Genomic DNA, 60,948 nt, shown 5'->3' on the forward strand with positions numbered 1-60,948 from the left:
CCTGGTCACATGGTTCAGGTGACCCTTCCTGTGATTGTTGTTGGTATTGAAATTGTCGCGCTTGGGGGTTGGATTGTTCCCACCATTGTTCGGCTTGGGGGCCGAGTTCCTTGGTTTTGGGCACTGTTTGGCATAGTGCCCTTCTTTACCACAAGCATAGCAAGTGACCCCTGGACGGTACGTGAAGTCCTTGTCCCTGGAATGAAACTGTCTGGTTGGCCTTAGATCAGTAGTCGTGGATTTTCTTGCTTCAATCCTCTGAACATCAGTCTTGCTTCGGTTGTTGCGAGCAAGAGTCGTCTTGTCCCTCTTTCACTTACGAATATCTTCCAGACTACGGCGCTCATTCTCCAAGGTAATGGCCTTGTCAACCAGAGTTTTAAAATCCGTGAAAGTGTGTACGACCAGTTGGCATCTTAATGCTGGCGCCAGGCCGTCCAAAAACTTTTCCATCCTTTTGTTCTCAGTCATATGCTCATCGTAGGCATAACGAGATAGCTGGGTAAACTGACCGTTGTATTCTGTCACTGACATGCCTCTTTGCTTGAGGTCATCAAATTCTCTTTTCTTGATTTTTATGATGCTCCTGGGGATGTGTGCCCCACGAAAGCCTTCCTTAAATTCTTCCCAGGTGATGTTGTGTTCACTGGGATGCATGTGTAGGAAGTTTTCCCACCATGCTGCAGCTGCTCCAGTGAGGTAGTGAGGTGCATAGAGCACCTTCTCCTGATCAGAACATTGAGCAATAATCAACTTTCTTTCGATGTCACGAAGCCAATCATCGGCTTCAAGCGGCCTATCAGTGTGAGCAAACGTTGGAGGGCGTGTCTTCTGCAGTTCAGACAACTTGGAGTGTGGTTGGTATGGCTCACGGTGATTTCCCATACTGATGACGTGATTCATCATTTCTTGGTGTTGCTGTTGGATTTGTTCGAAAAGGCGGCATACTTGAGATAATGCTGCCTCGCTGTCCTGTTGACTAGATTGTCCCTGAGTGAAGTTGTTGCTGGTCTGTGTTCCATAAACTTCTTCGGTTGGATTTGGCATGGAGCGGGTCCAAGGACGAGACATTTTCTACTCTGGGGTATAATTTTGCAAAATCATGAGAAGGACTGTGTGGCACAAGGAAAATCTTGCGAAGACAAAAATTTAAAAGACCTCAAGATTTTTCAAGAAAACATTTGACTGCGCACGGAAAAGGACTGCTTAGCACATATCTTACACGTGAAACGCAAACATACGATACAGCACTCAGGATGTGCGTACACATTCCTGACATGTTATTAAGGCTAGCACACCCCTCCGGGATTCTACATGAAGCGCACACAAATACTACAAACTAACGTACACATAAAACATAACATACATCCAGACACACGCGCGGCTACTAGGCGCCCTCAGTCGGAGATGGTGAAGATGTCCTTCCCCTTGCCGAGGGTAAGACCTAGCGGTGCAGGAGACTCAACCTCCACCTCCTCCCTAGTAGGCTACAGGCGCGTAGCACTGCGCTGAGGTGATGGCGCGGGTGCGACAGGCGGCAGTGCGGGTGCGGCAGGCGGTGCAGCTCTGACTGGAGTAGGAGCGATGACTCGGTCGAACTCCTCAGTGGTAGGCAGACGGCGAGCAGTGGCCAAAATGGCCGGTGAATAAGATGTTGAGGACGAGACGAAAGTCAGTGGCGGTGCCATGTGGAGAAGCTCCTTCCTGCTGGCAGGACCGCCCCGAACTAAGTCCATGCGGGCAGCCACAAGATCGTCCACGAGGTTGTCGAAAGATTCCTCCAGAGCTTTGAGATACTCCACAATCATCTTGATGGCTTCATCTCGCTCTCCCCTATGGCAGGCGAATGCATAGTGACAAGTATATGGCACATGGCATGGGAGGTAGCGGTAGCGACGAGTCTTCATCATAGGAAGGATATCCCGAAGGCGAGCTATCGCCTCACGGGCGGCCATCTGCATGGCATGCCTCTCCGTAGGCATGGCCCTTCCCACAAAACGGAAGTGGCGAGACGCAGAACGTCCTCCCTTGAATTGCACCACGGCCTGGTGCATAGACACGTCGTCGCTGAGCTTGTGCTGATAGAGCGTGAACTCCGGACGAGTCACTGGCCCGATCACAAGCTTGGTGATGGAGACGAGGAGTTTGACAAACCCCTCGGGCACATTAGTGAACACCCGAGTCTCGCAGTTGTTGCCAGCCATCTACAAAAGTAGGCAAAAATTCTGAGTAGTCAAATCATAAATTTATGATGACCAACAGAAAATAGCTACATTTGCAAAATGCTAAAAAAGCACCAAAGACGCTAATAACCGATTAGCGATCGCACCTAGTGGCTTCCTACAGTCAGCCTGGCTCTGATACCAAGCTTGTCATGACCGGTTTTCCAATAAAAATATTTATTGAGAAAACGATCCCTTTTACGGAGCAGCAGAGAAGAATCCTTCTCACTGGTAGACAATATCTTGATAACAGAAGAGAAAACCAGGAGTACTAAATATAATACAAGATTGAGCGGAGACTGCTCAACAATATATTACAAGCACGCCGATAAAACATAACGGCGGATAGGGTGGCATGACTACTAGCTCACAAATAAAAGCGGTGGTGGATATGTCACAGTGAAGTGGGTGACATGACTGCTGAATCTAACAACCCTTCGAGCATCGGAGTGAGGCTCGAGGATACTTATTGTGGGTGGCGGAAGCGTATATAATACAAGTGACCAATATCCAGGATCGCACGGGACTGACTGGGATTCCTCTAGGCGTCGGACTCACTATCAAACTCTTCATCCAAGAGATCGCCTTCGTCAACATCTGGCCAAATCAACAAGCCAGGTGAGTACTATCAAAGTACTCGCAAGACAGCTCGGACATAAGATATACAAATGTAAACATGATGCATATGAACAGATTAATAGAACGCACTCAAACAACGAGATGGCAATGCATGGGAAAATAAAAGGGAAGTCGGGCGGTAGTCCTCCCGAAATCCCAAAGTAATACTGAGGGCCAATCGAGTGTCTGAATGACTCCTCGAAAGGATAGAAAAGAAATAACAATGCCGCAGTCGGGCGTCAAGGCGACACCACATAAAGGGATTATAATAGAATATAAATGCCAGTGCGTGCCACAGTCGGACGTCTGAGCGACATCACATAAAGGGCTTATATCAAAAGTAAATAACAAGAGTGCCACAGTCGGACGTCTGAGCGACATCACATAAAGGGCTTATATCAAAAGTAAATAACAAGAGTGCCACAGTCGGACGTCTGAGCGACATCACATAAAGGGCTTATATTTCATAACTTAATATCTCAGTAGCTCATGAATTTAAATCATTTCAAGGGGAATAATCAGGTATGTGATAAACAACAGGGTTAGTCCATCCACAGGAATAACGTTCAATCAGGTTTGCCACTCAAGCTTGTTCACCGGGGATTTACCACGAGGACTGACATAGATATGGATACACTGGCCACGGTCCTTGACCATGGATACGATGACTCGGAAGGATTTGACTCTGCAGAGTTTGTACTATTTAACCACAGCCAACGGATTTCAGTAGTCACAAGGGACTAGTTCCGTTTACGGTGTTTTAGGAGAAACACATCTAACCAGTACACACCCATTCAACATTCCGATGCCAGGAATCACCCTCGGCAATGTTCAAGAAAAACCTTGAGACGGGGAGGCTACAACCTCGCGTAGCATGGGATCAAATTTATACCGCGCGCTCTAAGGGGTGCCCCCCTCTCGGTCCCAACCGGAAACACCCATGCCCCCTGACCGGATGACTGGCTTTAATCCAGGGCCATGGAACCCTCATCCCGGCCCCTCTATTTGGTGTGTACACGGAAAGAGGTTAACAACTTACTAAACCGTACTCTTTGCAGAAAACATGTGGCAGCACGAAAGGGAAAGAACGGTAACGTGGCTCAGTCCACGTTAACGTCGGAGTTTATCGGATGACGTAAGACTGGCATGCTACAACACTACCATCTTACTACCTTTCATGTCACCACATGATCAGGTCATCTCTCATCAAGGATCATGGTAACTTCGGAACACACGGATAGTTGCCTTACAAGCAACGAGATACTCACCGATGCTCATATGCAATGCACAAACCATTGAAGCAAACATGCAAAACACCTATCATATCGAAGGTTCAAACATGCTTGCCTGGTTCGGAGAAGTCGGAGTCTAGCTCGGCGAAGTTCGCGGCTCCGTCACCTCCTCCGGAACCTACGGTATAACGAAACCGTACACTAACGTGAAAATCGTTGCATGCATAAAAATTGTTATAAATTTTTTTCCAAATAAATACTATAAAAAACTAGACAAAAATACAAGACTGACAGAAAAAGAATCAATCAAAAATAATCTTTTATTAAAAAGTTATAAGGGTTTTAGTCGAGGGACTGATCTGTGATGAAACAGAAAAGAACCAGGGACTTGTTTGAGAAAGCAGAAAACGGTTCGGAATAAAAGGCGCCAGCCCAAAGAGAAAGCGCATTTGCCCGAAGGCGCCAACAGAAAACGGTTCGAGGGGGGAAAGAAGAGAGGCTGACGGGGGGGTCCACCCGTCAGGTTTAAAACTCCAATGGAGCTCGCCGGCGCCCGAAGGCTGCGGTGGTCGCCGGCGTCGAACCATGGCGAGGCAGAGAGATCGGAGGGTACCAAGAGTTTCAGGGTGTTCTTCCGCGTCGGTGGGTGGTGGACTTGGTCGTCGGAGAGCACTACGTCAACGGCGACACTTTCTCCGACGGACGGTGGTTCGGGCGATGGTGGAGAACTCATGTGGGCGCTGCAAACTCCAAATTGAAGCGCGGGTCAGCAGAGTGGATGCATTAGGAAGCTACTGGCTAGAGCTGAGAGGTAGAGGTGCACGCACGGGGGTGAATCGAGCTGGATCCCGTGGCGGGTCGAGGCGGCCGGAGTTGGGGAAGAAGGCTCCCTCGGGGCTCTTCCAGTGGCTTGGCGTGGTATTGGTGGTGTGTAGAGGTGGTGTGGGTTCGAGTTCGAGCTCGGGGCCTCCTTTTAGAGGCGGTCCGAGGGGGTGGCCGTGAACGGGATATCCCCGGCGAGCGATTACGGCGAGGCAGAGGTTGGGCAGGGGGTTTAAGGGGCTAGGCACCATCAGGGAGGATCACTGGTGCCGTTACACTGCTAAACCTCGGTCGGGCTAGGCGTAATGCGCCGATCCTCGACGGGGCGGCCGTACGGGCACGGCGGCGGCAGAGAGCGCGCTCCGCGCCTAGCAGTTCACGACGAAGGACCGCGGCATGCACGGGTGAGTGGAGGGCCACGCGGCGGCCTCCGGTGGCTTGGGCGGCGCTGGACGGCGCCGTCCATGCTGCGCCTCTCTCTGGCAGCCGCAAAGCCGCTGCTGCCATCGCTCATGGGGTGGAGCACCTCCGCCTGCTCGTCGCCGACGCCCCCTAGCCTCCAGACGATCATGCGGCGCAGGGATAAGAAGGAGGGAACAGGGAGCAAGGCGCCACCGTGGTACTGGCGAGATCGAGAACGTGCTCTGAAGAAAACGACAGTGGTTACTGAAACTGTTTAACTGAACTCTGAACATTGACAGCAAGAGTGTCCATCAGGTGTTCGACGAAATGATTTGGCATGAAGAAAAAAAATTCTGGAGCTGGGACTTGGTGAGATGACCTCTCAATGCACCTAGAGGCTGCCTGAATTTTCTCAGATTTTTAGGAGGAGAATTCAAATGAATTTCATCAAAATTAGCAAACATGGTCCAAACTTGCAGCAAGCACAAATTTGAAATATTTGAACTGGAGACCAGTGGATCTTCATGGATCTTGGTTGAGGGCTCTAAGGACTAGCTAGGGAAATTGGTTTGGAGGCAGAACTCAAAGTAGAAAGGGTAGCTCCTTTGTAAATCTCCAAGAGCTAGAGTAGAGGGCAGAAATTGTTTTTTGATGAGAAATAAATGAAAAATAATTATGGGGAGGTTCAAACTGCTGGATTTGAAGTATATCATGATCCAAAGATGGGGAAAGGCTTTTGGGAGGGGATTTCCACTCATGCCATGGCAAGAGGGATTTTTGAAAGGGGAAAAGATCACTCCAAATGCCATAGGGCTATTTAAAAGATTTTCAAAAATATTTTTTAAATGAAAAACATTTGAGCCAACATGAGATGAAAAACCTCCAAGACCAACAATCAAGTCTTGGGTGAATCCAAACAAAATATTTGTCACAAAAGAAATTTTTTGAGAGGGAGAGTTCCTTAGAAGAAAATTTTAAATAACATCCCTCAAATCAAATAAAAGATTTTGATAAAACCAAAAATAAAATTTTGGGTGTCACAACACCTACCCCCTTAGGAAAAATCTTGTCCTCGAGATTTCTGCTGATCCTCAAACAGATGTGGGTACTCTGCCCGAAGAAAATCTTCTCTTTCCCATGTAGCTTCATCCTCGGTGTGATTGCTCCACTGGACCTTGCAGAATTTAGTTGTTTTCTGACGGGTCCTCCTTTCAGACTCTTCCAATATCTTTATTGGCCGCTCTCTGTAGGTGAGGTCTGGTTGCACATCAATGCTCTCATGAGATACATGCTTCCCCAGGTTGCTTACACATTTCCTCAATTGTGAAACGTGGAACACGTCGTGGACGTCTGACAACTCTTTGGGTAGGTCTAGCTGGTAGGCTACTGTGCCTCTTCGTGCAATTACACAGAAGGGTCCAATAAATATCGGGGCTAGCTTCCCTTTAATTTTGAACCGTTGCAGGCCCCTCATAGGGGACACTCGCAGGTATACATATTCACCGGGTTCGAAGCTGACCTCATGATGTTTTCGATCGTAATAGCTCTTCTGTCGGCTTTGAGCTATCTTGAGTCTGTCCCTGATCTGTTTAACTTTCTCCTCGTCCTCCTTGAGCATGTCTGGGCCGAAGATACGACTGTCACCTGTCTCTGACCAAATTAGTGGGGTACGACACCTCCGTCCGTACAATGCTTCAAAGGGTGCCATTTGTAAGCTGGCTTGGTAACTGTTGTTGTAAGCAAACTCGGCATATGGCAAACTTTCTTCCCAACTGGATCCATAGGTGAGCACACAGGCTCTCAGCATGTCCTCTAGGATTTGGTTCACGCGTTCCGTTTGTCCATCCGTCTGAGGGTGGTACGCTGTACTGAATGCTAGTTGCGTGCCCAGAGCTTGTTGTAAGTGATCCCAAAATTTAGAGACAAATTGAGTGCCTCGGTCGGATATTATAGTCTTTGGGACTCCATGTAAACAAACTATACGGGAGAGATAAAGCTTGGCTAGCCTTTGAGTGGAGTAGGTTGTCTTCACGGGAATGAAATGGGCTACCTTGGTTAGCCTATCTGTGATGACCCATATGGCGTCATTTCCGCGTTGTGATCGAGGTAGTCCGACGATGAAGTCCATTCCAATTTCATCCCATTTCCACTCAGGTATCCGGTTTGGTTGTAGCAGCCCTGCTGGCTTCTGATGCTCGGCTTTAATGCGCTGACATGAATCGCAACAAGTAATGAATGCGGCTATATCCCTTTTCATACCGTGCCACCAAAATCTTTCCTGAATGCCTTTGTACATTTTGGTTCCTCCAGGGTGGATCGAGTATGGAGCGGTGTGGCTTTCGGTTAGGATTTGATGCTTGAGTTCCTCAATGTTTGGTACGCAAAGTCTGTCCCCGTACCATAATATTCCTTCATTGTCTGTGATGAACTCTGAAGCCTTGCCAAGGCTCATTTTTCTCTTTATACCTTCGATGCTGGGATGTCCCTGCTGAGCCTTCTTAATTTGTTCCATAAGGGTGGGATGTATCTCCAGATTTGATATGGTGCCCTCAGAGACTAACACCATGTTGAGTCTAGCGAACTCCTGCTGAAACTCAGGCCTCAAGTTTTGTGGACTGTCGTTGCCCGGGCTGGGGTTCCGACTAAGAGCATCTGCCACTACATTTGCTTTCCCTGGATGGTAGTGAATGCCGACATCATAGTCCTTGACCAATTCCAACCAGCGTCGTTGTCGTAAATTTAGCTCTGGTTGCGCGAAAATTTATTTAAGGCTCTTATGGTCCGTATATATTTCACAACGATTTCCCAACAGAAAGTGCCTCCACTCTTTGAGTGCATGGATGAGGGCTGCTAGCTCCAAGTCATGAGTAGGATAATTTTCCTCATGCTTCCGTAGTTGCCTGGAAGCATACGCGACAACTTTGCCGTCCTGCATCAATACGCATCCGAGGCCCTTCCGGGATGCGTCACAATACACTTCAAAACTCTTGTGTATGTCTTGCACGGTCAAAACTGGTGCTGTTGTTAGTTTCTTCTTGAGTTCTTGGAAGCTTTTCTCGCACGCTTCCGTCCATACAAACTTCTTGTCTTTCTTGAGCAACTGGGTCATTGGTTTTGCCACAGTGGAGAATCCTTCAATAAATCTCCGGTAATATCCAGCCATTCCTAGGAAACTCCATACATCGGTCACGTTGGCTGGTGGTTTCCAGTCAAGTATGGCCTTGACCTTTTCTGGGTCTACGGCCACGCCTTCTTGGGTCAATATATGGCCCAGAAAACCAACTTGTCTTAGACAAAATTCACACTTGCTAAATTTGGCGTACAATTGATGTTTCCTTAATTCTCCCAAAACAATTCTGAGATGCTCAGCATGTTCTTCTGGTGTCCTTGAGTATACCAGAATATCATCAATGAATACCACAACAAATTTGTCCATGAATTTCATAAACACTTAGTTCATGAGGTGGACGAAATATGCGGGGGCGTTCGTCAGTCCAAGCGGCATTACTGTGAACTCATATAATCCGTATCTGGAGGTGAATGCTGTCTTAGGGATATCTTCTGTCCGTAATTTCAATTGATGATATCCCGATCTTAAATCAATTTTTGAGAACACCTTGGCTTGTGCGAGCTGGTCAAACAAATCATTTATCCGTGGCATCGGATATTTGTTTTTGATGGTGACCATATTGAGAGCTCGATAGTCTATACACAGTCTCAGTGTCCCATCCTTTTTCTTGGCGAATAATACTGGCGAACCCCAAGGTGAGGAGCTGGCTCGAATAAATCCCTTGTCCAGTAATTCCTTTATTTGCTTCTTCAATTCTACCAACTCTGAGGGTGCCATTCTATAAGGTTTCTTATAGATGGGAGTGGTGCCAAGTGCTAGTTCAATGCTGAACTCTATCTCTCGGTCTGGTGGCATGCCTGGTAGTTCTTCAGCGAATACGTCGGGAAATTCGCACACCACTGGAACTTTTCTCAATTCTGAAATGTCCACTTTGTTCAGCTTTGGTTGCCGTGACTGTGGTCTCTCTTGAGCTGTAACCTTTATTGTCTTGCCGTGATGATGAGTGAGAATCATAGTCCGATTGAAACAATCAATAAATCCCTTGTTGGTGGTCAACCATTCCATCCCTAGGATGACATCCAGTCCTTTATTTTCCAACACGATGAGATTAGCTTGAAACTTTAGTCCTTCGAACTCAATGATCACTCCTTGGCAGTAACTCTGAGCGATCTGCTTATTCCCGGGGGAATTGATGATCATAGATTTTTCCAAGGGGAGTATCGGAAAACCATGTTGTAAAACAAAACTCTTCGAAACGAACGAGTGAGAAGCTCCAGAATCAAACAAAACCGTGGCAGGTACTGTGTTGACAGGGAACGTACCGAGTACGATGTCTGGGGCATTCTGGGCTTCTTCCCTGGTCACATGGTTCAGGTGACCCTTCTTGTGATTGTTGTTGGGATTGAAATTGTTGCGCTTGGGGGTTGGATTGTTCCCACCATTGTTCGGCTTGGGGCCGAGTTCCTTGGTTTTGGGCACTGTTTGGCATAGTGCCCTTCTTTACCACAAGCATAGCAAGTGACCGCTGGACGGTACGTGAAGTCCTTGTCCCTGGAATGAAACTGTCTGGTTGGCCTTAGATCAGTAGTCGTGGATTTTCTTGCTTCAATCCTCTGAACATCAGTCTTGCTTCGGTTGTTGCGAGCAAGAGTCGTCTTGTCCCTCTTTCACTTACGAATATCTTCCAGACTGCGGCGCTCATTCTCCAAGGTAATGGCCTTGTCAACCAGAGTTTTAAAATCCGGGAAAGTGTGTATGACCAGTTGGCATCTTAATGCTGGCGCCAGGCCGTCCAAAAACTATTCCATCCTTTTGTTCTCAGTCATATGCTCATCATAGGCATAACGAGATAGCTGGGTAAACTGACCGTTGTATTCTGTCACTGACATGCCTCTTTGCTTGAGGTCATCAAATTCTCTTTTCTTGATTTTTATGATGCTCCTGGGGATGTGTGCCCCACGAAAGCCTTCCTTAAATTCTTCCCAGGTGATGTTGTGTTCACTGGGATGCATGTGTAGGAAGTTTTCCCACCATGCTGCAGCTGCTCCAGTGAGGTAGTGAGGTGCATAGAGCACCTTCTCCTGATCAGAACATTGAGCAATAATCAACTTTCTTTCGATGTCACGAAGCCAATCATCGGCTTCAAGCGGCCTGTCAGTGTGAGCAAACGTTGGAGGGCGTGTCTTCTGCAGTTCAGACAACTTGGAGTGTGGTTGGTATGGCTCACGGTGATTTCCCATACTGATGACGTGATTCATCATTTCTTGGTGTTGCTGTTGGATTTGTTCAAAAAGGCGGCATACTTGAGATAAGGCTGCCTCGCTGTCCTGTTGACTAGACTGTCCCTGAGTGAAGTTGTTGCTGGTCTGTGTTCCATAAACTTCTTCGGTTGGATTTGGCATGGAGCGGGTCCAAGGACGAGACATTTTCTACTCTGGGGTATAATTTTGCAAAATCATGAGAAGGACTGTGTGGCACAAGGAAAATCTTGCGAAGACAAAAATTTAAAAGACCTCAAGATTTTTCAAGAAAACATTTGACTGCGCACGGAAAAGGACTGCTTAGCACATATCTTACACGCGAAACGCAAACATACGATACAGCACTCAGGATGTGCGTACACATTCCTGACATGTTATTAAGGCTAGCACACCCCTCCGGGATTCTACATGAAGCGCACACAAATACTACAAACTAACGTACACATAAAACATAACATACATGCAGACACACGCGCGGCTACTAGGCGCACTCAGTCGGAGATGGTGAAGATGTCCTTCCCCTTGCCGAGGGTAAGACCTAGCGGTGCAGGAGACTCAACCTCCACCTCCTCCCTAGTAGGCTCCAGGCGCGTAGCACTGCGCTGAGGTGATGGCGCGGGTGCGACAGGCGGCAGTGCGGGTCCGGCAGGCGGTGCAGCTCTGACTGGAGTAGGAGCGATGACTCGGTCGAACTCCTCAGTGGTAGGCAGACGGTGAGCAGTGGCCAAAATGGCCGGTGAATAAGAAGGAGGGAACAGGGAGCAAGGCGCCACCGTGGTACTGGCGAGATCCAGAACGAGCTCTGAAGAAAACGACAGTGGTTACTGAAACTGTTTAACTGAACTCTGAACATTGACAGCAACAGTGTCCATCAGGTGTTCGACGAAATGATTTGGCATGAAGAAAAAAAATTCTGGAGCTGGGACTTGGTGAGGTGACCTCTCAATGCACCCAGAGGCTGCCTGAATTTTCTCAGATTTTTAGGAGGAGAATTCAAATGAATTTCATCAAAATTGGCAAACATGGTCCAAACTTGCAGCAAGCACAAATTTGAAATATTTGAACTGGAGACCAGTGGATCTTCATGGATCTTGGTTGAGGGCTCTAAGGACTAGCTAGGGAAATTGGTTTGGAGGCAGAACTCAAAGTAGAAAGGGTAGCTCCTTTGTAAATCTCCAAGAGCTAGAGTAGAGGGCAGAAATTGTTTTTTGATGAGAAATAAATGAAAAAAAAATTATGGGGAGGTTCAAACTGCTGGATTTGAAGTATATCATGATCCAAAGATGGGGAAAGGCTTTTGGGAGGGGATTTCCACTCATGCCATGGCAAGAGGGATTTTTGAAAGGGGAAAAGATCACTCCAAATGCCATAGGGCTATTTAAAAGATTTTCAAAAATATTTTTCCAAATGAAAAACATTTGAGCCAACATGAGATGAAAAACCTCCAAGACCAACAATCATGTCTTGGGTGAATCCAAACAAAATATTTGTCACAAAAGAAAATTTTTGAGAGGGAGAGTTCCTTAGAAGAAAATTTTAAATAACATCCCTCAAATCAAATAAAAGATTTTGATAAAACCAAAAATAAAATTTTGGGTGTCACACCCGTGCACACGGGGTCTCAACCCCCTGCGCACGGGGTGCCCAGGAAATGCCCGTTGGAGCCCCAACGGCTAGTTTCGGAGTTTGGCTATTTAAGGGCCCTTTCCTCCCACCGGTTGGGGGTTGGTTCACATACATTCTAAACACCATTTTGAGCCTCTCTCCACCTCTCCCAAACCCCTATCTCCCCTCTATGTGAAGGGGGATTTGTGGATGGATTAGTGAGCCATTTGTTGATCATATCCAAAGCATCCCCTCTCTTCAGTCTCCTACTTTCAAGAGTGCATCTTATGAGATTGAGAGAGTGAGTTGAGCATTTGTTGCTTGACCTTGCATTGCATTTGTTTCATTGGTTTGAGCTCCCTGCATCGATTTGTTCGAGTGTGAGCCCGTGAGTTTATTACTCTTGGAGGCCTCCGCCTCCTAGACGGTGTGGTGATACATTGAGAAGATTGTGAAAGAGGCCTATGTGGCCAAGGTTCCCCCGGAAGCTTCCTCTTGTGGTGTGCTCCTGGGAAGGGTGTTGAAGTGGCCTAGGTGGTCAAGTTCCTCCGGAAGCTTCCTTGTTTGTGGTGTGCTCAGGAGAAGTTTGTAAAGGTGTGGTGGTCGCCTTCAAGACCAACCCCGAGTGAATCGAGGCTCATCCGTTGGGGGTGACTCGAAAAGGAGAATACGGTGAGTCACTTGGTGACGCCCCGGAGCTTTGGCTTCGGCACCGCTCTAACGGAGATTAGCACTCTCACGAGTGTGAACTTCGGGATAAATCCGCGTCTCCGACTCACTTGTGGTTATCTCTTACCCACACCCTTTACTTACCGCAATTCATACTTACTCATATTGATATATCTTGTGCTAGTTGAATTGCTTAGTTGTTCCTACATTTCCATATCTTGTGATATAGTTTGTGCTTGCTAGTTTCCATAAGTGCCTATCTTGTTTAGCATAGGTTGTTGGTGCACTTAGTTGAGCCTAGCATATTTAGGATTTGTGCTTGAAAGGTATCCGTTTAGTTTAATTCCGCATTAGGATAAAGCCAAATCCGTAACAGTTTTAAAATGCCTATTGACCCCCCCCCCCTCTAGTCGTCATCTAGATCCTTTCAGATGGCAAAGAAGCTGATTCCTGTAGTGGAGAACCCCGTCGCAGACAACTTGTCTAGGTTAGAAAATGTTCGTGATGACCCACTACCTATTGATTATAGTTTTCCTGATGAACAATTAGCTGTCATAAATGCTTCTCGTAGTACTCCATGTTATCCTGATTATGCTAATTACATTGTTGCGAAATTTATACCACCTAGCATCACATACCAACAAAAGAAAAAGTTTTTCTATGATTTAAGACATTACTTCTACGATGACCCACATCTCTATAAAGAAGGAGTATATGGTGTTATTAGACGTTGTGTACCTGAGCATGAACAGGAACATATCCTACGCAAGTGTCACTCCGAGGCTTATGGAGGACACCATGCTGGAGATAGAACAGCACACAAGGTATTACAATCTGGTTTTATTGGCCTACTCTCTTCAAGGATGCTCGTAAGTTTGTCTTGTCTTGTGATGATTGTCAAAGAATTGCTAATATTAGTAGACGTCAGGAAATGCCTATGAATTATTCAGTTGTTATTGAACCATTTGATGTTTGGGGATTTGATTATATGGGACCTTTTCCTTCCTCTAATGGATATACACATATTTTGGTTGTTGTTGATTATGTTACAAAGTGGGTAGAAGCGATTCCAACTAGTAGTGCTGATCATAACACCTCCATTGAAATGTTTAAAGAAGTTATTTTCCCGAGGTCTGGAGTCCCTAGATATTTAATAACTTATGGTGGTTCACACTATATTCATGGTGCTTTCCGCAATTTGCTTGCTAAGTATGATGTTAACCATAGAATTGCATCTCCATATCACCCTCAGTCTAGTGGGCAAGTAGAATTGAGTAATAGAGAAATAAAATTGATCTTGCAAAAGACTATCAATAGATCTATGCTACCTCTTGAGCATGCGTTGGTTTTCCCTTGAAGAGGAAAGGGTGATGCAGCAAAGTAGCGTAAGTATTTCCCTCAGTTTTTGAGAACCAAGGTATCAATCCAGTAGGAGACTACACGCAAATTGCCTAGTACCTGCACAAACAATCAAGAACCTTGCAACCAACGCGATAAAGGGGTTGTCAATCCCTTCACGGCCACTTGCAAAAGTGAGATCTGATAAAGATACTAAGATGAATATTTATTGTATTTTTGTTGTATAGATTGGAAAGTAAAGATTGCAAAATAAACGGCGACAGAAATAGCTAGTTGACGGGAAACTAATATGACGTAAAATAGACCCGGGGGCCATAGGTTTCACTAGTGGCTTCTCTCATGATAGCATATATTACGTTGGGTGAACAAATTACTGCCGAGCAATTGATAGAAAAATGCATAGTTATGAGAATATCTAGGCATGATCATGAACATAGGCATCACGTCCGTGTCAAGTAGACAGAAACAATTTTGCATCTACTACTATTACTCCACACATCGACCGCTATCCAGCATGCATCTAGAGTATTAAGTTCATAAGAACAGAGTAATGCATTAGGCAAGATGACATGATGTAGAGGGATAAACTCAAGCAATATGATATAAACCCCATCTTTTTATCCTCGATGGCAACAATACAATACGTGCCTTGCTGCCCCTACTGTCACTGGGAAAGGACACCGGAAGATTGAACCCAAAGCTAAGCACTTCTCCCATTGCAAGAAAGATCAATCTAGTAGGCCAAACTAAACCGATAATTCGAAGAGACTTGCAAAGATATCAAATCATGCATATAATAATTCAGAGAATAATTAAACATTGTTCATAGATAATCTTGATCATAAACCCACAATTCATCGGATCTTGACAAACACACCGCAAAAAGTATTACATCGAATAGATCTCCAAGAAGATCGAGGAGAACTTTGTATTGAGATCCAAAGAGAGAGAAGAAGCCATGTAGCTAATAACTATGGACCCGAAGGTGTGTAGTAAACTACTCACACATCATCAGAGAGGCTATGGTGTTGATGTAGAAGCCCTCCGTGATTGATTCCCCCTCCGGCGGAGAGCCGGAAAAGGCCCCAAGATGGGATCTCACGGGTACAGAAGGTTGCGGCAGTGGAAAAAGTGTTTCGTTGCTCCCCCGGATGTTTTCAATGTATAAGAGTATATATAGGCGAAAGAAGTAGGTCGGTGGAGCTGCGTGGGGCCCACGAGGGTGGTGGGCGCGTCCACCCCCCTGGGGGGCGCCCTCCTTCCTCGTGGCTTCCTCGCTGCTGCCTTGACTTCCACTCCAAGTCTCCTGGATTGCGTTTGTTCCAAAAACGATACTCGCGAAGGTTTCATTCCGTTTGATATTCCTTTTCTGCGAAACACTGAAATAGGCAAAAAAACAGCAATTTGCACTGGGCCTTTGGTTAATATGTTAGTCCCAAAAATAATGTAAAAAGGTATATTAAAGCCCATTAAACATCCAAAACAGATAATATAATGGCATGGAACAATCAAAAATTATAGATACGTTGGAGACGTATCAAGCATCCCCAAGCTGAATTCCTGCTCGTCCTTGAGTAGGTAAATGATAAAAACAGAATTTTTGATGTGGAATGCTACCTAACATAATTTTCAATGTAATTCTCTTTATTGTGGCATGGATGTTCAGATCCAAAAGATTCTAGACAAAGTTTTATTATTGACATAAAAATATTAATACTTCAAGTATGCTAACCAAGCAATTATGTCTTATCAAAATAACATAGCCAAAGAAAGCTCATCCCTACAAAATCATATAGTTTGGCCATGCTTCATTTTTGTCACCCAAAATGCTCCCATCATGCATAGCCCCGATGACAAGCCGAGCAATTGGTTCATACTTTTTGACGCGCTTCAGCCTTTTCAACCCTCACGCAATACATGAGCGCAAGCCATGGACATAGCACTATGGGTGGAATAGAGTATGATGATAGGGGTTATGTGAGAAGACAAAAAAGGAGAAAGCCTCACATTGACGCGGCTAATCACCGGGCTATGGAGATGCCCATCAATTGATGTCAATGCGAAGAGTAGGGATTGTCATGCAACGGATGCACTAGAGCTATAAATGTATGAAAGCTCATCAAAAAGAAACTAAGTGGGTGTGCATCCAACTTGCTTTCTCACGAAGACCTAGGGCATTTTGAGGAAGCCCATCATTGGAATATACAAGCGAAGTTCTATAATGAAAAATTCCCACTAGTATATGAAAGTGACAAAATAAGAAACTCTCTATCATGAAGATCAAGGTGCTACTTTGAAGCACAAGTGTGGAAAAAGGATAGTAACATTGTCCCTTCTCTCTTTTTCTCTCTTTTTCTTTTTTTTCATTTGGGCTTCTTTGGCCTCTTTTTTATTTGGGCTTCTTTGGCCTCTATTTCTTTTATTTCGTTCGGAGTCTCATCCCGACTTGTGGGGGAATCATAGTCTCCATCATCCTTTCCTCACATGGGACAATGCTCTAATAATGAAAAGCATCACACTTCTATTTACTTACAACTCAAGAATTACAACTCGATACTTAGAACAAAATATGACTCTATGTGAATGCCTCCGGCGGTGTACCGGGATATGCAATGAATCAAAAGCGACATGTATGAAAGAATTATGAAGGTAGCTTTGCCACAAATACAATGTCAACTACATGATCATGCAAAGCAATATGACAATGATGGAGCGTGTCATAATAAACGGAACGGTGGTAAGTTGCATGGCAATATATCTCGGAATAGCTATGGAAATGCCATAATAGGTAGGTATGGTGGCTGTTTTGAGGAAGATATAAGGAGGCTTATGTGTGATAGAGCGTATCATATCACGGGGTTTGGATGCACCGGCGAAGTTTGCACCAACTCTCAAGGTGAGAAAGGGAAATGCATGGTACCGTAGAGGCTAGCAAATTGCGAAAAGGTAAGAGTGCGTACAATCCATGGACTCACATTAGTCATAAAGAACTCATATACTCATTGCAAAAGTTTGTTAGCCCTCGAAGCAAAGTACTACTACGCATGCCCCTAGGGGGATAGATTGATAGGAAAAGACCATCGCTCGTCCCCGACCGCCACTCATAAGGAAAGCAATCAAAGAACACCCCATGCTTCAAATTTGTCACACAACGTTTACCATACGTGCATGCTACGGGACTTGCCAACCTCAACACAAGTATTTCTCAATTTCATAATTACCCAACTAGCATGACTCTAACATTACCACCTTTATATCTCAAAACAACTATCAAGTATCAAATTTATCATAGTATTTAATGCACTCTATATGAAAGTTTTTATTATACCCATCTTGGATGCCTATCATATTAGGACTAATTTTATAGCCAAAGCAAATTTCCGTGCTGTTCTAAAAGAATCTCAAAATAATATAAGTGAAGCATGAGAGATCAATAATTTCTACAAAATAAAACCACCACCGTGCTCTAAAAAGGTATAAGTGAAGCACTAGAGCAAAATTTATCTAGCTCAAAAGATATAAGTGAAGCACATAGAGTATTCTAATAAATTCCGATTCACGTGTGTCTCTCCCAAAAGGTGTGTACAGTAAGGATGATTGTGGTAAACTAAAAAGCAAAGACTCAAATCATACAAGGCACTCCAAGCAAAGCACATATCATGTGGTGAATAAAAATATAGCATCAAGTAAAGTTACCGATAGACGAAGACGAAAGAGGGGATGCCTTCCGGGGCATCCCCAAGCTTAGGCTTTTGGTTGTCCTTGAATTTTATCTTGGGGTACCTTGGGCATCCCCAAGCTTAGGCTCTTGCCACTCCTTGTTCCAAAATCCATCAAATCTTTACCCAAAAACTTGAAAATTTCACAACACAAAACTCAACAGAAAATCTCATGAGCTCCGTTAGTGTAAGAAAACAAACCACCACTTTAAGGTACTGTAATGAACTCATTCTTTATTTATATTGGTGTTAAACCTACTGTATTCCAACTTCTCTATGGTTCATACCCCCCGATACTAGCCATAGATTCATTAAAATAAGCAATCAACACACGAAAAACAGAATCTGACAAAAACAGAACAGTCTGTAGTAATCAGAATCAAACGCAAACTTCTGGACTCAGAAAAATCTGAAAAAATAGGACGACCTAGACAATTTTTTTATTGATCTACTGCAATTGGAATCAGTATTTTATCACTTTCTGGTGATTTTTAACAATTTTTCCGTGAGTAGAAAGTTTCTGTCTTTTTCAGCAAGATCAAATAATTATCACCCAAGAAGATCCTATAGGTTTTACTTGGCACAAACACTAATTAAAACATAAAACCACATCTAACCAGAGGCTAGATGAAATATTTATTACTAAACAGGAACGAAAATAAAATTGGGTTGCCTCCCAACAAGCGGTATCGTTTAACACCCCTAGCTAGGCATAATTTTTATTGATGCTCACAAGGACGATAATAATTGGAACACAAGAGAGCATCACAAAACATGTGACAAACATCTAAGTCTAACATACTTCCTATGCATAGGCATTTTATAAGCAAACAAATTATCAAGGAAAGCAAAAAACTAGCATATGCAAGGAAGAAGAAAGAGACGATAGCAATCTCAACATGAAGAGAGGTAATTTAGTAACATGAAAATTTCTACAACCATATTTTGCCCTCTCATAATAATTACATGTAGGATCATAATAAAATTCAACAATATAGCTATCACATAACATATTCTCAACACGATTCACATGCATGCAAAGTTGACACTCTTCCAAAATAGTGGGATTAACATGAACTAAAGTCATGACCTCTCCAAACCCACTTCTATCAAAAACTTCATAAGATTGAACATTCTCCAAAAATGTGGGATCTAAAGTTGACACTCTTCCAAACCCACTTTCAATATTATTGCAAACATTATTATCAATCTCATATTCATCATGGGGCTTAAATAAATTTTCAAGATCATAAGAAGAATCACCCCAATCATGATCATTGCAACAAGTAGTAGACATAGCAAAACTAGCATCCCCAAGCTTAGAGTTTTGCATATTATTAGCACAATTGACATCAAGAGAATTTATTGTAACATCATTGCAATCATGCTTTTCATCGAAGGAACTACCAAGTATGGGTGCAATAGCAATGATCTCATGTTTAACATAAGGAACTATAGCAAATTCATCTTCATAAATATTGGCATCATGGCCACAAGAATAGCAAGCATCATGTTCATCAAGGGATATCTCAATCAAATCATCGGAATCATCATTATCTATAGATTCATGCATATCATTATTTTCTTCCAAAGCAACGGTCATTCTCTCAATAAATTCTTTGACATAGACATTATGAGCATAATTTTCATAGCAATATTTAAGTATGTCAAAATTTTCAGATTCGTAGAGAGTAATATCATACTTTTCAATCAAAGAAGCAACTTCATAAGCACCCTTAAAAGCAAAAAATTCTTCAATTTGTTCGATATCATAGTAACTATAAACACCCTTTGCATAAGAAGATAAGATTTCATTTTCATTAAACTCACATAGGTAGGGAAGGTGTTTTTTAGGGTTCTTAGAGCAACAAGTAAAATCATAAATTTCACAAAGATTCCAAGCATAACACAGCAATCTGTTTATTTGATCCCATAAGAATCTCCCTTTTTCAGACAAACAATGACGCACAAAATGAGCATGCTCATCTAAAGATTTCCCATCAACTAGGCTAGTTGGGGTTTCAGCACGAGCGCATAAGGATCGAAGATGATCCAAGTAAAACACTTTAAGTGGATCCATATCAATAGATTTTTAGCAAGCAAAGATGCAAGCAAATAGAAGGCACATGGAAACACAAACAAAAAGACATACGGGAAGAACGCGAAGAAAAGGCAAAGGTGAAGTGGGGGAAAGGAAAACGAGAGGCGAATGGCAAATAATGTAATGCGAGGGATAAGAGTTTGTGATGGGTACTTGGTATGTCTTGACTTGTGCGTAGATCTCCCCGGCAACGGCGCCAGAAATCCTTCTTGCTACCTCTTGAGCATGCGTTGGTTTTCCCTTGAAGAGGAAAGGGTGATGCAGCAAAGTAGCATAAGTATTTCCCTCAGTTTTTGAGAACCAAGGTATCAATCCAGTAGGAGACTACATGCAAATCTCCTAGTACCTGCACAAACAATCAAGAACCTTGCAACCAACGCGATAAAGGGGTTGTCAATCCCTTCATGGCCACTTGCAAAAGTGAGATCTGATAAAGATAATAAGATAAATATTTTTGGTATTTTTGTTATATAGATTGGAAAGTAAAGATTGCAAAATAAACGGCGACAGAAATAGCTAGTTGACGGGAAACTAATATGATGTAAAATAGACCCGGGGGCCATATGTTTCACTAGTGGCTTCTCTCAAGATAGCATAAATTACGGTGGGTGAACAACTTACTGCCGAGTAAATGATAGAAAAGCGCATAGTGTGACACCCAAAAAATTTATTTGGCTTTTTCAAACTTTTATTTGATTTGAGGGAGGTTGTTTAAATTTTTCTTCTAAAGAACTCTCCCTCTCAAAAGTTTTCTTTTATGACAAATATTTTTGTTTGGTTTCATCCAAGACTTGGTCTTTGGTCTTGGAGGTTTTTCATCTCATGTTGACACAAATGTTTTTTTTCATTTGGGGAATTTTTTTGAAAATCTTTTAAATAGCCCTATGGCATTTGGAGTGATCTCTTCCCCTTTTTAAAATCTCCTCTTGCCATGACCTAAGTGGAAATCCCCTCCCAAAAGCCATTCCCCATCTTTATGCCAAGTTATACTTCAAATCCAGCAAGTTGAACCTCCCCATGATTTTTCTTCCATTTATTTCTTATCAAAAATATTTCCTGCCTTCTATTTTGATCCTTGGAAGTTTACAAAGGAACTACCATTTCTACTTTGAGTTTGGCCTCCAAACAAATTTCCCTGGCTAGTCCTTAGAGCCCTCAACCAAGATCCATGAAGATCCACTGGTCTCCAGTTCAAATATTTCAAATTGTGCTTGCTGCAAGTTTGGACCATATTTGCCAAATTTGATGAAATTCATTTATTTTCTCCTCCTAAAAATCTGAGAAAATTCAGGCAGCCTCTGGATGCATTGAGAGGTCACCTCACCAAGCCCCAGCTCCAGAAAAAATTTCTTCATGCCAAATCATTTCGTCGAACACCTGAAGGGCACTGTTACTGTCAAATTCAGAAAGTTCAGTAAACAGTTTCAGAAGCTACTGTCGTTTTCTTCAGAACCTTTCCTCGATCTCGCCAGTACCACGGTGGCGCCTTGCTCCCTGTTCCCTCCTTCTTATCCCTGCGCCGCACGATCGTCTGGAAGCTTGCGGGCGTCGGCGACGAGCAGGAGGAGGTGCGCCACCCCGTGAGCGACGGCAGCAGCGGCCTTTGCGGCTGCCAGAGCGGCGCAGCGTTGGACGGCGCCGTCCAGCGCCGCCCAAGCCACCGAAGGCCACCACGTGGCCATCCACTCACCCGTGCACGCTACGGTCCGTCGTCGTGAACTACTAGGCACGGAGCGCGCTCCCTGCCGCCGCCGTGCCCGTACGGCCGTTCCGTCGAGGCCGGCGTATTACACCAAGCCCGACCGAGGTTTAGCGGAGGAATGGCACCAGTGACCCTCCCTGATGATGCCTAGCCTCCTAAACCCCCTGCCCAACCTCTGCCTCGCCGTAATTGCTCGCCGGAGCTATCCCGTTCACGGCCACCCCCTCGGATCGCCTATAAAAGGAGGCCCCGAGCTCGAACTCGAACCTGCACCACCTCCACACACTACCAGTACCACGCCAAGCCACTGGGCAGCCCCCGAGGGAGTCTTCTTCCCCAACTCCGGCCGCCTTGACCCGCTTCGGGACCCAGCTCGATTCACCCCCGTGCGTGCACCCCCACCCCTCAGCTCTTGCCAGTAGCCTCCTAGTACATCCACTCTCCTGACCCGCGCATCAATTTGGAGTTTGCAGCACCCACCGGAGTACTCCACCATCGCCCGAACCACCGTCCACCGGAGAAAGTGTCGTCGTTGACGTGGTGCTCTCCGACGACCAAGTCCACCACCCACCGACGCGGAAGAACACCCTGAACCTCTTGGTACCCTCCGATCTCTCTGCCTCGCCGTAGTTCAACGCCGGCGAGCTCCGTTGGAGTTTTAAACCTGACGGGTGGGACCCCCCCGTCAGCCTCTCTTCTTCCCCCCCCTCGAACCGTTTTCTGAAAGCGCCTTCGGGAAAAATGCGTTTTCTCCTTGGGCTGGCGCATTTCATTCCGAACCGTTTTTTGTTTTCTCAAACAAGTCCCTGGATCTTTTCTGTTTCATCACAGATCAGTCCTTGGACTAAAACCCTTATATCTTTTTAATAAAAGATGATTTTTGATTGATTCTTTTTCTGTCAGTCTTATATTTTTGTCTAGTTTTTTATAGTATTTATTTGGAAAAAATTTGGGACAATTTTTATGCACGCAACGATTTTCACGTTAGTATACGGTTTCGTTACACCGTAGGTTCCGGAGGAGGTGACGGAGCCGCGAACTTCGCCGAGCTAGACTCCGACTTCTCCGAACCAGGCAAGCATGTTTGAACCTTTGATATGATAGGTGTTTTGCATGTTTGCTTGAATGGTTTGTGCATGGCATATGAGCATCGGTGAGCATTACGTTGCATGCAAGGCAACTGACCGTGTGTTTCGAAGTTACTGTGATCTTTGATGAGAGATGACCTGATCATGTGGTGACATGAAAGGTAGTAAGATGGTATTGTTGTAGCATGCCAGTCTTACGTCATCCGATAAACTCCGACGTTAACGTGGACTGAGCCACGTTATCGTTCTTCCCCTTTCGTGCTGCCACATGTTTTCTGCAAAGAATACGGTTTAGTAAGTTGCTAACCTCTTTCCTTGTACGCACCAAATAGAGGGGCCGGGATGAGGGTTCCATGGCCCTGGATTAAAGCCAGTCATCCGGTCAGGGGGCATGGGTGTTTCCGGTTGGGACCGAGAGGGGGGCACCCCTTAGAGCGCGCGGTATAAATTTGATCCCATGCTACGCGAGGTTGTAGCCTCCCCGTCTCAAAGTTTTTCTTGAACGTTGCCGAGGGTGATTCCTGGCATCGGAATGTTGAATGGGTGTGTACTGGTTAGATGTGTTTCTCCTAAAACACCATAAACGGAACTAGTCCCTTGTGACTACTGAAATCCGTTGTGTGGTTAAATAGTACAAACTCTGTAGAGTCAAACCCTTCCGAGTCATCGTGTCCATGGTCAAGGACCGTGGCCAACTTATCCATATCCATGTCAGTTCCTATGTCAGTCTCCGTGGTAAATCCCCGGTGAACAAGTTTGAGTGGTAAACCCGGTTGAATTATTAGTCCTGTGGATGGACTAACCTTTTATTTATCTCGTACCTGAATATTCCTTTGAATGATTTAAATTCATGAGCTGTCGTAATATCAAGTTATGAAATATAAGCCCTTTATGTGATGTCGCTCAGACGTCCGACTGTGGCACTCTTGTCATTTACTTTTGATATAAGCCCTTTATGTGATGTCGCTCAGACGTCCGACTGTGGCACGTTCGTTATTTACTTCTAATATAAGCCCTTTATGTGATGTCGCTCAGACGTCCGACTGTGGCACGCACTGTCATTTATTTTTCCATTATAAGCCCTTTATGTGGTGTCGCCTTGACGCCCGACTGCGGCATTGTTATTTCATTTGTATCCTTTCGAGGAGTCATTCAGACACTCGATTGGCCTTCAGTATTACTTTGGGATTTCAGGAGGACTACCGCCCGACTTCCCTTTTTTCCCATGCATGGCTGTCTCATTGTCTGAGTGCGCTCTATTACTCTGTTCATATGCATCATGTTTATATTTGTTATATCTTATGTCCGAACTGTCTTGCGAGTACTTTCATAGTACTCACCTGGCTTGTTGATTTGGCCAGATGTTGACCTAGGCGATCTCATGGATGAAGAGTTTGATAGTGAGTCCGACGCCTAGAGGAGTCCCAGTCAGTCCCGTGCGATCCTGGATATTGGTCACTTGTATTATATACGCTTCCGCCACCCACAATAAGAATCCTCGAGCCTCACTCCGACGCTCGATGAGCTGTAAGATTTAGGAGTCATGTCACCCACTTCACTGTGACATATCCACCACCGCTTTCATTGTGGGTCAGTAGTCAGACCACCCTAACCGCCTTTATTTATTATCGGCGTGCTTGTAATAAATTGTTGAGCAGTCTCCGCTCAACCTTGTATTATATTTAGTACTCCTGGTTTTTCTTCTGTGATCAAGAAATTGTCTACCAGTGAGAAGGATTCTTCTCTACTGGTCCGTAAAAGGGATCGGTTTCCCAATAAATATTTTTATTGGAAAACCAGTCGTGACAAGCTTGGTATCAGAGCCAGGCTGACTGTAGGAAGCCACTAGGTGCGATCGCTAATCGGTTATTAGCGTTTTTAGTGCTTTTTCAGCATTTTGCAAATGTAGCTATTTTCTGTTGGTCATCATAAATTTATGATTTGACTACTCAGAATTTTTGCCTACTTTTGTAGATGGCTGGCAGCAACTGCGAGACTCGGGTGTTCACTAATGTACCCGAGGGGTTTGTCAAACTCCTCGTCTCCATCACCAAGCTCGCGATTGGGCCAGCGACTCGTCCGGAGTTCACGCTTTAACAGCACAAGCTCAGCGACGACGTGTCTATGCACCAGGCCGTGGTGCAATTCAAGGGAGGACGTTCTGCGTCTCGCCACTTCTGTTTTGTGGGAAGGGCCATGCCTACGGAGAGGCATGCCATGCAGATGGCTGCCCGTGAGGCGATAGCTCGCCTTCGGGACATTCTTCCTTCGATGAAGACTCGTCGCTACCGCTACCTCCCATGCCATGTGCCATATACTTGTCACTATGCATTCGCCTGCCATAGGGGAGAGCGGGATGAAGCTATCGAGATGCTTGTTGAGTATCTCAAAGCTCTAGAGGGAGCTTTCGACAACCTCGTGGATGATCTTGTGGCTGCCCGCATGGACTTAGTTCGGGGTTGTTCTGCCAACAGGAGGGAGCTTCTCCACATGGCACCGCCACTGACTTTCGTCTCGTCCTCGGCATCCTATTCACCTGCCGTTTTGGCCACTGCTCGCCGTCTGCCTACCACTGAGGAGTTCGACCAGGTCATTGCTCCTACTCCAGTTAGAGCTGCACCGCCTGCCGCACCCACACTACCGCCTGCCGCACCCGCGCCATCTCCTCAGCGCAGTGCTGCGCGCCTGGAGCCTATTAGGGAGGAGGTGGAGGTTGAGTCTCCTGCACCGCTGGGTCTTACCCTCGGCAAGGGGAAGGACATCTTCACCATCTCCGACTGAGTGCGCCTAGTAGCCGCGATGTGTCTGCATGTATGTTGTGTTTTATATGTACTTAAGTTTGTAGTAGTTGTATGCGCTTCATTCCGGAGGAGTGTGCTAGCCTTAATAACATGTCAGGAGTGTGTACGCACATCCTGAGTGATGTATCGTATGTTTGCGTATCGCGTGTAAGATATGTGCTAAGCAGACCTTCTCCAGGCGCAATCAAATATTTTCTTGGAAAATCTTGAGATCTTTTAAATTTTTTGTCTTTGCAAGATTTTTCCTTGTGCCACACAGTTCTTCTCATGATTTTTGCAAAATAATACCCCAGAGTGGAAAATGTCTCGTCCGTGGACTCGTTCCATGCCAAATCCACCCGAAGAAGTTTATGGAACACAGACCAGCAACAACTTCACGCAGGGGCAGTCTAGTCAACAGGACAGCGAGGCAGCCTTATCTCAAGTATGCCGCCTTTTCGAACAAAGCCAGCAGCAACACCAAGAGATGATGAACCACGTCATCAATATGGGAAATCACCGTGAGCCATACCAACTGCACTCCAAGTTGTCTGAACTGCAGAAGACACGCCCTCCAACGTTTGCTCACACTGATAGGCCGCTTGAAGCCGATGATTGGCTTCGAGACATCGAAAGAAAGTTGATTATTGCTCAATGTTCAGATCATGAGAAGGTGCTTTATGCACCTCACTACCTCACTGGAGCAGCTGCAGCATGGTGGGAAAACTTCCTACACATGCATCCCAGTGAACACAACATCACCTGGGAAGAGTTTAAGGAAGGCTTTCATGGGGCACACATCCCCAGGAGCATCATAAAAATCAAGAAAAGAGAATTTGATGACCTCAAGCAGAGAGGCATGACCGTGACGGAATACAACAGTCAGTTTACCCAGCTACCTCGTTATGCCTACGATGAGCATATGACTGAGAAAAAAAGGATGGGACACTGAGATTGTGTATAGACTATCGAGCTCTCAATATGGTCACCATCAAAGACAAATATCCGATGCCACGGATAAATGATTTGTTTGACCAGCTCGCACAAGCCAAGGTGTTCTCAAAAATTGATTTAAGATCGGGATATCATCAATTGAAAGTACGGACAGAAGATATCCCTAAGACAGCATTTACCTCCAGATACGGATTATATGAGTTCACAGTAATGCCGTTTGGACTGACGAACGCCCCCGCATATTTCGTCCACCTCATGAACAAGGTGTTCATGAAATTTATGGACAAATTTGTTGTGGTGTTCATTGATGATATTCTGGTATACTCAAGGACACCAGAAGAACATGCGGAACATCTCAGGATTGTATTGGGAGAATTAAGGAAACATCAATTGTACGCCAAATTTAGCAAGTGTGAATTTTGGCTAAGACAAGTTGGTTTTCTAGGCCATATATTAACCCAAGAAGGCGTGGCCGTAGACCCAGAAAAGGTCAAAGCCATACTTGACTGGAAACCACCAGCCAACGTGACCGATGTACGGAGTTTCCTAGGAATGGCTGGATATTACCGAAGATTTATTGAAGGATTCTCCACTGTGGCAAAACCAATGACACAGTTGCTCAAGAAAGACAAGAAGTTTGTATGGACGGAAGCGTGCGAGAAAAGCTTCCAAGAGCTCAAGAAGAAACTAACAACAGCACCGGTTTTGATCGTACCAGACATACACAAGAGTTTTGAAGTGTATTGTGACGCATCCCGGAAGGGCCTCGGGTGCATACTGATGCAGGATGGCAAAGTTGTCGCGTATGCTTCCAGGCAACTACGGAAGCATGAGGAAATTATCCTACTCATGACTTGGAGCTAGCCGCAGTCATCCATGCACTCAAAGAGTGGAGGCACTTGTTGGGGAACGTAGTAATTTCAAAAAAATTCCTACACACACGCAAGATCATGGTGATGCATAGCAACGAGAGGGGAGAGTGTTGTCCACGTACCCTCGTAGACCGACAGCAGAAGCGTTATCACAACGCGGTTGATGTAGTCGTACGTCTTCACGATCCGACCGATCAAGTACCGAACGCACGGCACCTCCGAGTTCTACACACGTTCAGCTCGATGACGTCCCTCGAACTCCGATCCAGCCGAGTGTTGAGGGAGAGTTTCGTCAGCACAACGGCGTGGTGACGATGATGATGTTCCACCGACGCAGGGCTTCGCCTAAGCTCTGCAACGGTATTCTCGAGGTGTAATATGGTGGAGGGGGGCACCGCACACGGCTAAGAGATCTCAAGAATCAATTGTTGTGTCTCTGGGGTGCCCCCTGCCCCCGTATATAAAGGAGCAAGGGGGAGGCAGCCGACCAAGGGGAGAGGCGCGCCATAGGGGGAGTCCTACTCCCACCGGGAGTAGGACTCCTCCTTTCCTTGTGGGAGTAGGAGAAGGGAAGGGGGAAGGAGAAAGAAGGAAGGGTGCGCCCCCCTTCCCTAGTCCAATTCGGACCAGACCATGGGGAGGGGTGCGGCCACCTTTTGAGGCCTTTCTCTCCTTTCCCGTATGGCCCATTAAGGCCCAATACGAATTCCCGTAACTCTCCGGTACTCCGAAAAATACCCGAATCACTCGGAACCTTTCCGAAGTCCGAATATAGTCGTCCAATATATTGATTTTTACGTCTCGACCATTTCGAGACTCCTCGTCATATCCCCGATCTCATCCGGGACTCGGAACTCCTTCGGTACATCAAAACTCAATAAAACTGTCATCGTAACGTTAAGCGTGCGGACCCTACGGGTTCGAGAACTATGTAGACATGACCGAGACACGTCTCCGGTCAATAACCAATAGCGGGACCTGGATGCCCATATTGGCTCCCACATATTCTACGAAGATCTTTATCGGTCAGACCGCATAACAACATACGTTGTTCCCTTTGTCACGGGTATGTTACTTGCCTGAGATTTGATCGTCGGTATCTCGATACCTAGTTCAATCTCGTTACCGGCAAGTCTCTTTACTCGTTTCGTAACACATCATCCCGCAACTAACTCATTAGTCACAATGCTTGCAAGGCTTATAGTGATGTGCATTACCGAGTGGGCCCAGAGATACCTCTCCGACAATTGGAGTGACAAATCCTAATCTCGAAATACGCCAACCCAACAAGTACCTTTGGAGACACCTGTAGAGCACCGTTATAATCACCCATTTACGTTGTGACGTTTGGTAGCACACAAAGTGTTCCTCCGGTAAACGGGAGTTGCATAATCTCATAGTCATAGGAACATGTATAAGTCATGAAGAAAGCAATAGCAACATACTAAACGATCGGGTGCTAAGCTAACGGAATGGGTCAAGTCAATCACGTCATTCTCCTAATGAGGTGATCCCGTTAATCAAATGACAACTCATGTCTATGGCTAGGAAACATAACCATCTTTGATTAACGAGCTAGTCAAGTAGAGGCATACTAGTGACACTCTGTTTGTCTATGTATTCACACATGTATTATGTTTCCGGTTAATACAATTCTAGCATGAATAATAAACATTTATCATGATATAAGGAAATAAATAATAACTTTATTATTGTCTCTAGGGCATATTTCCTTCAGCACTTTCTACTGGGAAATCGTTGTGAAATATATACAGACCATAAGAGCCTTAAATATATTTTCACACAACCAGAGCTAAATTTACGACAACGACGCTGGTTGGAATTGGTCAAGGACTATGATGTCGGCATTCACTACCATCCAGGGAAAGCAAATGTAGTGGCAGATGCTCTTAGTCGGAACCCCAGCCCGGGCAACGACAATCCAACGAACTTGAGGCCTGAGTTTCAGCAGGAGTTCGCTAGACTCAACATGGTGTTAGTCTCTGAGGGCACCGTATCAAATCTGGAGATACATCCCACCCTAATGGAACAAATTAAGAAGGCTCAGCATGGACATCCCAGCATCGAAGGTATAAAGAGAAAAATGAGCCTTGGCAAGGCTTCAGAGTTCGTCACAGACAATGAGGGAATATTATGGTACGGGGACAGACTTTGCGTACCAAACATTGAGGAACTCAAGCATCAAATCCTAACCGAAAGCCACACCGCTCCATACTCGATCCACCCTAGAGGAACCAAAATGTACAAAGACATTCAGGAAAGATTTTGGTGGAACGGTATGAAAAGGGATATAGCCGCATTCATTGCTTGTTGCGATTCATGTCAGCGCATTAAAGCCGAGCATCAAAAGCCAGCAGGGCTGCTACAGCCAAACCGGATACCTGAGTGGAAATGGGATGAAATTGGAATGGACTTCATCGTCGGACTACCTCGATCACAACGCGGAAATGACGCCATATGGGTCATCACAGATAGGTTAACCAAGGTAGCACATTTCATTCCCGTGAAGACGACCTACTCCACTCAAAGACTTGCCAAGCTTTATCTCTCCCGTATAGTCTGTCTGCATGGAGTCCCAAAGACTATAATATCCGACCGAGGCACTCAATTTGTCTCCAAATTTTGGGATCACTTACAACAAGCTCTGGGCACTCAACTAGCATTCAGTACAGCGTACCACCCCCAGACTGATGGACAAACTGAACGCGTGAACCAAATCCTAGAAGACATGCCGAGAGCCTGTGTGCTCACCTATGGATCCGGTTGGGAAGAAAGTTTGCCGTATGCCGAGTTCGCATACAACAACAGTTACCAAGCCAGCTTACAAATGGCACCTTTTGAAGCACTGTACGGACGGAGGTGTCGTACCCCACTAAATTGGTCAGAGACAGGTGACAGTCGTATCTTCGGCCCAGACATGCTCAAGGAAGCCGAGGAGAAAGTTAAACAGATCAGGGACAGACTCAAGACAGCTCAAAGCCGACAAAAGAGCTATTACGATCGAAAACATCATGAGGTCAGCTTTGAACCCGGTGATTATGTATACATCCGAGTGTCTCCTATGAGGGGCCTGCAACGGTTCAAAATTAAAGGGAAGCTAGCCCCAAGATTTATTGGACCCTTCTGTATAGTTGCACGAAGAGGCACAGTAGCCTACCAGCTAGACTTACCCAAAGAGCTGTCAGACGTCCACGACGTGTTCCACGTCTCACAATTGAGGAAATGTGTAAGCAACCCGGAAAAGCATGTATCTCATAAGAGCATTGATGTGCAACCAGACCTCACCTACAGAGAGCGGCCAGTAAAGATATTGGAAGAGTCTGAAAGGAGGACCCGTCAGAAAACAACTAAATTTTTCAAGGTCGAGTGGAGCAATCACACCGAGGATGAAGCTACATGGGAAAGAGAAGATTTTCTTCAGGCAGAGTACCCACATCTATTTGAGGATCAGCAGAAATCTCGGGGACGAGATTTTTCCTAAGGGGGTAGGTGTTGTGACACCCAAAAATTTTATTTGGCTTTTTCAAACTTTTATTTGATTTGAGGGAGGTTATTTAAATTTTTCTTCTAAAGAACTCTCCCTCTCAAAAGTTTTCTTTTATGACAAATATTTTTGTTTGGTTTCATCCAAGACTTGGTCTTTGGTCTTGGAGGTTTTTCATCTCATGTTGACACAAATGTTTTTTTTCATTTGGGGAATTTTTTTGAAAATCTTTTAAATAGCCCTATGGCATTTGGAGTGATCTCTTCCCCTTTTTAAAATCTCCTCTTGCCATGACCTAAGTGGAAATCCCCTCCCAAAAGCCATTTCCCATCTTTATGCCAAGTTATACTTCAAATCCAGCAAGTTGAACCTCCCCATGATTTTTCTTCCATTTATTTCTTATCAAAAATATTTCCTGCCTTCTATTTTGATCCTTGGAAGTTTACAAAGGAACTACCATTTCTACTTTGAGTTTGGCCTCCAAACAAATTTCCCTGGCTAGTCCTTAGAGCCCTCAACCAAGATCCATGAAGATCCACTGGTCTCCAGTTCAAATATTTCAAATTGTGCTTGCTGCAAGTTTGGACCATATTTGCCAAATTTGATGAAATTCATTTATTTTCTCCTCCTAAAAATCTGAGAAAATTCAGGCAGCCTCTGGATGCATTGAGAGGTCACCTCACCAAGCCCCAGCTCCAGAAAAAAATTTCTTCATGCCAAATCATTTCGTCGAACACCTGAAGGGCACTGTTACTGTCAAATTCAGAAAGTTCAGTAAACAGTTTCAGAAGCTACTGTCGTTTTCTTCAGAACCTTTCCTCGATCTCGCCAGTACCACGGTGGCGCCTTGCTCCCTGTTCCCTCCTTCTTATCCCTGCGCCGCACGATCGTCTGGAAGCTTGCGGGCGTCGGCGACAAGCAAGAGGAGGTGCGCCACCCCGTGAGCGACGGCAGCGGCGGCCTTTGCGGCTGCCAGAGCGGCGCAGCGTTGGACGGCGCCGTCCAGCGCCGCCCAAGCCACCGGAGGCCACCACATGGCCATCCACTCACCCGTGCACGCTGCGGTCCGTCGTCGTGAACTGCTAGGCGCGGAGCGCGCTCCCTGCCGCCGCCGTGCCCGTACGGCCGTTCCGTCGAGGACCGGCGTATTATGCCAAGCCCGACCGAGGTTTAGCGGAGGAATGGCACCAGTGATCCTCCCTGATGATGCCTAGCCTCCTAAACCCCCTGCCCAACCTCTGCCTCGTCGTAATTGCTCGACGGAGCTATCCCGTTCACGGCCACCCCCTCGGATCACCTATAAAAGGAGGCCCCGAGCTCGAACTCGAACCCGCACCACCTCCACACACTACCAGTACCACGCCAAGCCACTGGGCAGCCCCCGAGGGAGTCTTCTTCCCCAACTCCGGCCGCCTCGACCCGCTTCGGGACCCAGCTCGATTCACCCCCGTGCGTGCACCCTCACCCCTCAGCTCTTGCCAGTAGCCTCCTAGTACATCCACTCTCCTGACCCGCGCATCAATTTGGAGTTTGCAGCACCCACCGGAGTACTCCACCATCGCCCGAACCACCGTCCGCCGGAGAAAGTTTCGCCGTCGACGTGGTGCTCTCCGACGACCAAGTCCACCACCCACCGACGCGGAAGAACACCCTGAACCTCTTGGTACCCTCCGATCTCTCTGCCTCGCCGTAGTTCAACACCGGCGACCACCGCAGCCTTCGGGCGCCGGCGAGCTCCGTTGGAGTTTTAAACCTGACGGGTGGGACCCCCCGTCAGCCTCTCTTCTTTCCACCCCCCCCCCTCGAACCGTTTTCTGAAAGCGCCTTCGGGCAAAATGCGTTTTCTCCTTGGGCTGGCGCATTTCATTCCGAACCGTTTTCTGTTTTCTCAAACAAGTCCCTGGATCTTTTCTGTTTCATCACAGATCAGTCCTTGGACTAAAACCCTTATATCTTTTTAATAAAAGATGATTTTTGATTGATTCTTTTTCTGTCAGTCTTATATTTTTGTCTAGTTTTTTATAGTATTTATTTGGAAAAAATTTGGGACAATTTTTATGCACGCAATGATTTTCACATTAGTATACGGTTTCGTTACACCGTAGGTTCCGGAGGAGGTGACGGAGCCGCGAACTTCGCCGAGCTAGACTCCGACTTCTCCGAACCAGGCAAGCATGTTTGAACCTTTGATATGATAGGTGTTTTGCATGTTTGCTTGAATGGTTTGTGCATGGCATATGAGCATCGGTGAGCATTACGTTGCATGCAAGGCAACTGACCGTGTGTTTCGAAGTTACTGTGATCTTTGATGAGAGATGACCTGATCATGTGGTGACATGAAAGGTAGTAAGATGGTATTGTTGTAGCATGCCATTCTTACGTCATCCGATAAACTCTGACGTTAACGTGGACTGAGCCACGTTATCGTTCTTCCCCTTTCGTGCTGCCACATGTTTTCTGCAAAGAATACGGTTTAGTAAGTTGCTAACCTCTTTCCTTGTACGCACCAAATAGAGGGGCCGGGATGAGGGTTCCATGGCCCTGGATTAAAGCCAGTCATCCAGTCAGGGGGCATGGGTGTTTCCGGTTGGGACCGAGAGGGGGGCACCCCTTAGAGCGCGCGGTATAAATTTGATCCCATGCTACGCGAGGTTGTAGCCTCCCCGTCTCAAAGTTTTTCTTGAACGTTGCCGAGGGTGATTCCTGGCATCGGAATGTTGAATGGGTGTGTACTGGTTAGATGTGTTTCTCCTAAAACACCGTAAACGGAACTAGTCCCTTGTGACTACTGAAATCCGTTGTGTGGTTAAATAGTACAAACTCTGCAGAGTCAAACCCTTCCGAGTCATCGTGTCCATGGTCAAGGACCGTGGCCAACTTATCCATATCCATGTCAGTTCCTATGTCAGTCTCCGTGGTAAATCCCCGGTGAACAAGTTTGAGTGGTAAACCCGGTTGAATTATTACTCCTGTGGATGGACTAACCTTTTATTTATCTCGTACCTGAATATTCCTTTGAATGATTTAAATTCATGAGCTACCGTAATATCAAGTTATGAAATATAAGCCCTTTATGTGATGTCGCTCAGACGTCCGACTGTGGCACTCTTGTCATTTACTTTTGATATAAGCCCTTTATGTGATGTCGCTCAGACGTCCGACTGTGGCACGTTCATTATTTACTTCTAATATAAGCCCTTTATGTGATGTCGCTCAGACGTCCGACTGTGGCACGCACTGTCATTTATTTTTCCATTATAAGCCCTTTATGTGGTGTCGCCTTGACGCCCGACTGCGGCATTGTTATTTCATTTGTATCCTTTCGAGGAGTCATTCAGACACTCGATTGGCCTTCAGTATTACTTTGGGATTTCGGGAGGACTACCGCCCGACTTCCCTTTTTTCCCATGCATGGCTGTCTCATTGTCTGAGTGCGCTCTATTACTCTGTTCATATGCATCATGTTTACATTTGTTATATCTTATGTCTGAACTGTCTTGCGAGTACTTTCATAGTACTCACCTGGCTTGTTGATTTGGCCAGATGTTGACGAAGGCGATCTCATGGATGAAGAGTTTGATAGTGAGTCCGATGCCTAGAGGAGTCCTAGTTAGTCCCGTGCGATCTTGGATATTGGTCACTTGTATTATATACGCTTCCGCCACCCACAATAAGAATCCTCGAGCCTCACTCCGACGCTCGATGAGTTGTAAGATTTAGGAGTCATGTCACCCACTTCACTGTGACATATCCACCACCGCTTTCATTGTGGGTCAGTAGTCAGACCACCCTAACCGCCTTTATTTATCATCGGCGTGCTTGTAATAAATTGTTGAGCAGTCTCCGCTCAACCTTGTATTATATTTAATACTCCTGGTTTTTCTTCTGTGATCAAGAAATTGTCTACCAGTGAGAAGGATTCTTCTCTACTGGTCCGTAAAAGGGATCGGTTTCCCAATAAATGTTTTTATTGGAAAACCGGTTGTGACACATAGTTATGAGAATATCTAGGCATGATCATGAACATAGGCATCACGTCCGTGTCAAGTAGACCGAAACGATTCTGCATCTACTACTATTACTCCACACATCGACCGCTATCCAACATGCATCTAGAGTATTAAGTTCATAAGAACATAGTAACGCATTAAGCAAGATGACATGATGACATGATGTAGAGGGATAAACTCAAGCAATATGATATAAACCCCATCTTTTTATCCTCGATGGCAACAATACAATACGTGCCTTGCTGCCCCTACTGTCACTGGGAAAGGACACCGGAAGATTGAACCCAAAGCTAAGCACTTCTCCCATTGCAAGAAAGATCAATCTAGTAGGCCAAACTAAACCGATAATTCGAAGAGACTTGCAAAGATATCAAATCATGCATATAAGAATTCAGAGAAGAATCAAATCTTGTTCATAGATAATCTTGATCATAAACCCACAATTCATCGAATCTCGACAAACACATCGCAAAAAGTATTACATTGAATAGATCTCCAAGAAGATCGAGGAGAACTTTGTATTGAGATCCAAAGAGAGAGAAGAAGCCATCTAGCTAATAACTATGGACCCGAAGGTCTGTAGTAAGCTACTCACACATCATCGGAGAGGCTATGGTGTTGATGTAGAAGCCCTCTATGATCGATTCCCCCTCAGGTGGAGCGCCGGAAAAGGCCCCAAGATGGGATCTCACGGGTACAGAAGGTTGCGGCGCTGGAAAAAGTGTTTTGTTGCTCCCCCAGATGTTTTCACGGTATAAGAGTATATATAGGCGAAAGAAGTAGGTCGGTGGAGCTGCGAGGGGCCCACGAGGGTGGGGGGCGCTCCCACCCTCCTGGGGCGCGCCCTCCTGCCTCGTGGCTTCCTCGCTGCTTCCTTGACTTCCACTCCAAGTCTCCTGGATTGCGTTTGTTCCAAAGATGATCCTCGTGAAGGTTTCATTCCGTTTGATATTCCTTTTCTGCGAAACATTGAAATAGGCAAAAAACGGCAATTTGCACTGGGCCTTTGGTTAATAGGTTAGTCCCAAAATAATATAAAAAGATATATTAAAGCCCATTAAACATCCAAAACAGATAATAACAATCGAAAATTATAGATACGTTGGAGACGTATCAATCTAAAAAGAATTGGTCTAAGAAACTGGATGATGCACTATGGGCTTATAGAACTGCTTATAAAAATCCTATGGGTATGTCTCCGTATAAAATGGTTTATGGAAAAGCATGTCACTTACCTCTTGAACTAGAACATAAAGCTTATTGTGCAATTAAAGAGCTCAACTATGATTTCAAACTTGCTGGTGAGAAGAGGTTGTTTGACATTAACTCACTTGATGAATGGAGAACCCAAGCCTATGAAAATGCTAAGTTGTTTAAAGAAAAAGTTAAAAGATGGCATGATACAAAAATACAAAAGCATGAATTCAATGTAGGTGACCATGTCTTGCTATACAATTCTCGTTTAAGGTTTTTTGCAGGAAAACTTCTCTCTAAATGGGAAGGGTCTTACATTATCGAGGAAGTTTATCGTTCCGGTGCCATCAAGATCAACAATTCCGAAGGTGGTAAACGGGCAAAGAATCAAACATTATATCTCAAGTACTCCCATAAATGTTGAAACCAATATTATTAATACCATAACACCGGAGGAGTACATAAGGGAAACCTACCAGAACACGCCAGAACTCCGAAAAGGAATAGGTATGTGATACGGTAAGTAAACCGACTCCAAAACTTTTCTGATGGCAATTTTACTCCATTTTGGAATATTTAGAAAATTAAAAAAATAAAAAGTAGTCCGAAAAGTGCACGAGGAGGCGACAAGCCGTGGGGGCGCCCCCCCCCCCTGAGTGCACCTCCCTGGCTTGTGGCCACCTCGTGTGCCCTCCGGACTCAGTTTTCTTGCACGATACTTCTTTTGGTCGGTAAAAAATCATTATATAATCTCCCGAAGGTTTTGACCACCGTACCACAACAATATCCTCTATTCTTGTTTCGAGTTGTTTTTCTGACAGATCTAGATCATCATGACGTCCCCAAGCGCTCCGAAGGACAAGTTCTTTGAGAAGGTCATCAACCCCTACCCCGCGGAGGTGCTGCAACACCCTCAAACCATTGAGATGCGTGAGGGGGTGCTGCACATCTGGGACGTTCAAGGGCCAAAGAAGACCGGAAGCATGGAGACCAGGCTTGAAGTGATGGAGCAGCAAGTTTTCAAGTGCCAAGGGATGGTGGAACGAGGACCCAACGCCTATCAATTGATGATCGCAGAATTTACCAATGATCAAAGGCCATCTTCAAGCTTCAGGAGAAAACCGAGCATCTCCAAGCCCAAATCTATGACCTGCAAAACCAAAACTGTGAGTATGAATACATATTTAAGAGGATGAGTTTGGCTGCAAATTTGAAGATTTCGGAGACTCATTTATCTTTTTACGATGGTGAGCCTATGCCTTGGAACACGGAGGACAAGCCTCCCACATCAACATCATCACCACCTCCGAGGAAGGAGACATGAGTACATGGGTATGGGCACTCCCCTTGGCTTGTGCCAAGCTTGGGGGAGGTGTCCCGGTATCGTATCACCATCACATCTTTACCTTTATCTTTTTCTTAGTTCGATCCTTTTGATTATATCTTGGTTTAGTATAATAAAGTTTTTAGTATCATCAAGCTTTGAGTTCCCTCTATGTAATCAAGTCCGAGAGTTATATAATAAAGAGTAGTTTTGAGTTTAGGGCTTTGCTTTCTTGCTATGATCTTGAGAAAAATAAATAAAGAAAAAGAATAAAAGAAGTAAAAAAGATTATATAACAATCTTATGGAGTGATGACTTCACATATAAAGAGTATGATGAATAAAACTTGTTGTGAGTTGACAAACATAGTGTCTGTCATTGTTCCAATTAAAAGGAAGTAATAAAGAAAGAGAGGTTCACATATAAATATATTATCTTGGACATCTTTTATGATTGTGAGCACTCATTAAAATATTATATGCTAAAAGGTTGATGTTGGACAAGGAAGACAACATAATGAGTTATGTTTGCTTCTTTCCGAATAAAAGTTATATTGTCATGGATCCTCTAACATGTGACGCTTGCCTCCACCCCATATATACTAGCCACAACTTCAGCACCAAGTAGAGATACTACTTGTGCATCGAAACACCCTCAACCCAGTTTTGCCATGAGAGTCCACTATACCTACCTATAGATTGAGTAAGATCCTTCAAGTAAGTTGTCATTGGTGCAAGCAATAAAAATTGCTCTTTAAATATGTATGATCTATTAGTGTGAAGAAAATAAGCTTTATACGAATTTGTGATATGGAAGAAATAAAAGCGATGGACTGCATAATAAAGTTCTTTATCACAAGAGGCAATATAAAGTGACGTTCTTTTGCATTAAGATTTCATGCATCCAACCAAAAAGCGCATGACAACCACTGCTTCCCCCTGCCAAGGGCCTATATTTTACTTTTTAGTATTTATCTTTATGCAAAAGTCATGGTGATCTTCACCACTTCCTATATTTCGCATTTTTCTTTTGGCAAGCGTCATGTGTTGGGGAAAGATCTAGACACATACATCCATTCGGATGTAGGTGATCATGGGTTATTATTGTTGACATTACCCTTGAGGTAAATAGTTGGATGGCGAAATTATAAGCCCCTATCTTTCTATGTGTCTGATGGAAACTTTGATCTCATAAATACCGCGTGAGTGTTAGCAATTGTGAAAGACTAAAAGATGGTTGAGTATGTGGATTTGCTATACAAGCTCTTATATTGACTCTTTCCGATGTTATGATAAATTGCAATTTCTTCAATGACTGAGATTGTAGTTTGTTGGTTCTCAATAGAGTTTCTGATTCATACTTTATCTTGTGAATGAATTGTTACTTTGGCATGAGAAGTTATATGAGAATATATTGTTGTTCTAAAGATCATGATGCCTTCATGTCCATATTTTATTTTATCGACACCTCTATCTCTAAACATCTGGACATGATTATCGATCTCGGCTTTCGCTTGAGGACAAGCGAGGTCTAAGCTTGGGGGAGTTGATATGTCCATTTTGCATCATGCTTTTATGTTGATATTTATTGCATTATGGACTGTTATTACACATTATGGTACAATACTTATGCCTTTTCTCTCTTATTTTACAAGGTTTATATGAAGAGGGGGAATGCCGGCAACTGGAATTCTGGACCGGAAAGGAGCAAATCTGAGAGACCTATTCTGCACAACTCCAAAAGTCCTGAAAATTTACGGAGAATTATTTTGGAATATGTAAAAAATATTGGGCGAAGAAATACCAGAGGGGGACCCACTAGGTGGCCACAAGCCTGGGGGCACGCCCCCAGGGCTTGTGGGCCCCCTGGTAGGTCTCCGGTGCCCATCTACTGCTATATGGAGGGTTTTGACCTAGAAAAAAAATCAGAGGATTGCTTTCAGGACGAAGCGCCGCCGTCTCGAGGCGGAACCTGGGCAGGAGCAATCTAGAGCTCCGGCAGAGCAATTCTGCCGGGGAAACTTCCCTCTCGGAGGGGGAAATCGAAGCCATCGTCATCACCAAGGATGCTCTCACCGAGAGGGGGTCAATCTCCATCAACATCTTCCCCAGCACCATATCCTCTCAAACCCTAGTTCATCTCTTGTATCTGATCTTTGTCTCAGAACCTCAGATTGGTACGTGTAGGTTGCTAGTAGTGTTGATTACTTCCCATAGTTGATGCTAGTTGGTTTACTTGGTGGAAGATCATATGTTTATATCCTTAATGATAATTAATACCCCTCTAATCTTGAACATGAATATGCTTTGTGAGTAGTTACTTTTGTTCCTGAGGACATGGGAGAAGTCTTGTTATAAGTAATCATGTGAATTTGGTATTTGTTTGATATTTTGATGAGATGTATGTTGTCTTTCCTCTAGTGGTGTTATGTGAACATCGACTACATTACACGTCACCATGTTTTGGGCCTAGGGGAAGGCATTGGGAAGTAATAAGTAGATGATGGGTTTCTAGAGTGACAGAAGCTTAAACCGTAGTTTATGCGTTGCTTCGTAAGGGGCTGATTTGGATCCACATGTTTCATGCTATGGTTAGATTTATCTTAATTCTTCTTTCGTAGTTGCGGATGCTTGCGAGAGGGGTTAATCATAAGTGGGAGGCTTGTCCAAGTAAGGACAACACCCAAGCACCGGTCCACCCACATATCAAATTATCAAAGTAACGAATGCGAATCATATGAGCATGATGAAAACTAACTTGACAGTAATTCCCATGTGTCCTTGGGAGTGCTTTGCTTTATATAAGAGTTTGTACAGGCTTGTCCTTTGCTACAAAAAGGATCGGGCCACCTTGCTGCACCTTAGTTACACTTGTTACTTGTTACCCATTACGAATTATCTTATCACAAAACTATCTATTACCGATAATTTCAGTGCTTGCAGAGAATACCTTGCTGAAAACCGCTTGTCATTTCCTTCTGCTCCTCGTTGGGTTCGACACTCTTACTTATCGTAAGGACTACGATAGATCCCCTATACTTGTGGGTCATCAATCACCTCGTCTATAAAGCACGCGGGGTGAGCTGCTCCTGTGACCCGAGCTGCAGCATGTCGAACATCGAATGTCATGGTAGTTCAATTACGTGTATATTCAGGTGTGTTGCCGTATATCCCGCCTGTCCCGCGAGTCCTTACGATAACACACAAGTCTTGAACATCAAATGTCATGGTAGTTCAATTACATCTAACCAAGTCGGATATCCCGCCTGTCCGGCGAGTGGGCGCCCATTTGATCTATCGATGGATCGGGAAGGGGCGGTCAGCATTGGTGTTGATTCCTTCCAGTAAACATACGTTTCCTAAGGCAGAAGTGGATCCTTACCATGAGGACGGGGTATTTTGGGAGTATTACGGTACCCAACGGCTGGCCCATCTCGGCCTCGAGGAGGGTGGTCGAGTTTTTTGGCCCATTCAGACCTTGACGGCGGGGTGTCGTTAACTTCCTCATCAAACTCAGAGGGTAACTCCTTACGCGGATAATGTCGATCATTTCCCGCGGCTCGTTCCTCGACACTAAGGACCTCGGTCCATTTGTCATTCGGTATGTCCTGTTCGGCTTGAAGCTGCTGGGACTTTTGCTTCATCTTCTTGGTTGTGCTAATCAACCACCGACGGAAAGCTTGAAGCCCAGGAGCATCTAGGGCTTCCTCGAGGATATCAAAATCATCAGGTCCGAGGTTTAGATCTTACTCGGATTTCGGATAGTAGTCATGGTCTCCGGGATCATTGTTCACAGGACCATTAGTGGCATCATCTCGTTGCCGATGTGAATTGGTTGTTAGGGGTGATGCCTGTTACTTGTGAGCTACGTTGGGATGTCCCCGAAGAGGAGAGGATGAAGCGGTAAAGTAGAGATAAATATTTCCCTTAGTTAAGAACCAAGGTCATCAATCCAGTAGGAGAACCACATAGAACCTCGTTAGCAGCACCTGCACACAAAAAAGCAAATACTTGCACCCAACGCTAATAAGGGGGTTGTCAATCCCTTCGGTGGTTACTTGCAAGGATTAAATCTCGTAGTGGTAGGTAATATGATAAATTGCAAAACAAAATAAATAAAATGCAACAAGGTATTTTGTGTTTTTATATATGATAAAAGTAGACCCCGGGGCCATAGTTTTCACTAGAGGTTTCTCTCTCGAGCACATAACATACGGTGGGTGAACAAATTACTGTTTGGCAATTGGTAGAGAAGCACATAGTTATGACGATATTCAAGGCAATGATCATGTATATAGGCATCACGTCCGAGAAAAGTAGACTGACTCCTGCTTGCATCTACTACTATTAGTCTACCCATCGACCACTATCTAGCTTGCATCTAGGGTATTAAGTATAAAACAAAGTAGTGCCTTAACCAAGATGACATGATGTAGAAAAAGTAAACCCAAGCAATATGAATAAACCCCGTCCTTTTACCCTTAATGGCAACAATACACATACGTGTCTTGTCCCCTACTTTGTCACTGGGATAGAGCACCACAAGATTGAACACATCACAAAGCACCTCTCCCATTGCAAGATAAATCAATCTAGTTCGCCAAACTAAACGGGTAGATCGGAGAGAAATAAAAAGCTATGATAATGATGGATAAAAGAATTTAGAAAAGACTCAATTAATATTCATAAATAATCTGATCATAAACCCACAATTCATCGGATCCCAACAAACACACCGCAAAAGCAGATTACATCGGATAGAACTCCAAGAACATCGAGGAGAACATTGTATTGAAGATCAATGAGAGAGAAGAAGTCATCTAGATACCAGCTATGGACCTGTAGGTCTATGGTGAACTACTCACACATCATTAGAAGGCAACAAGGATGATGAAGAAGCCCTCTGTGATCACTCCTCCCTCCGACAGGGAGACAAAAAAGGCCTCTAGATGGGATCGCGAAAGAATAGAAACTTGTGGCAGCAGAAAAAGTGTTTGGGGTGGCTCTCTATTGGTTTCCCCATTTTAGAGAATTTATAGAGGTGGGATTAGGTCAGACGGAGCCACGTGGGGCCCACAAGGTAACAGGGCATGCCTACCCCCTAGGCGCGCCCTGTTGCCTTGCCGTCTCCCTGCTTCTCGTCTGGTCTCCTCTCGAAGCTTCTAGGGTCTCTTTTGTCCAGAAAAAATCGTCAAAAAGTTTCGTAGCGTTTGGACTCCGTTTGGTACCGATTTCCTGGAAAACCAAAAAACAAGCAGAAAACAACAGCTAGCACTTGGCACTGGGTTAATAGGTTAGTCCCAGAAAATGATATAAAGTAGCATATAATTGCATATAAAACATCCAAGATTGGTACTATAATAGCATGGAACAATCAAACATTATAGATACATTGAAGACGTATCAAGCATCGACAATCTTAATTCCTGCTCGTCCTCGAGTAGGTAAATGATAAAAGCATATTTTTTGATGTGGAATGCTACCTAACATGTCAATGTAAACTTTCTTTGATGGTATGAATATTTAGATCTGGATGATTCAAAGCAATAGTCTATAATTTGACATAAAGACATTAATACTCAAGCATACCAACAAACAATCATGCCTTTCAAAATATAAATGCTAAAGGAATCTATCCCTACAAAATCATATAGCCTTGTCATGCTCCATCTTCTTAACACAAAATATAAATCATGTACTACCTCATTCTCAGCCAAGCAATTGGTTCATACCTTTTAGTGCGCTTCAGCTTTTTCAACCCCCACGCAATACATGAGCGTAAGCCATGGACATAGCTCTATGGGTGGAATAGAATGCGGTGATAGAGATTAATATGGAGAAGACAAAAAAGCAAGATAGTCTCACATCAACGCGGCTAATCAACGGGCTATGGAGATGCCCATCAATTGATGTCAATGAGAGGAGTAGGGATTGCCATGCAATGGATGCACTAAGAGCTATAAGTGTATGAAAGCTCAAACTGAAAACTAAGTGGGTGTGCATCCAACTTGTTTTCTCATGAAGACCTCGGTCATTTGAGGAAGCCCATCATCGGAATATACAAGCCAAGTTCTATAATGAAAAATTCCCATAAGTATATGAAAGTGACAACATAGGAGACTCTCTATATGAAAACATGGTGCTACTTTGAAGCACAAGTGTGGAAAAGGATAGTAATATTGCCCCTTCTCTCTCTTTCTCTCATTTTTTGTTAGGCTCTTTTTGGCCTCTTTTCCTTTTTTTCACTGGGACAATGCTGGCAATAATGATGATCATCACACTTCTATTTACTTACAACTCGATAAAACTAAAACATATAACTCTATATGAATGCCTCTAGCAGTGTACCAGGATGTGCAATGATGCTAGCGTACAATGTATAACAATGATGAACGATGGCTGAGCCACAAATACTATGTCAGCTATATGATCATGCAAGCAATATGACAATGATGATGTGTGTCATAATAAACGGAACGGTGGAAATTGCATGGCGATATATCTCAGAATGGCTACGGAAATGCCATGATAGGTAGGTATGGTGGTTGTTTTGACGAAGATATAAGGAGGCTTATGTGTGATAGAGTGTATCATATCACAGGGTTTGTATGCATCGGCGAAGTTTGCACCTCGAGGTGAGAAAGGGCAATGCACAGTACCGAAGAGGCTAGCAAATTGTGGAAAGTTGAGAGTGCGTATAATCCATGGACTCACATTAGTCATAAAGACCTCACGTACTTATTGTGAAGGTCTATTAGCCCTCTAAGCAAAGTACTACTACGCATGCCCCTAGGGGGAGGTCAGTAGGAGTTAACCATCGCGCGCCTCCGACCTTCACGCAAAGGAAGACACTCAATAATAAAGCATGCTCCAACTTCTTAGCAACATAGAATTCTCACGTAGACCATGGGTTAGTACACAAAGCATAATGGACAATGCTTACCATACCATGGGATCACTTGATCCCTCTCGGTACATCTTGTACGCTTTGTGTGTTGATCAACTTGATTCACTCTTTGACTTGGTCTTGATCAACCTTGTATCATGTCTTCTACATGACCAACCTTTGGATAATTCCTTCAATAACACTTTGGTCATCACATAAACTCTTTAAAACCAACACATGGACTTCAAGAAATGCCTATGGACAAATCGTTCAAATATAACTCAAGGCAACCATTAGTCCATAAAGATTGTCATCAATTACCAAAACCAAACATGGGGGCACCGCATGTTCTTTCAACCGACACATTAGAAGCTCCAGCCCGCTCCTTGAGCCAGTCTTCCCTCCTTTTTTGATTGCCACAATCATCTTACATGTTGAACGAACGGAGAAGATTCCGTTCTTCTCCAAATTCCATGCCCAGAAATCAGCTATGGCCCTTGTGCAAATCGGTATTTGTAATATAGCGGAGGCGTCATATGGCAGGAAAACTTGCTCGATTAGCTGGGTATTCCAGTGTGCATTGCCCTCGCCTATCAGCTCCAACACTAGATGTGGTCGTCAGCAACTAAGGATACAATCGGCCTCGTATTTTCTTGTCTAGGGATCCAATTTGTCCACCAAATCTGAGAGGCATGATTGCCCAAGTCTGCCGCTAAGAAATTCACCTCTGGATAATACACTGCTTTGAGGATTCTTGCACTCAATGTATGAGGATTTTCAAGGATTGTACATGCTTGCCTTGCCAAGGTGCAAGGTTAAATATCTCAAAATCTCTAAAACCCATATACTTTGGCATGCTCATTGTATCCTAGGATACCCAATATGGCTTACGCTGATCATGGAAGTGAGTTGATTGCAAAGGCCTCTAGGTAGTTTAAAACAGGACATAGAATAAACTGGAATAGCTTGGGAAACCGATTTAACAAGTACCTCCTTACCAGCAGTTGATAAAAGTTTCTCCATCCACCCCTGAATTTTGTTCCACAACCTGTCTTTGAGGTATTTGAAAGCTCAATTTTTTGAGATTCCCACATCCGATGGTGTACCAATATTTCTCATTCAATTGTTCATTAGGAATCGTCAGTATATTTTTAATGACACTTCTAACATCTTCAGGGCACCCCTTACTGAAAAAAATAGATGACTTAACTTTGTTGATTCTCTGATCTGATGCCTTGGCATATGTTTCCAAAAGGAGAGACACTTCTTCAGCCCCCTCACTATTTGCTTTTAAAAAACAACAGGCTGTCATCTGGAAATAACAAATGGTTCATCGGTGGAGCCGATGAAGTCACTTGTATTCCGCCAAGACTGCATGACCGGACTCTGGATTTTAAAAGGCACGAAAGGCCCTGTGCTACGAGCAAAAAGAGGTACGGTGAAATCGGATCCCCTGACGGATACCCCGTGCTGGTTGAAATTCATCAAGTTTCTATCCATTAAAGAGCACTAAAAAAGAAACTGAGGTGACCATTCCCATCTGTGTGTGAATCCGAGCATTGGCCTGGATATTCATTGTACTATGTCCACCCATCTCTGTGTGAATCCGAGCTTCAACATAACGAGGCCTCAAATGGACAGCACTTTTTCTAACTGAGTGAGGTCCAAGAGAAAAAGAAACGGCCTGCCCGACGGCCCGGTGGCCACACACCGCCCGCCCACGACGGAGACGATCTTTACACAACACGGCCGCAAAGCGCAGCTAGACACGCACCCGGGCGGGCGGGTAGATTCGCCTCGCCGGGACACCCTCCCCCCCCCCCCCCCCCCCCTCTTCCTTTCTGGCGGTGGGGATGCGCGCTGACGTGGCGCTCTGTTTTTCCGGCACCAACAAAAACCTCGCGCACCTTGTGCCTCTCCCCGTTCCTACATTTCTCCCCCATCCCTTCCCCTCCTCCCACAATTCCCCACCCCTCGCCGCCGCCGCCGCCGCAACCACCACCTACCTCCACCCAATCTTTTCGCCGGCCGCCGTCTCCTGCCCTCCGTGTCCGCCCGCCCGCCCACCCGCCCATGTGCTTCGCGTTCGCCCCGCGCGGCGACGCGCGATGGTGGTGAGGTGGGTGGTTGCGTTTGCGCCGCGCCGGGGTGACCGCGACGGCGGAGACGGCGCGCGAGGGCGCAGCTAGGCGGACAAGGCGTGGATGGACGCCGATGATGCCGCCCGGAGCCGCAGAAGGATGGATCTGAACCTCTACCTCGGCCTCCCCCGCGCCCCGCGCCCGCGCCGCCCCGATCTCGGCTCCGACCTCGCCCTCGGCAATTCCATGCTCTCCTCCTCGCCTTCCTCCTCCGCCGCCTCCGCCGACGCCCCGCCGCCCGACCGGGACCCGGACCCGCTCCACCCGCCCTACTCCCCCACCCGCGCCGACCTGATGCGCCCGCCGCCCGAGCCCTACCACATCTCCGCCTCCGTCCTGCGCGCGCCCTACCGCCAGGCCGAGGAGGTTCCCATAACCGAGATCGCCCAAGAGTTCGGCTTCTCGCACCCGCCCCCGCCGCCCCCGCCACCGCCGCGGCCCAGCGAGCTGCTCGGCTGGGTCGACCGCCCGTCCTCCTCCACGGCCTCCTCCACCTTCCGCCCGGAGCGTTCCGAGCGCTACCGCCGCGCCATCTCCATGAATGGCCGCCAGCTGCGCTGCCTCCGTCCCAGGCGCTTCCGCTCAGACCTTCCTCCTCTCAGCTCCGAGGCCCCTAGCCCGGACAACGAGGCTGCACTGGAACCGCCGCAACAGCAGCCCGTGCAGGATGCCGTCGAGGAGAATAAGGTGATTGACAATGGTGCCATGGTGGGTGCCGAGGATGAGCCGGCCGACCGTGGGAAGAGCACTGCCATGTTTGAGTGCAACATCTGCTTTGAGATGGCCGACGACCCGGTGGTCACTTCTTGCGGCCATCTCTTCTGCTGGCCTTGTTTGTACCAGTGGCTGCATATTCATTCCACCCACAAGGAATGCCCTGTCTGCAAAGGTGAGGTCACTGAAGGAAACATTACTCCTATCTATGGGAGAGGGAATTCAACTTCTGATGTGGAGAAGAAAGTCGCAGACGATGGCAATGTGTCCAGTCCTAACATTCCCGCCAGGCCACATGGGAACCGGCTCGAGAGTTTTCGACAACAGTTCCATCATTTGCGCCCAATTTCTCGTAGGCTTGGCGAGGCGCACGGGATATTATCTTCTTGGAGACGCATTCTTGATCAGCAGATTATGACTAGCGCGAGTAGGTTTGAAGGGCCTCCAGAATCATCTGTCCAGGAGATGATAGATCATGCTCACCAGACTGGCCGTCTAAGCCGAATTACTACCAGGATGAGAGCAAGGAGGCTGCAAAGGGAAGCAGAAAATCCTACATTTGTTTCTTCTTCTACTCCAGAAAGCGGGCTGCCAGGAAGCAGCGCGCCAGATCCTCCTAGGCGTAGTTCAAGTCCACTTTCCTCGGAAGGAATTGATTTATTGCAACGCCTTACCCTTGTTGGCCTTGCAAATACGGAAAGGTTGGCAACTGCAGTGAGCGATCTTAGAAGAATATCCAGGCCAAGCCTCCGAGCATCAACTTCGTCAAATTTGCCAAATCATGAGCCGCCAGTTGATGGAATTCATGCTGCTGCAGCACCGTCTGCAGATCAAACTTCTAATTCAAGCACAATGGCTGTGATTCAGGAGGATGCTGCTTTTACTGAAAGCGTAGGAGAACCTAGCAATGCAGGGTCGTCAAGAACCCTGAGGAGGAGGGGAAGAAGCGACGCCTTAGGTTCATTGGATGTGGATGGTGGCGAAACACACCGGAACAAGAGAAGGCGGTTGAACTAAAGCTAAGAAGGCCGAACCGAGCATTGCAGAGGCTTCAGTATTGCTCCAGTTTTTACGGTTCGCTCTTCTCAATGAGCCCATTTTATCTCTTTGGGCACTCTATGCTGAGTGTGATCAAAAGTCTTCCTCTTCTGCTTGTTTAATAGGGTACTGTCTAGTTGTTTGTTTGTTTAGTTCCTCCCATGTTTAATTTATGCTATTACTTTAGACATGCATACCAAGGAAACCTGAGAGATTGTCATCAGATGAATTTTCCTTGATCGTAAAGCAGATGTGTACTATATGGGATCAACTTTTAGTGTCATAAATAATGCACCGTCACTTGAGTCTCGGTTGTAGATGGCTGAAGTGCACATGTTAAACTGAGCTGGTATTTAGTCCAATGGAGTGAATGAATGCCAAGAACCGAACTCTGTTGTCACTTTACTGAATGAATGCCGAATAACGGACTATGTTGTTGGTTTACTGGATGAATGCCAGGTAACGAACTCTGTTGTCGCTTTATTCTTTTTGCAGCTGATCTGTGGTTGTTCTTGCTACTGGGCAAAGAGGCATGTTAAGTCGCAATAAAGAAGTATTCCCTTTACTTCTATGATAATCTCATTTCCTGACTCAACACTACTATCTCTGTTCTTGGTTGATGTTTCCGATATGTTAAGTCGCAATAAAGAAGAAAAGCATTTCCTTTTGTGATATACAATCTCATCTCATGACTCAAAACACTACTATCTATGTTCAGGATCGTTTATTGGGTGATGTGGTCATGGATTTACGATCGATATTTGTGTGATTCAGTGCCCTTTTTCATGCTGGTTAGGGACGCTCTGCTGATCAATCTTCGCTGTCCAAAATTTTGCAACCAGTTTTAAATATTCAGGACGGTAGGCTTAGTCATGCGTTTATTTGATAAGCATTTGCATCGTCAGGTTCATTAATCTGTTGTGCAATGTCATCTCTGTTTTGGAGCAAGACTGGACACTGGCATTGGAATGATACACATTACCTGTGACCTGCTACGTATTGCTGTGCTTGTGATTCTCAGGGCTGGTGCCTTCATGGAGTTGAGCATTCTGTCCCGTTCAGCAGCCCCAGTGATCATATCCACAGGTGACCTAAAACATCCACCACCGGGTTAGTTTAGTACTCCCTAAACTAATATAAGAACGTTTAGATCACTAAAGTAGTAATCTAAACACTCTTATATTAGTTTACGGAGGGAGTAGAACTGATTCGATCACTTGCCAACGCCCCACAATATATGATCCTGTGCTTGTTGACATTCTGGCAGTACGGTCTACAGATGTCTGCTGTTTGGATCGCAGCCGGCTGTTGCAGCTGCACAGTTGCACAACCCTCATTTGAGTGCATGGTCGTATGTACTATGTATGATCATCCCTTATCTTGCTCCGGTCCTTTCACCTGCGGGGTGACATGACACGGCCACCAACCGTCCCACCTGCCGGCCAGGCAGATCGTCCCCGTCGCAGGCTTTCTGCTGCGCCCGCTTGGAATCCGGATCTTGCCTCGCTCGGCAGTGGGTCGCCGTGGACGGCACGCAGGCGGGCACAGGCAGCGCCACCGAACTCACTGCTGAGGCTGCAGTGCCGTCTGATTCGCCCACGCGGTCGTCAGAGGCAATGTGGCGAGGTAATAGCACCCCAGGTCCTTATACTTGCATGTCAGGTGATGGTTTAGTCCTTGTAGTTGTAAAAGTAGATTATTTCATCCCTGAACTTGCAACGGAGGTGCAAATTTAGTCCTAGACCAATCACAGCTCGCCAACTGGATACCAAGTGGCCTGGCTGGTCAGCGCGCGGCATTTTGCACTTAACCCCCTGCCTTCTTGCCTTATCAACCCGCAGTGCACCACCAAATGGCACCTGAATAAATGTTGTCTCCCCTGGTACAGTAATAACAGCTAGTATAATAATACGATTCACCAAATGCATATTTCACTCTGCATACTCTGCTGCAGGTTATAAAAAGTGAGAACATATTCTGGTGTAGGTTCTTCCAGTTAACTTCAATTGGGCACAACTGAAATTAACTCAGATAAAATACAAAGCAGCAGCTGAATTTACTATTACTGCTGAGGCCACTTGTTCAGAACAAAGGGTGAAGCATTCCTACCCTTGCTTAGCTATATTACTGCTGCCCCTGCTTACCTGCATTGCTGCTCAATAATCCTTCCCTTGCATAGCTGCATTACTAGTGTACTAAATTAAAATTATCTAGTACTGAACCAGATCATGCATAGTTATCATCCATAACATGCAGCAGATCAGATGCATACTTGACTGCATCCTCTGCCCCGGTGTGCCCGGCGCGGAGGATCACTACAACCTGATACATACATACATACATACATACATACATACATACATACATACAGTACAGTAAAAGCAGCTAGAACAAAACGATCCACAAAATGTATACATACTCTGCTGGGGGTTATGGAAAAAGAGAATATGCTCTGGGTGCAGGATCTTCAAATTAACTTCAATTGGTTGCACTTGATTCAGATCAAATACAAACCAGTAGCCGCATTACTAGTACTTACGCCACTTGTTCAGAACATTCCTAACCTTGCTTAGCTGCATTGCTACCGATGAGAAGCCATGTAGCTTGACAAGCCCACACAATTCATAATCTCATACGTACTAATAATCCATAGCTGAGCTGCACTAGTACTGAATTATAACTGTTCACCATACTACTAACTGCTATTGCATCAAACTAGTTAACCATCAGAAGCATCTAACTTAAGGTGCAGATAATCAAACGCATACTTCAGTCACTGCATCCTCCTCGGCATCCTGGCCTGTGTTGTGGCGGACTTGGGAGCGCCGCCGGTGCCGGCAGGTCGGATCAGATCGATCCGGAGGCTGAGCGTGAGCGTGTCGCCGGAGATCAGCTCATGAGGCACCGCCAAGCTCATGTCGCCGGGGCGCCGGTGGACAGCGAGCTGCTGCTCACTGCCGAGGCCATGAGGACCAGGTTGTCCTTGCCGTCGCCCGCCAGGCGCTCCACGGAGAGCTTGCACCGGAACCGGGGCGCCGCCGCGGCCTCGCCGTCCGGCCTGACGCAGAGCAGAGACACGGCGGTGGCCGCGCCGAGCGGGCCCAGGGACACGAGGAACAGGCTGCGGTCCTCGTCCCCGACGAGCGCGTGCCAGCGGTGCGACAGGGAGAAGCTGAGGTTCCAGGCCCGGCCGTAGCGGATCGTCACGGCGGGGCGCTGTTGGCCGGCGGCGAAGTGGCCGAGGAGCGTCGCGCGGGAGCCCACGAAGGCGCAGCCGGGCTCCGGGCAGGAGCAGGGCGCGCACCGGCACGCGCGCTGGTGGTCCGCGGTGTTATGGTACACCAGGTAGCGCTCGCAGCCGAACACCTTGTAGGGGCAGGGCACCTTGACGGCACCGACCACGACGTCCAGCTCGCCGCAGTGGGCGCTGGCGCGGCTGCAGAGTGCGGCGTGGCCGGCGCGGCAGAAGCAGCACACCACGTGCCCGGTGGCCTCGCACTGCGACCACAAACGCAATAAACCACCCCCAAATCATCCATCAGCTTCCTCTCAAATTTCTTCCTCGTGCTTGCAAAGAAATTCTTCCTCTCAAAATGTGAGATGGAAAGAGGGTTTTCTTGGTTCTTCCAGAAAAATTTTCAACTCCCATAATTCTGCTTGCAAGAAGATAGGGAAAACATGACGAATTTCTTCCACATAAATACACTAGATGTGTATTAATCTAGCTACGCAGAGAAATCCTCTCACGGCCCGGCCGCATCAAATCAAAAAGTGAGATGGAACGAGTGTTTTTTGGTTCTTCCAAACTAATTGGCAAACAAACAGAGTGATGGATCTCTCTGGTGAGAAAATACAAGAGGAGAGGAGGAATCACCTTGACGGGGGGCTTGAGGGGGAGGAGGCAGGCCTGGCAGTGGAGCAGCGCCACGTCCATCCTCACGTCGATCTGCGCCGGCGCCATGGCTTCCGCCGCCGCCGCAGCAGCACCTCCGTCCTGCTCCTGCATCATCATCACCTCTCCTTCCTCCGACTCCGGCTTCGCCTCCTCCACACTCTCTTGCCGCAGCTCTCCGCACCCTCTATTGTTATTATTTCTGGTTGCAGCGCGCGCGTGTGTGTGTTAGGTGATGATGCAGTAAAACTGCCGCGCGCTGTGCTGTGCAGGTGCAGCCTTGGTTCCTCCGTTGAATCTTATTACTGTTCGAGAGTGGCGTCTGTTTTGTGTGTGCTCCAACAATTGTTGCACACTTTAGCCGATGGAAGGAATCCGACTTCGTCGATCACACCCTTTTGAGTGCATGCGGAGGTGACTTGGGGACTACAGCAAGCGCTAGATCACATTCCCTGACGAGGTTCAAATCCCGGTGGCGTTTCGGTTGGGACGTCCATCAGCGCGCAGCCTTCACCATTCCTGCACGCAGCCTTCACCAATTCCGCCGCCCTCACCCACGTGCCGCGCGGCTCTCCTCTCCTCCTCCTGATCCGAGCAGCGCGAACCGTCTGCGGCGGGCGGTCGGTGGGCTCGCCCAAGCATGAATGCACGACGGTCAGCGTCCTACCCCAGCTGGACGAATAAATCTAATTTTTCATCCGGCAAAAGGGATCACTTTGGCTAAGCCCTTAAGTATTATAGATGGACTTCTGTGGAAAGATTTGGATTGAATTTGGTTTTTAAATTAAATTTAGATAGAATAAAAAGGAAAAAAAGGAAACAAAAAAGAAAGAGATACTATGAGCCCTCCGCCCCACGCATCTAACCAACTCATGTGGTTCACTGGCTCCGAGGACATCACCCTTAGAGTTATATTCAGTCGATCCGGCATGCGAGTCCATTGTCGCCAATGAGCCCCCGCGTCCCCTTTTGCCACTGTGAGCTTCGCCTCGACCCCATCTTCTCCATCACCCTTTATGTTTCACCAGGACGCTCCAGATCAAGCCAACAACCGATGCCCCGAAGGAAAACAACCCCCACAGCTTGCCACCGCCACCAGAGGACGCGCCGGAGAAGCCGAGGACAATAGTCTTCAGAGCTCTAGAGCAACAAATTATGCAGTTTTCTAGCAGCAGTTAGTTCGCTGCCCTCGTTTCCCAGTTCGGCAGATTCACCTAAACCCGGGTAAACATCGGGCCAAGCTTGTAAAAGCCCAACCTTCATTTCTCGAGCCCGACCCAGCCCAAGGTCCGAAATACTCACTGTTTTCAAGCCTGAGCTCAACCCAAAATCAAGCCCGAAGCCCAAAAGCCCAGCCCAAAAGGCAGAAAAAGAGAGCTCAAGCCTGGCCTAAACTACCTTCCGGGCTGCAAAACAAGGCCCAAGCCTAGCCCGAATGTCAGGCCCAGCCCAGCCCGGGTTGTCCATGCCCGAGTACCGAGGTATTTTCTGCGTTTGAAACGGGCAGTATTTGATCCAAGCAGCACACACAAACGCTTGCCAAATAGGCTCGCAAATCACAAGATAAGTGGGTGATACACAGTCACAGTAGCGCCAATATTTCTCATCCGCCTAAATTATTGTTCTATCCACCATCGCAGCATCGGTATTTCAGTTAAACAGTCATCTCCACGACAATCACTAGTGTTAACAAGGGAAGCGAACTGAACTCTTCCGGAAGATGTGCAAAAACGCCGAGCAGCACAGCACGTAAGATATTCCAGGCTCCTCGGTGCCCAAAACAAGGCTGAAAACACAAATACGCTTGTCCAGTAGGTACTCGTCGAGAAAGAAAAGAGCAGAAGGGGGTCGACGAGGCAAAAGGGATGCCACGTGGAGTGCAGGACACTTGGTGGCAGGTCTCTACTAGGGCGAGGAGAAGCTGAACTGGATTCCCGTCTTCCCGCTGTCGTGCTGGGATTGCTTCAGAATGTAGCAGTAGTTCACCTGAAACAAATGCAGTAAAACAAGTTTGTTAGTCAGGAGGCAGGCACAGCACATGATCTGTAATTTGGTGCAAAGGAAAATGAAACATACCTCGACCCGGAACAGTTTAGTTGGCAAAATAATGCCGACCCCAGCAGTGCTCCTAAACGAACGACGGAATTCATCAAGCGAGAAGTTCTTGTACTGGCCCTCCGACAGTTTCGCAAGATTCCCAGCGGTGAGAAACGCGTGACCATGTATTCCAGCGTCTCTAAGCACCTTCAGAGGCAGGTCAAAGGAAAGGTCAGCAAAGGCGGAAACAGCAAGATCGCCACCCAAGTAATCCCTCCCTGGAACAGCAGGAGAACCATCTTCCGACTCGCCGGGGACAAGCCTCCGTGGTTCTGTTGGGCCAACTCCTCTTGTTCTGAAACCGAGCAAGGATGATATTCCACCCAGGCTGCAAACTGGAGAATTGTGACCTCCCAGGTTAAATCTATCAGTCACAGGTGTAGACGAATTCATAAATCCTCTTGCCAGTGGTAAAATAACACCCGCTCCTACACCAACATTGAGAGCAGCGTTCCAGAATCCAAAAGGCACGGCAGCACGGACATCAAACTCCTGAAGCAAAGTCAAAAGCACCATATTGTAAGATAATAATAATGAGAATGGATGTGACAAGTATACTTCTCCATTATTGTGAGGAACCATGAAAAGGAAAGGAGAAATAATAAATAGATTGGTGCTAAAGAAATCATGAAAAGGGGGACAGAAAAGCTGAAAACAGACCTGGCGAAAAAATTTCAATCCTTTGTTATCCCAAAGACCACCAACTTGAGAGGATGAGAGAAATGCATATCCTTTTGTTGGCCTGATATGTGAATCCCTTTGATCAATCTTGTATGTGTATTTCAATGCAGATAGAAGGTTATGCCCTAACTGCCTTCTTATGGACGTTGACGCGAGGCGTGACGGATCAGTCAAGGAACGCCATGTAAGGTTGTAAGATAAATCGTGGTGCCTGGTTGAAAGCAAACCCAATGAAAGACCAAGTAGGCGCTCCTTGTATGATGAGAACTTCATCCAATCTTGTGACAGCAATGAAGCCCGAGCCATCAAGGGTGTTGGTATTGATTTAAATCTTGGCAGCGAGACTCCTACGCCAACCTCTGTTGTTTGGTCGAAACCATATGCAACTGAAGCATCCCAGATGTCTGCATAGCCAGCCAAATTCTTCCACTTAACAGCCCCTTCCACTGACCATGCTTTTGCCTACAAAAGCAACACACTCACGCATCAGATGTGATAACCTATGAAATAGTAGTGGAGATTGCCATGCAGTAAAAACAACAGTGTTTTTTTCCTGCCCTTATGATGCCGACAATATAGGTTCGGTAACATCATGACCTATAAAGTTATATTTATACTAAAGTATTTGTATTCAGTATAGGGTAAAGGTAATTACCAAAGTACTCCCTCTGTAAAGAAATATAAGAGTGTTTAGATCACTACTTTAGTGATCTAAACGCGCTCTTATACTTCTTTACGGAGGGAGTACTTCTGAACAGAACAATTATTTTAACAAAACACATGACAATGCGTTCACTTTTTAACAAAACACATACACCCAAACTATATTTTGATTAGAGCACAATGAAACCTACACTGAACCTTAGTAAATGCAGCTTTTTGTTCCATACTAAAAAAGCAACTGTTAAAAACGTTGAAACATTAGTACAGTATTATTTTTTGAGCTAGTTGAAACTTGAAAACATCGGTAGAACGTGCTTGAAGATCAAACAAACAAGGTAATCTATAGTTGTGAAAGTTGCATGTTGAACACCGATAACTGAACTCATAGCTTGACTCACAAAGTTGCCCTCTTAATCAGACAAATAAATATCTTTTTTTTTGTTTATGTATCACACTATTCGGACCAGATAGTGTCATGGATTAAGTCTTAAACTATAAAATTAGTTATCAGTTGCCAGGTCAATTTTCTTATGGGCGGCTAAACATACTCACTGTATATCAGTTGATCAAGATTGACTCGCATTCATAGATTGAAGAATTTGATGGATAACATCAACATACAAGCTACCAGCTGGGAGGAACAAAATGTAACTGATAACATGAATGACTAAATCAGTTTTTCATAAACATGTTCAGTATACTAATTAGGATGATTTTAAGGTCAAATATAAATATGAACATGTACATTCTCTCTCAGGCTTTGCTTGGAGAATACAAAAGTAGGTGAGCTCACGAGCACCCAAGACCTACACCATATCCCCATTGTCTATTCCTGCTGTTACCTTGGTTGTGGAGGGCCACAAAATTCAGTCCAAGAAAGAGTGATGTGTACTATAGTACTATAGTATGTAGGATGTAGAAAGCTTAATTTTTGTCAGTAAACATTATTGTGCGTCCATCAGGGGTCCATGTATTTACCCAAATATTAAAGTATATTTTTATTCTCAAGCTTGAGATTTTCCATGTTATAATATAAATAATTTACTAGCATTCCCACACTGATATAAAAAAATTGCATACCTTTTGCTTCTTCATGTTTTCATTGTCCAACAATCGAATAGTACAGTTTAGCTCTAATGAGTTGAGATCGATTATCACTTTATCAGCTAAGATGATGTCCAAGGACAATCTAAGTGTTCCAGATTTTCCTTCTTACTTAAAGAACTCTATGTGTTCCATTGCTTCACTTATGCAAACCTAAAGTCTACCATGTGGCTACATACTGATTGTAAAGCTAATACAGTAGGTGCTGCTTGTGCATAGCAATTTACTTGCTACTGTTTTAGTTACAGGCTTACAGTTGCAGGGATACAATCTCCACTACTGATGTGCGTCCAACTAGCAGGAACTCATGATGATTAATGAATCACAATACCAATCTAATCATAAGAAAACATTAGGAAAGATGACCAACTACTCTAACAATGGGTTAACTATGAATCTATATCTCAATCCAAGCCCAATGGTACAAACAAGTGTTGCTCCAGGTCTCTAGCTACAAGCAATGTGATCATCCAGCGGAGTCACCAACAAATCGAACCAAGTGGGGAGTGCACCTCGGGCTTGGAGTAGACGCCGGCGTTGCCGCTGAGGGGGATGGCGGGCTCGACGACCTCGATGACGACGTTGGTGGTGCCGGGCAGCTCGGGCGGGCCGGCATCAAGCGTGATGTTGACGGCCTCGAACACGTCAAGCCCGCGGAGCCGCGCGCTGGCGTCGGCAGCGGCGCTCAGCAGGTCCTGCACGGTGGTGGCGGAGCGGAGGAGGTCGGCGACCTCCGCCTCGATGAGCTCGTCCCGCGTCTTGGCGTTGCCCCTGATGATGACGTCGTGGACGCGGATCCCCACGGGGTCCGTGGAGAGCCTCCGAAACACGGACTGCACCTTCTCCCGCACGAGGGCCGCGGCCGCCGGCTCGTCCAGCTCCTCCTCGTCCTCGTACTCGTCCTCCTCCTCGGCGACTTCTCCATCAGCGCCAGCCCAGGGCTCGGGGACGCGGCTCCCGGCGTCCTTAGGGTTTTGGTCGGCGGCGGGGTCGGCGGCGTTGGCCATAGCTGGGGTTTGGAGGAAGAGGAGAGAGCCTTCTGATGTTATGGAACTACATACACAATAATTACATAATTAGGCATCAATCATTCCTACAAAAATATGAATCAACAAGTTACACATTCAAGCAAGCATCAAAAAGAACATCTCTACAACTATCAGACCATCCAAGTATCAACAGAACATCTGTACAACTATGTAACAAATCATGTCTACTTGATCTGATGTAACAAATCTGACCATCACAAAAATCAAAAGAACATCTCTACACCATCAGACCATCACAAGCATAACAGAGCAATGGTGTTTTCTTCAGTTACCTTTGATCTGGCTGCTATGCTCCGATCCACTGACCTTCAGATCCGCTGACCAATCCACTAACCTGCTGTCCATCAAAAGGAAAAATAAATGAGCATACTGACACATACGTGGCGAGTAGAAGGGATTGGGGATTTAGGGTTTCTGTATGGGGTTAGGGATTGGGATAGGGAAGATGGCTATGGGGGGCTACAGGAAGAAGCGGCCAGGGGGAGGCTCCCGTGACATCCGGCGATGGAGGGGCGCCGCGCTGATGGCAAAAGCGAGCGGCCATGGGCGGCGGACGGCGGGACAAGCGGGGAGGTGGGCCGGCGGGGTGATGCGAGGCAGCAGGACTATGCCGCATGCGGGGGAGGAGTGGATCTGTCGGCCGGAGAGAACGGAGAAGAAGGACAAGTGCGGAGAGGGGCTGACCTGCGCCGCCGGAAGCTCTGCGTCGCGGCCCTGTTCGCCTCTTCCTATCGTGCTTACCAAGCTGAGGACAAGCGGGATGGGCTGTCTGGGCCGGAACCCCAATATATATATATGGTCTTGTATTCTCGGTTATTTCCATGTCTCCTTCTTCTTACTCTACAAGTCTTCACCGTGCGTGCTTTCCTTTTATTTCCTCAATTCCTCCTTTTTCTTATTTTCCCTCTGTTCTTATTTATTGGTGTAATTTACGTGCATTTGGCATTTTATCTTCCATATGGATTTTAGTGTATAATTCGTTTTACCTTTTTTTGCATATGTTTTTAGCTTTTTTTGGTTGGTGGCTTGTTTCAGCCTTTTTGTATGCTCTAGCTATAATCATCAAATATTTATCACGTAATGTTCAAAAAACAATATTTGTCACTAAAAAAGCTAATGACACGTTTTTTTTGTTGCATAGTAGTAGCACTTGTCTTATTAATATAATAAAGATCAAGGTACAAGCCATATATACAATGACCTTTTTCTTTGCGGGAACACGTATAGATCGACCTGACAAAACTGAAAAAGACAACATAATTGTGTTAAGAAAAAAGACTGCGGAACCCTATTCTTTGCGTTTAGAACCATTAGTCAAGAAAGAAACTTACAATCAAAACCAAAAAATCACATGAGTTTAACGCCAACTATCAGCTGCCTCCAGCAACACAACAGCAGCCACCAAAGAAAAATGTAACGGATCACCTCTTTCCGCTAATAGTCACCTTTAATGGTTCTACTTATTATTTTGTATTGGTACACAAAAAATTGTTTCTGTTCTGTTTTTCTACATACAGATTTTGATGTTTGGAGATTAAAATCATCCTATACTGGCTAGGAAAATAGTGCCGGATTAAAACTACATCACATATATGTATGTTTTATCTAGAAAAAAATAATCTGTTTTTCTTTCTATATTAAAACTTCTAGTTATGTTATTTTTCAGCGAGACCTTTGCCTAAAGGAGAATTGGATGCAAAATATATTTGAACCATATTTTTATTTATTTTTAGATGAGCATCAAGGTTTTTTTTGCATGGTAATATGTGTCTCATTCATATCATAAAGGTTAAAGTACAAGTCACATAAAGACCAACATGACAAAACTAAAAAGATAGCAGAACGTCTCCGAGCTTGACACCAACACCCATCACCTGCCTCCGGCACCACCATAGTAGCCACCGAAAGAGAAAATGACGGATCACCTTCTCACCCCGAGTTCGAGGCGGCTCCATCACTGATATGCAGCTTTGCGGACCTCCAAGGTGGCTCGCCAAAGACAAAACCATTACCGTTGCAACACACAATCGAACTCCAGATCTGACACCCTCGCATGACTAAGACGTCGGAGGAGGAAACTATACCTGCCATCTACAAACCACGAGTCTAGCACACGTTCTGTCTTTCAGATGTGGTCGATGCAGACCACAATCTGCATCCGCTTTTCGACTACCTCCCAAGCTTCGCAACGGTGAAGCTCGAGGACACATGTCCACCACAAGGATGCCGCCACCGCCATTACATCCCCGCTCGATCTTGTGGTAATTATTGTCGCGGATTTGTACGTGTATAATACTATGTACAGCTCCTAAATAATTGGCACAACTGATTATTATTTTGGACTTAAGGGTTTCCCTCAATTTCACTGCTGAAACTGATAAATGCAAGGTTACACGAAATTCAAATTCCCATGGCCCGAAGACCACTACTCCCATGCAAAAACCTCGACCTCATTACAGGTTCTTATCTCCTGGACAACTATCAAAAACACCTCTCATGCAGAAATAACAACCATACACCAGTAATATTAAAAAAACCACACACCAGTACATCCATACAAAACGTTATTGAAAACACTAACGTCGTGTGGCAACATTGTAACTTGCCCACACGTCTGGATCATCGTCCAGTTAAGTTTGTACGGATCTTGACACATCGAGGCAGTTTTCATGTGCCACGTAGGACAAGGCCGGTGTGTGGGCGTTGGAGAGGTCGTCCAGACGCCTCACAGCACGCAGCCAGCTGCGCTGTATGGACGAACTAGTTTCTGCCCACACAGCCACCATCTAGTTCACGCGCGTGTGGGTGAACTGTTTTTCGCCCACACGACAGTCGTACGTTGTTGGATAGCAACTAGGTAAACACACATGGCAACTATGATTCGTTTGCTAGACGGCAACTGCAGTTGCGCGTACGTGACAATTAGGTAAACATACATGACAACTGTGATTAACCACACGTGGCAACTAGGTAAACACACATGGCAACTATTGTTTAACCATATGTGGCAAGTAGTTAATCACACATGACAACTATGGTTTGATTACACGCGGCAACTATCATAAATTAGACATGGCAACTATAGTTAACCAAAACAGAGAGAGTTACCATGCTTTTATAACCATATTTACCATCCCGGATAACTACATCTGCCATCCCGGATGACAACTAAATC

General features: G+C 45.7%; 2 protein-coding genes and 1 pseudogene across 4 annotated transcripts; 1 reads left to right on the top strand and 2 right to left on the bottom strand.

The window, feature by feature from the left end:
* Window positions 1-46,227: 46,227 nt before the first annotated feature.
* On the top strand, window positions 46,228-48,676 carry LOC109752171 (uncharacterized). Its single transcript, XM_020311055.4, has one exon. It carries the CDS (start codon window positions 46,599-46,601, stop codon window positions 48,264-48,266), a length of 1,668 nt encoding a protein of 555 aa, XP_020166644.1. The 5' UTR covers window positions 46,228-46,598; the 3' UTR covers window positions 48,267-48,676.
* Window positions 48,677-50,753: 2,077 nt separating this feature from the next.
* On the bottom strand, window positions 50,754-52,401 carry LOC109752172 (E3 ubiquitin-protein ligase SINA-like 10; annotated as a pseudogene).
* A 1,366-nt stretch (window positions 52,402-53,767) lies between these two features.
* On the bottom strand, window positions 53,768-58,576 carry LOC109752174 (uncharacterized). Of its 3 annotated transcripts, none has more exons than XM_020311061.4 (6): window positions 58,458-58,576; window positions 58,046-58,107; window positions 57,237-57,777; window positions 54,937-55,419; window positions 54,256-54,768; window positions 53,768-54,165 (listed from the first exon to the last, which is right to left on the bottom strand). In XM_020311061.4, exons 3-6 carry the CDS (start codon window positions 57,729-57,731, stop codon window positions 54,085-54,087), a joined length of 1,572 nt encoding a protein of 523 aa, XP_020166650.1. In that variant the 5' UTR covers window positions 57,732-57,777; window positions 58,046-58,107; window positions 58,458-58,576; the 3' UTR covers window positions 53,768-54,084. The 3 variants fall into 3 exon arrangements, with proteins under 3 accessions (XP_020166650.1, XP_020166651.1, XP_045084021.1); XM_020311062.4 differs by having other exon boundaries at window positions 58,046-58,110; window positions 58,458-58,530; XM_045228086.2 differs by having other exon boundaries at window positions 58,046-58,110; window positions 58,237-58,464.
* Between the last annotated feature and the right edge of the window lie 2,372 nt (window positions 58,577-60,948).

The sequence above is a fragment of the Aegilops tauschii genome, chromosome 1, assembly GCF_002575655.3.
Source record: "Aegilops tauschii subsp. strangulata cultivar AL8/78 chromosome 1, Aet v6.0, whole genome shotgun sequence".
Classification (NCBI taxonomy): Eukaryota; Viridiplantae; Streptophyta; class Magnoliopsida; order Poales; family Poaceae; genus Aegilops; species Aegilops tauschii.

Bases quoted from the DNA above. Each gene is read 5' to 3' on its own strand.
- LOC109752171 (XM_020311055.4), top strand. From the start codon at position 46,599: ATGGACGCCGATGATGCCGCCCGGAGCCGCAGAAGGATGGATCTGAAC.
- LOC109752174 (XM_020311061.4), bottom strand. From the start codon at position 57,731: ATGGCCAACGCCGCCGACCCCGCCGCCGACCAAAACCCTAAGGACGCC. The intron at 54,769-54,936 runs GTCTGTTTTCAG...ACTTTGCTTCAG, and splicing joins GATTGAAATTTTTTCGCCAG to GAGTTTGATGTCCGTGCTGC. The intron at 54,166-54,255 runs GTATGTTTCATT...CATTTGTTTCAG, and splicing joins CTAAACTGTTCCGGGTCGAG to GTGAACTACTGCTACATTCT.